The 69,995-nt window shown below is 44.8% G+C and overlaps 5 protein-coding genes across 6 annotated transcripts in view; 3 read left to right on the forward strand and 2 right to left on the reverse strand.

The window, feature by feature from the left end:
* Window positions 1–2,013: 2,013 nt before the first annotated feature.
* gse1b (Gse1 coiled-coil protein b) lies at window positions 2,014–47,928 on the forward strand. Of its 2 annotated transcripts, none has more exons than XM_071538626.1 (16): window positions 2,014–2,144; window positions 18,297–18,494; window positions 26,850–27,058; window positions 32,669–32,835; window positions 33,225–33,425; window positions 34,080–34,259; window positions 34,412–34,776; window positions 34,895–35,228; window positions 37,171–37,814; window positions 37,970–38,082; window positions 38,202–38,466; window positions 39,733–39,846; window positions 40,057–40,434; window positions 40,764–41,093; window positions 43,725–43,828; window positions 44,766–47,928. In XM_071538626.1, exons 2-16 carry the CDS (start codon window positions 18,299–18,301, stop codon window positions 44,904–44,906), a joined length of 3,741 nt encoding a protein of 1,246 aa, XP_071394727.1. In that variant the 5' UTR covers window positions 2,014–2,144; window positions 18,297–18,298; the 3' UTR covers window positions 44,907–47,928. The 2 variants fall into 2 exon arrangements, with proteins under 2 accessions (XP_071394727.1, XP_071394726.1); XM_071538625.1 differs by lacking the exon at window positions 2,014–2,144 and adding an exon at window positions 15,767–15,890.
* Window positions 47,929–48,290: 362 nt separating this feature from the next.
* Window positions 48,291–52,029, reverse strand: gins2 (GINS complex subunit 2). The gene is made up of 6 exons (XM_071538631.1): window positions 51,960–52,029; window positions 51,655–51,828; window positions 51,234–51,348; window positions 50,142–50,241; window positions 49,874–50,000; window positions 48,291–49,457 (listed from the first exon to the last, which is right to left on the reverse strand). Exons 2-6 carry the CDS (start codon window positions 51,742–51,744, stop codon window positions 49,329–49,331), a joined length of 561 nt encoding a protein of 186 aa, XP_071394732.1. The 5' UTR covers window positions 51,745–51,828; window positions 51,960–52,029; the 3' UTR covers window positions 48,291–49,328.
* Window positions 52,030–53,753: 1,724 nt separating this feature from the next.
* Window positions 53,754–56,399, reverse strand: emc8 (ER membrane protein complex subunit 8). The gene is made up of 5 exons (XM_071538627.1): window positions 55,883–56,399; window positions 55,689–55,765; window positions 55,486–55,555; window positions 55,270–55,364; window positions 53,754–55,071 (listed from the first exon to the last, which is right to left on the reverse strand). The coding sequence occupies exons 1-5, from the start codon at window positions 56,093–56,095 to the stop codon at window positions 54,912–54,914; spliced, it is 615 nt and encodes a 204-aa protein (XP_071394728.1). The 5' UTR covers window positions 56,096–56,399; the 3' UTR covers window positions 53,754–54,911.
* A 91-nt stretch (window positions 56,400–56,490) lies between these two features.
* On the forward strand, window positions 56,491–60,561 carry cox4i1 (cytochrome c oxidase subunit 4I1). Its single transcript, XM_071538622.1, has 5 exons — window positions 56,491–56,559; window positions 57,438–57,514; window positions 59,604–59,768; window positions 59,925–60,056; window positions 60,241–60,561. Exons 2-5 carry the CDS (start codon window positions 57,439–57,441, stop codon window positions 60,375–60,377), a joined length of 510 nt encoding a protein of 169 aa, XP_071394723.1. The 5' UTR covers window positions 56,491–56,559; window position 57,438; the 3' UTR covers window positions 60,378–60,561.
* A 1,204-nt stretch (window positions 60,562–61,765) lies between these two features.
* The window catches only part of dusp22a (dual specificity phosphatase 22a), a 21,273-nt gene continuing 13,043 nt past the window's right edge, over window positions 61,766–69,995 (forward strand). Inside the window, exons 1-4 of the mRNA XM_071538623.1 lie at window positions 61,766–62,048; window positions 63,237–63,270; window positions 64,178–64,260; window positions 65,816–65,865. Of these exons, the coding sequence (XP_071394724.1) occupies window positions 62,028–62,048; window positions 63,237–63,270; window positions 64,178–64,260; window positions 65,816–65,865 (188 nt within the window). The 5' untranslated portion in view covers window positions 61,766–62,027. The remainder of the gene's footprint in view (window positions 62,049–63,236; window positions 63,271–64,177; window positions 64,261–65,815; window positions 65,866–69,995) is intronic.

Consider the following 69,995-nt stretch of genomic DNA (forward strand, 5'->3'; position numbering starts at 1 on the left):
ACATTTTTGAGCATGTTTATCTGTGGAGTACACATTAGTGACCGTGTGCGTGCGTGCGTGTGTGTGTGTGTGTGTGTGTGTGTGTGTGTGTTTGTGTGTGTGTGTCTGGGGCGCTGTCCTGGGGGTAGCATGCAGACAGCAGGCAGATGAAGGGTTGAAGTCCCAGTACTGCATCATTAGTCAGGATACCTTGTCTACCTGCTCTCTCTCGCTCTCTCTCTCTCTCTCTCTCTCGCTCTCTCTTTCTCTCTCTCTGTCTCTCTTTCTCTCTCTCTCTCTCTCTCTCTCTCTCAGGTCAAGTAGAGGTGAGGGATACACTATCAACATGGATGAGAAACAAGACACACAGGCATGCATTTACCACTCACACCGCATGCGTGTGCACACACAAATACACACACACACACTCGCACACATAGAAGAAAGAGGGTCATACTGCCTAAGGGAGAACACTGTGTGTGTGTGTGTGTGTGTGTGTGTGTGTGTGTGTGTGTGTGTGTGTGTGTGTGTAGGGGGGCAGAGTAGAGGGTAATATTTCCTCTCTATTCCCTGCTCTACTGCGCCAAGCCTTCTGCTAGCAAGGAGGAGTGGGCTGTGGCAGGAGAGACATAATATGTAATTAGGCTTGTATTTGATCCAATGCATTACAGCAATTAGTAATTAACACCACAATGTGAAACTGGTCTCATCCCACATCCTCTCTAGCCAACACCTGCATAATCCTTATTTTCATCCTTGGCTTTGGGAGAACCCCCTGTCTTTACTGCTTACAAGTCTGTCTTTGATTTTATAGTCTGTACAGTCGCTGGCATCTAATCCACAGTAAAACCATTGATAAGACAGACAGGGGAAGAAGTTTAGTCAGTTGACGCTTAGATGTGCTTTTGGTGGGTGGCTGTCCCCTTGTGGACATTTGCTGGAATTACCCATTTATTTTTATTAGTCTATATGCTGTACTGATAATGTAGACAGCCCTTCTAAAATAATAATCCTATAATATATTTTAGAAGGATACTATACTAATATCACAGCAAGACTAGAAAATACTATAGGAATATTAGAGTAATATTATAGTGATTTTATACAGGAGAAATTCCATAAAGTATGGCAAGGTCACTATGAAATCACTAATGAGTACCATAGAGACACTATAAGTCTCAGTAGAAATATTGTAGTGATTTTCTGTTATAGAGTGTATAGCAAAATAGAAAAAATATCTCATACCTTAAGCGTAGTAACACCACAAACCTGCAGCAACACTTAACCTTCATTCATTTATTCATTCAATGCTTCATTTTCATTGACACAAGCTGCCAAATGTAGAATATAATGCATTCACTTCAGTTCAGTTCAATTCAGATCCAAAGGGTTGGCAGAAAAGAAATCCATACTGACAAAAAAATGTAACATTGTTTGAGGTGATATTATGGGCATTAACAGATGATGGCGAGTAACAATTAAACAAAAATCAGTAAATATCACTGTTATCAGTAATAACAGTAAAGAAACTCCAGTAACATCAAAGTTTAATTCAACTGTTCCTTTTAATTAATTATAATAATCCTCCATGTATGTAGATATAGGAGGAATAGCTATTAGGGGCAGTACTGTTCTCCTTCAGTTGACATGTTGCTGCTTCATCTACAGTATTTAACTTTTCCTGGAGCTCATTGGATATGGTAATGTCTGGTAGGTAAGTCCCTGATTTCCTTGTAGTGTTTTTTTTTTTTTGGCAACAGGAAGTGACTCTCTGTGTCTACCCGTCCTGATTGGGGATGGGACATTCTTTATCCCATTGGGGGGGACAATGCGGGGTCAGCCCTGTGGACTGGAGGCGTGACGGGGGAGCAGGTGCTTGTACCCCCCGCCCCCTCCGGCCTGTCTGTCCGTCCCCCCGCCGGAGAGGAAGCCCCACCTCCCCGGCTCCCAGCAGCCGGCCGCCTGTCTCTCTCCTCCTCTCCCCGGCTCTCTGCTCTGCGCTGCTCCGTCCCTGTGGCCTCGGTAGGCGTCGGAGCTTCCTGCGTGACAACAAAAGTACAGACGGAGCCTCTATTCTCGACGGAGGGATGGATCCGCGCTTTCACCACTAACGGAGGGAGAAATTACTCATTTATAAACACTGGAATAGCCCATACTCGTTTGCGGTGAGTGCTTGCGTGTTCATCTTTAGTTAGATTTCAAACCCGGAGGTTGTTTGTTATAAACGAGCGAGCGTACGGAGACGGTTTTGTTGAGGAAGTTATTACGATGTCGAGGAAACGGGTTGTCGTTTTTTTTTTTTTTTTTTTCGAAGCTCGGTGCCGAGCCCTTGTGTACTTACGTGCGTGCTGTCTTGCTTTTGTGTGTGTGTGCGTGTGTGTGTGTGCGCGCGCGCGAGAGTGTGTGTGAGAGAAAGAGAGAGAAACAAGAGTGTCCGTGTGTAACAGAAAGAGAAAGAAACAGCCACTCATGGGCGTTGAGGCGGCTTTGTAAACGTAATAACCCTGGATGTTTATATCACGTTTTGATGAGGATTTCCAGACAATCGAGATTTAAAACACAGAATAGCCTAAAGGACTGATAGGAATAGTGGGCGACCTCCGCGAATTAACTTCTTGTAACGTTGTTACCGGTGCGCTATTGTTATTATTAGCCTATGTAAAGTGTTGCCTGGAGGGTTTCTGTGTAAAGCCACAGAGGTTCACTATTGGCCCTTTATGTAAAAATGTATTGTTGGCTGTAGTTGGCTGGTTATTCGTTTGTTGGCTCCTTTAAAATGATTGGAGAGCTGTTCGTTCAGAGCAGGAAAACTATTATTTGAAAACTATGTTTTCTGCTATTTTTCTGCATAGACATGGGCTAAATAAGATGGTGACCGCGATAGTGACACTGGTGACCATTTGGTGCTCTCGGGGGTGGGATCTGACTGCTTGTGACCCTGCGTGCGTGTGTGTGTGGCAGGTGGACCGTGTTGAATCACTTCCCACGCGCTCCTTCGCTTCTCCTTAACTGCAGGCGCGTACAACAGCTGCTTCTATTGGGATCACACACACACACACACACACACACACACATACACACACACACTACTCTCGCTCATCACACACCTCTCGGGTTTAAAACACAGTGTACAAACAGCGTTGAAGCAACAGGCGGTGGGCCAGGCTATACTAAACAAGCTGCGCTGTGTATTGAGGTTATCTGCAGCCAGAAGGAGCCTTGTTGTGTGTTTTAGCTGCTGCTGATAAGGTTAGCCATGAGTGGATATGCAGGGAATTAGGGCCTCCTGGTTTTTGACATGATGAGACTGTCCTCCTCTGCTTTATAGCTACTGATTGGTGCTGGAGAAGGGTAATTTATTACACTAACAGGCATCTGTCCTGCCATGCAGTCAAGCCCTGCCAGTGATTGCTATTGTGCTGTCATTTTTGGCAACAATGTGGTGCATAATCTAGTATCACATAACTTACAATACATTACAGCATGGAGCACAGGCAGTGATGCAGTGGTAAATAAAAAAGTTGGTAAAATACATCCTCCTGTCAGTGATCGTCATAAGGCAAACAGCCACCAATATCAAAGAAAAAACAAAAAAACAACTGAAAACTAGCTAAGCACTAGTTACATGCTTACCAGCTATGAGTGTCTTTGACCTCTCTGAAAAGGAAACCAGGTAACTTGAAATGGATCTAGCTCTCTAGCCTCCACAATCAATCTGAAATGGAGAGAAATGTGGAATGGAAAAAGCAATCTTCCAACGCAGTTGCACTGAAACGTAGCTGCAGCAGGAACAGTAACTTATGGACCATCAGATGGCCTATAAAGGTTAGTACCACAGGCATTTCAGACATGCAGTTCCACAAGGCCCTAATGAAAATCCTACAGTCTCTTAGAGAAATCAGCACAGTCCTGTAGATCTTTGCTAAGCATAAAAATCAATTACATTTTCAGAACAGCCTGCAGTCTTTCAAATATAAGGTGGTGCACGACCTCGCACGACCCTAATGCACACACAGTTGTTTCGATCGTAATCACATCATTTTGACTGTGCACATTCCACTGCGTCCATTTGCGTATGGAGCATGAACCAGCTTTAACTTCATAACCTTGTGCATCCAAAGAATTAAGCTGAACGTGTAGCTGGTGTCTCCTGATTGTGTATTGGTAGCTTGCCACAACATACACAGCAGGATCTACTGGCCCTGCCTTTACACCCAAAAACATCATTCCTATCACTTGAATTTTAAGTCAAATGAATTTCTTGGCAAACATACCATTAGGATTTGGAATAAAATGTCTATGTCTGTTAATTTCATAGTTTTAAAAAACGAAACAAAAATTTACTAATTGCGGAAATCCCATATATAGATAACCACCAAAGTTTTTGAGAGATTCTGCTGACGGACAGACAAACTAACTGACAGGCAAAAACCTGCTTGGTGGAGATAATAAAAATGTGAGTAAACCGACTTTAGGTGGGTTTACCCTTCACTACATCTCTTATCACAGTCTTATGTCTGATGGTTCCCTACATGGTGAGTACTTTAGCAAGTCTGGCTGCCAGGTAGAAATGCTTATTTTTATTTTTATTTTTTATTTATTAATTTTTTTTTAATTCTTTTTTTGTTTGGCCGTTATTAGACAGATGGAAGTAGAGAGAGACAGGAAACACTAGGAGAGAGAGAGGGGGGTGGCATGCGCCTCAGACCACTGTTCCACCAGGACACGACCCACACTGTAGAAGCCGTTGAACCCCTAGGTTATAGAAGAGTCTATACATTAGGTCGGCATGCTTTCAGGTGTCATTCTGCTGTTTGTCATGCTGCGGTAGCCTGCAGTGCTATGAGTGTCTGGGGGCTAGACAGCAGCTGTGTTGAGCAGAGTGTTGGTGACAGTTTGTCTGTGGCAACAGCACCTGGCTCTGTTTAGAGAGTGATTAGGAGAGTCCCAAGCAGCTCCCTGTACTGTTTACACAAGGAGCCCGGAGTTAAAGGTGACCCACTTTGCATTTCCTTATCAACAGCCAACATTGATAGCTTTGAATAGCACAGACTGTAGAGAGGCCTTTGCATGGGTTTACATAGCTCCCTATTGCAGAGAATAGGACGTGTTTGACTGGGCTAGGCTTAGATTTGACTAGCATTACAACAATGCCCTTAGGTGGTATGAAAATGTGGGTGCAGAGACTACTCCCTCTGTGTGTGTGTGTGTGTGTGTGTGTGTGTGTGTGTGTGTGTGTGTGTGTGTGTGTGTGTGTGTGTTGGCCTGAGCAGGGCTGTGTGGTCTGCCTATATGATGGAAGAGAAACCACTGTAGGATGTTTGGGTAATGAGGGTTTTCCTTGGCCAAGTCTCTCGCTCTTCTGCCTCTCTGTTCTGTCCCTCTCTCCCTCTCTCTCTCTCTCTCTCTCTCTCTCTTTCTCTCTCTCTCTCTCTCTCTCTCTCTCTCTCTCTCTCTCTCTCCCTCTATGTCTATTTCTCTCTCTGTCTCTCTCTCTGTCTCTCTCTCTCTCTCTGGGCAAGTCTGTTGGATTCTGTGGTGATAGGGTAATGTGGGCCTTGTTTGACAGCCTTTGACTACAGGCGCCGGGATGGAGAGAGTAAGTGTGTGTGTGTGTGTGTGTGTGTGTGTGTGTGTGTGTGTGTGTGTGTGTGTGTGTGTGTGTGTGTGTGCGCCAGTATCCCCTATTGGGTGTAAAAACAGATAGTAAAGGTAAGCTGTAAACGGGATGGCTAGTGAAGACAGCTGAATAAACAAGTCATAAAGCATTTGTCTGAGGGGGAGACACAGCGAGATAGACAGGTAGACAAATAGACGGGTGGACAGACAGACAGACAGATGCACACCCAGAAAAGTAAGAAAGAAGTTGTGAGGCACATGGCCAGAGAACTAAGAACCTCCTCTGTCTCATGACTTTTGTTCTCTCCCCTCTTGCATTTTGCTCCATATTTCACTGATAAAGCTGCTTATCACTATGTGTGTGTGTGTATGTGTGTGTGTGTGTGTGTGCCCTCTGTGTGTGAGATCAAGCTTAACCTGCTCTGTAAGCTCAGCCTGCCACACACATGTCCCTGTGTCACCCAGCTTGGCAGTTAAACAGTTCTTCATTTTTCACCACCAGGTATTGTGTGTGTGTGTGTGTGTGTGTGTGTGTGTGTGTGTGTGTGAGAGAGAGAGAGAGAGGGGGGAGGGGGAATCCATGCTTTCGAGGATGGTCAGGGTGTGGCGCTCATTTGCCTGCCATGTCGACCGACACACACACACACACACACCCAGTCACACACTACACAGAGTTAGGGCTAGACAGTTAATAGTACATACCATAAAACTTCCAGTAAAGACCGGGTCTCAGATAGTGTCCAGATCTTTAACAATAGGTGGGAGTGTTGTGTGTATATGTAAATAAGGACCAGTCTCCAATAAAAGCCAATAAAAAAACAGCAGAATTACAGAAAGTCCAGTCTAAATTCATTCAATATATTTATAGCTTAAAATATCCTAAAAATTACTAAGATATCCCAAAATATATTACCAAAAAGAGAAGTTGCATACAGTGGAACACATTGACATGTTTATCTCGTTGCCATAGTTACAGATACTGGCGTGAAAGCCTTGAAATTCATAAGGCAAATGTAACTGTACCGCTTGGATCGCTATACAGCATCCTGTCTCTTAATCACCAGATGTGTTGTTGTTGTAGCAATAGTAGTATAATAGTAGTAATAGTAGTAGAAGTAGGAGTAACGGTAGCAGGAGTAGCTGAGTTACATACCGGTAATATTTTTACAGGCCTGAAAAAGCAATTGTATAAATGTTGGCTCTAATAAAGGCCTGGTGCTTTCTTTTGTTGAGGTACGTTATTGGGGCCATTTGTTGAGGCCATTATTGGAAGGTTTAAGGTAATTATATATTGCAATTTTAGTTTGTAATTATAGAATTTGGCAATATTGACACATTTTATTTTGTTTCAGTTCCTTTATTACACCCGCTTTTTGAAAACTAGATGTTGCTATAATATGCAAAATGTTAAATAAATAATTTTGTACCCCAGATTATCAAGACTCATAATCTTGATTAATAACAGTGTTCACAGCACCTAGAAAAAGAATTCAGATGATAATTTTAGCCATGTTGTGCAGTCCCACACAGAGTGAACAAGATATTACAGTAGGAACAGCTTCTTAGTAATGAGTTGCATCTCACTTGGCACAGTCTGTTTTACTTGTTATAATCATAGCTTGCATGTAGATTCACCTGGCCGGTCCACTTCATGGAAAGAGGAAGTATTTGTTCACTCTGTATATCCATATTTCTCTCTCTCTTTCTTGCTCTCTCTTATCTTTCTTATCTCCCTATCTGTGTGTGTGTGTGTGTGTGTGTGTGTGTGTGTGTGTGTGTATGTGTTTGTGTGTGGCAAGCAGATGTTATCAGTCACCTGATTTGCCCCACTGTGCTTCAGGAAAGAGACACCTGACCTCACACTGATCTTAGTAAAAAACGTGCACACACAAACAGATGAAGAGTGTGAGATTTTGTGCTATTTTCTCTGCCGTTTAACGTTTATTTTCCCCTACCTAACCCTACCCTGTTTATTCTCCTTCAATTTGCTGATTTTATCTTTGTTTGCAGTGTTGTTTCCATGGTCTATTACTATCGTGGTTTTCTGTATATTTATCTGCCAACCTTGGGCATTTTTGCTTTCATGCTAATAAAGCGAATTAAAATAGGAGCCAATTGAGTTAGGTAGTCACTCTGCCCTTTCTTTGTGGTAGAGTCCCATGCTTCGAGACCCATTCCCTGACCTGCATTGGAGACATGCTGCTTTAATATCCTGTGTGATTTTATTTAGACAGCAGACAGCCCGCTGCACAGCAGTGTCATAATTGCCAACAACTATGTTATGTTATAGATGTTGTATTTTCTCTGTTCAGTTGGGATAACATTGCATAAAGTTGCAAACGGATACAAGAAACATTTATTCACACGCAAGTCAGTTTTGTTACATTTCCCAGGCCAAACCATGTTCTAGATGTCTTCAGATTGTGTGTTTGTGTAACTGATGTTTGCTGCTGTCGTTGTCATACCACAGCGCCTGATAAGCACTGGCCAAACAAACACAACACAGGCAACACGAGAGCGGTAGATAAGAGAAACATACACACACTCCATACTGGCCATACTCGCCTATTGCCCTCACCAGACTAGCTGCTCTTCCATTCAGCCTGACTTCCTTGGTTTGTGTGTGGTTCTCTGCACGTATCATGTAGTGCGTGTGTGTGTGCGTGTGTGTGTGTGTGTGTATGCTTCCTCCAGTCACACTCCTCTCCCAGTATAACCCAGTATTGTGCCAAAGGCCACTCTTCAACAAAGGCCTTTTCTGTTGCTATCACACATCATCATCTCTCTCTCTTTCTCTCTCTCTCTATCTGCTTCTATTTCTCAACGTGTCTCTCCGTCCCTGTCTATTTGCCTGTCTCACTTCCTCTGTTTCTCCGACTCTCTCTCTTTCTCTCTTTTTTCCGTCTCTCTCTCTCTCTCTCTCTCTCTCTCTCTCTCTCTCTCTCTCTCTCTCTCTCTCTCTCTCTCTCTCTCTCTCTCTCTCTCTCTCTCTCTCTGAGGTATCTGCTCTATCAGCTGACTGTCATATTGTGTGTGTGTGTGTGTGTGTGTGTGTGTGTATTAGTATACCTCCTTGTGAATAAGAGCGAGGTCAGATATGTGTGAGAAGAAGTGAAATGCCTTTTGATCAGCTCAAGCATATAGAGCTACTTGTCTGTATTGGTGGAGGCCAGAGTTGCTCCCATAGAAGATGTTAGAAGATTTAGGTACCTTGCTAGTCTTGTTTTCCTCGGTTGGCCTTCACATGGCTAAAGGTTATCCATTTTTGGCACCATTAATTTCAATTTCCGTTTATATTTTCCACATACTTCATTCTCATTCTCAGTTTCATGTCATCCATATGTAAAATCCTTCCCTTGACATTACTGAACTGGCTCTTCGCATTGCCAGTGGCGAACAAAACCGTCAAGCAAAAGTATTCTTTTTGGCAAAGCCATATTCCAAAAGGGAATTATTTCCACGCTTTTCTTTTTGCATGGCTTTCACTTAGCACTTAATGCAAAAAGATTTATGAGTTTTGAATTCCTTCTGCTCCTGCTCATTGGGAATGACTATTCACTGTGAACACTAGCCTCTGTTGAGCCCAGGTCATGGGAGTTGGTCAGGTGAACTCCCAGCGTGTGGTTCTAATATTAACTGATTAATCCATCTCTTATCATTCAATTAACTGTTGATTCATAGATATCCGCCACATTGAGTGGGAAGTCATGAGGTTTCCCTGGTTTTGAAAGAAAGGACCATTTATTTGCAGCATAGAGGCTTCACCATAGGTCTGATTCTACATGGTTGCACACATTCCAATTGATCCAGCTAATTGCCGAGCAATGCAAATGCAAAAATGGCTTGTAATCCCTCTTAAAAAATAACAAATGCTACAAACTGAAAGGCGTAAGGCCATTTAAGAATAATTCACCATTTCTGAAGACTTAAAATGGACATTTTGGACATCTTTTTGGTGTATTGCTTGGTTGTGGCTTGGTAATCGCTTTGACCAGTCAAAAGTGTGGAGCCACTAGAATTAATCCTGTGATGAGTTTTCTATGCTGCTAATGAATGGTGAAAATTCTTGCAGAACCAGGGACACCACATTCCCACAGTCCCAGGTTTTGTTGGCATGTCCAGTAGAAATCTTGTCTCTGTGGCTAGCCACATGTGTGGCCATGGCGACGGCTGGTCGTCTCCAGCTTGCTTAGAGGCAAGAGGTTCAGTAGTCATACCATACATCATCCACACAAACACACACACACACATACGAGCAGAAAGGCACACACACACACGCTCACCAATTATACCAATTACAAGATTACAACAGGGCAACTCTCAGCAACTGGACCTTGCTATGGAGAGTCAAGTGGGTGCTGTGTGTGTGTGTGTGTGTGTGTGTGCTTGTGTGTGGTGCAGCCGCCAGGGAGTCGAGGCCCATGCAGAGCACAGGGAGTGCTAATTAGCCAACCACAACCCGACAGAGTACATCACAGAGAGAAAGAGAGAATAGGGGAGGGAGAGGTGGAAAGGAGGATGCAGTGATCAGGGGAGCGAGCAAAACAGCGCTCAGCTCCCGAGGAAGAGAAGAGAGAGGGGGAGAGTGTGTGTGTGTGTGTGTGTGCGTGCGTGTTCGCTGAAGAGCATCACAGGTGCAGAAACAGTGATAAGCTCTGCGGCAGCTCCTCCTTTTGCACTTATATCTGTGTGTTGAGCCCATGTGTGTTTGTCTCCATGTCCGCATCTGCAACATCTGTCATGTCTCTCTCCCTCGCTGGGTAGTGCCACTCTGCCATCTTTCCCTGTCCCGCTGTAGCAGGTGAATTTGATAAAGAGAGAGAGCCGGCAGGAGCTGGCGACGATGGCGATGAGTCAGAGCCGCCTTCCTGCCTCCTCTCAGTCCAACAGCTGGGCTGAGGCTGGCCCTCCCATCAGGGGAGCAGCAGGGCCGTGTCCCCCCAGTGAGAGGCTGCAGAGGGCACAGCCATACAGACAGCAGCTTGACTCCTGGGGCATGGACCACAAAGAGCCAGAGACACAGACAGAAGGCTCTTATGTGTGTTTGCGTGTCTGTGTGTGTGTGTGTGTGTCTGTGTGTGTGTGTGTGTGTGTGTGTGTGTGTGTGTATGCGTGCGTCTCTGCGTGTGTGTGTTCACACTCTCTAAGCAGCGTTGTGAAGCGTAACCAGACTGTTCTGTCATACGCCCACGCTGGTGTCTCAGAGAACACAGCCACACACTCCCCAGATGACATGCACACGCACACACACACATACTACTACCACCATCCAGCAACCCCAACCACAGCCGCTATGTAATTAACACACAGAGGAAATGGTGGTGGTGGGGGGGAAGGGGGTCGGATGGGAGGAGGAGGAGGAGGAGGAGGAGAGAGAAAAGCATCTCTGCTCGTGCCTAGCCTCAAGACACTCTATTTCTCTGTGGCACTGTGTGTGTGTGTGTGTGCTTTGGAGAATAAAAGAGAGAAAGGTGAAGAGAGAGAGAGCGAGAGAGAGAGATGTCGGCTGCTCTTTTGAAATCCCTGTGTTTTTGTTGCGAGCTGCTGGCAGGCAGGTGGAGGGAGGGGGGGGGGGGGGTGAATACAGAGGGAGCGGAGGAGAGGAAAAGCAGTAGGAGGTGAGGGATGAATAATAACATGCGTGCACACACACACACTCGTACGTACACAGCCATATCATTTAGACCCACACAGGGTAAAAGACAGGAAGACTGCTCTCTTTGCTCCTTGCACAGAGGTGTGTGTGTGTGTGTGTGTGTGTGTGTGTGCGTGGGTGCGTGTGAGTTCAAGACAGTGAGAGCGAGATAGAGAGCTAGGTCAGAGGGAGCTGTACTCTCCTCTCTGCTGTAGCTCCATAATGGAGGCCTGCTGTATAATGACAGCCCAGACACAGGCAGTACTCTCTCTCTCTCTCTCTCTCTCTCTCTCTCTCTCTCTTCCTTGTTCTTGATTGATCTCTTGCTCTCTCTCTCTCTCTCTCTCTCTCTCTCTCTCTCTCGCTCAGTGTCTCTCTTTCTCCCCCCTCTCTCTGTTTCTCTCGCTCTCTTTGTCTTCCCTTTCCCTTTTTCCCCTTTTCTTCTTTTCTATCTCACATTCTCCTGTGGAATTGTCGCCTTTGATTCTCCAGCTCTGCAGCCATAGAGCTGCTGTTTCAGGTTTTCTCTGACATTAAGGTTTCTCTTTGGTACGGAGTAACAGAGACGGCACCCACACAGGCGTGCACACACTCGCACACACACACACACACACACACACACACGCACATACATCCGTTCCGTAGTGCCTAAGGGTAGATTGCTCTGACATCTCATCTCAGAAGTCAAACAAACCTGGAACTACCAGAGCAGGTTTATCCTGCTGCGCTTCTGGAGAAGGCGTGTGTGTGTGTGTTTGTGTGTGTGCAAGAGAGAGAGAGAGAGAGAGAGAGAGAGAGAGAGAGAGAGAGATCATGACTTGTACGTATTTGTACAGTTTATGTCCAAGCCCTGGTTTTCATGTGTATGAGCATTCACAGCCAGCTTGAAGATCATCCTTCATTCTTTTATCACTGCTTCAAGTGCTGCTTTTGGGTACAATGTATGAAGTGCTATATTCATAAATACTATATGACTTATAGATATGATATTAATTGTAGAGGATCCAGTCTGTAATAGTGTTGATTTTGTTTGTGTTGATTTTTTGAGTTATGTCGCCCTACTATCCTTGAACGAGTACTGCAGGTTGTTCTTTTGTGCTGTCAGTCAATAAGTCAAGTCATAGTAGTTGGTGTCACTTTTTGCCTAATTTTGGGCTGATAAACTTCATTTTGATTGTGGTGTATTTTAAGACTATATTCCATTCTGTGCTGCTAGATTGGTGTCATTTACATTGTAGGAAGTCCATTTTAGTCCATTTTTATCAAACCTATTCTAACTGTATATAAAACCACGCCACCGTATAAGTTGGATGAGCTACTTGCTCTGGGACACTTCAGCAGGGTGGATACTTGCCAAAATGGGGGCTTGAACCTGGGTCCTCTGGTTGAAGGAACTCACTATGCCTCTCTGCTGCCCCAATAAAGTAAAACCTCTTTAGGTGAATCATGAATAGGTCAGAGTGAGTTATAAGCAGTGCAGTTCCAAGCCATGCTGGTTTGGACTTGGCCGGGCCAGGCCGGGCGGCTGGATCAGATAGATAGGCCAGCAGCACTGCACTGCTAGTTTTAACGAGCTGATAGGCAAATCCCTTCCTGGTTAAAGATTAACCACTCTCTAGAGCTGCCACTGCATTATCTCCCCACTGGCCCGGGCACACAGGAGCCAAGAGGATTTACTTTATGTGCGTGCATGTTTGCGTGTGTCGGTGCGTGTGTGTGTGTGTGTGTGTGTGTGAGAGAGAGAGGGAGAGAAAGAGGGAGAGGGAGAGAGAGAGTAATCTGCATTCCAACCCGCAAAAGGGTGGAACTGTGTGTGTGTGTGTGTGTCAGTGTGTTTGTTTGACTATGTGAGTTAGTGATCGGCTTTACTCCCAGCGGGGTGTTAAAACTGTGTGTTTACTGTATGTCATTTAGCAGTCAATCTGCTGTTTGTGTGTGTGTGTTGGCGGTATCATGTTTGTGTGTGTGGTTTGTTGTAATCTACATTCCTTTTTTCCAGGGCTTTGTTTTGTTTTCCCTCAGGGCGTAACAGCAGTCAAAGGGTTAATTGTATCAGGAGGCTTGGGTGTAACAGATTCCTTTAACCCTTGGGCTGTCAGGAAAAATCTTACACTTTGTGCTACCGTGCCAAATGATCCAATTTACTCCCGTCTCCTTCTAAGACCTTCGCATTTTGGTCTAAACCTTGCTAGTGGGTGAAGCCTTTCTCCTTTCCATAACCCATGGCGCTATCAATTAAAGCCTCTTTTTTTTTTTAGTCTTTCTTTGTGTGTCACTGTATTTCAAGGCAGTGTGACGTAGGTCGTTTCAGCGAGAGAGGACTCCCTCTGTTTAACTGTGAGACACCGCCATCTGCTGGGTGTTTCAAGAACCTGGGCCAGAGATTACCTAGATTAGAATATTGAGCAAGTCTGTTGTAATCGAGTGATGATTAGAGGTGAAGCCAGGTTCAGTTATGTGGAAATGCATGAGACATTACTTATCTTGGGTTGTTTAGATGATGCTATTCATCGTCATCGTCACCCTGCGGTATTTAGTACAGAGAGCCGTCTGTGTTGTTGAGCTGGTATTTTCCTCTCTCTCAGAAGTAAAAAAAAGTAGAGACAGGAAGTAGAGACAGTTCTCTTTTTAAACCATCTGTGTCTCTCCTTGTTTGCCCGCGTGTCCTCGACACGATCTTCAGTTTTGACAACAGTGTTGTCTTTTCCTTAATCCAATTGCGCGTGTGTTAATCCCCTGCCTTGAAGTGGTAAGTGTTTCCCTGTGTGTTTCTTGGGAGAGTCATTGAGAGGCTAGATGAAAATAGGCCTTACTGAATTCTCTCTCTCCTTTTATCACTCTTTATCCTTCATACATAAGCTTAGAGTTCTTAGACCGCTGTCCCAACGCCTTCTATTGAGGCTGAGATGTGGTTGAGCTGTGCTTTTACTGCTAAACACCAGCAGAGGGAGACTGAACAAGCGTCTTTTTGGGAAAACTGTGTTAACACCCCCCACACCACACACCCCACACCCTCCCAGCATGCGGTCTGATAGTGTGGTTGTTCATACAAGCTTCTTCAGAAAGACAAACTCCACACAGGCAGTGAAAAACACACACTCTCCTCCAAAACGAGAAACCAGAGAGATGCTCTTGGTGAGGCTGGACAGGAAGAGGGAGGGAGGGAGGGGAAAGAGAGAGAGAGGGAGAGGGAGAGGGTGGGGGTTCTGTGTTTTCTCAGAGGAGCCAGACCGTGGCCTTAGGAACAGAAAGGGGCTTTGTTGAGAAGTGGCCTGTGGCACAATACTAGCCACCGTGTAGCTTTACTCCTAGGATAATCTCTCTCTCTCCTTCTATCATATCTCTCTCTCTCTCTCTTTCTCTCTCCCTCTCTCTCTCTCTCCCTGCCTCTCTCTCTTGCTCACTGGCTCCCTCACCGTTCTGAGAAAAGTAGCAAGTGACGGAAGGAGGAAATGACTAAAGAAACGACTCATTCACACCCCTGCAATGACAGCAGGATGGACGGAGGGGAAGTCAAACCCACGCTTTAAAACCCTTTCTTTAGCCCTCCACCCCCGACCACCATGACACATTAGTCCCCCACCATGATAACATCTGTAGTCATGGGTGGGTGTGAGAGTGTGTGTGTATGTGTGTGCAGTGTGGATGTTAGATGGCGTGTGTAAGTTTTGGTACTACTTCCTTGTTTGTGTGAAATGGTGAAGGGTGATTATAGACTATTTTGCATGTGTGTTTGTATGTGTGAGAAAGAGACAAGGGAGAGAGATTCTGACACAAAAGGTTTGCTTTCTTACGCCATAGGGCTTGACACAGGCCAGGACACGTCCTCTTCTTCTCTCTCTTTCTCTTTCTCTCTCTCTCTCTTTCTCTCTCTCTCTCTCTCTCTCTCTCTCTCTCTCTCTCTCTCTCTCTCTCTCTCTCTTTCTTTCTTTCTTCTCTCTCTATCTCGATCTCAGGGAGGGTGCCTCACATATTTAACCTCCTACCACCCACCTCCACCCCCCCATCACTCCATACCCCCCAACTATACACACACACACACACACACACTCCCTTTTGCTCCCCAGCAATGAGGTCAGATGTGGTGACCGGCTGAGCCCCCCCCCCCCCCCCCCCCCCTGTCTCCTCCACCTCCTTTTCTCTCCCCCTCCCCCCGCTCCCCTTGGCAGGGCATGCATGCCTGTGTCTGTTATCTACAAATGGCTGAGGAATTATAGGTTGAGAGGGGAGGAGGAGGAGTGAGTGAGGGAGAGGGGAGGGAAGGAGGGGTGGTGGTGGGGGGTCATGTGACATCGCAGCAGCTGCTAGGCTAAGAATTTCTGTTTTCTCTTGCTCAGAGAGAGAGAGAGAGAGAGAGAGGGTGTGAGAGCCAGAGCGAGGAGGGGAGAGATAGGCAGAGTGTGTGGTGTGTTGCTTTGTTAGATAAGCTCCAAACGGTCTTTGTGAGCGACAGCGCGAGAGACAGGAAGGCAGGCAGGCAGGGAGGGAGCGCGGACGGGTGGGAGGAGATAGAGAGATAGAGGGAGAGCGAGAGAGAGGGGAGCAGGAGAGCAGGAAGATGGTGTGTGTCCCGGCGGCGGCTGGCGGTGTGTGCTGGGCTGGGCTCAACGTGAAGATGCAGCCATGGGGGATCGGGGCAGCTCCACTCCTTTGTGCAGTAAGGAGCTTCGGCCACGCTTTTTATCTCTGCTACTCTGAGGGGGGTCGCGAACCGCCGCTAGCTCTGGATGTGCGCCTCTGTGTGTGTTTGTCAAGCTACGTGCTTGTCTGTCTTCTCTTTCACTATGTTTGTGTGTGTGTGTGTGTGTGTGTCACTGTACGTACTTGTCTGGCTCTCTTTTTGTGCTGTGTTTGTGTGTGTGTGTGCAGAGTCTTTAAATGCAGGTTGCTCTATCTCTATGGTGGTAGATTTTTTTTTCTAGTTCTGTGAAAAGTTCCTAGTGCATGTATAATGGTCTCTACCCCCTGTCCCTCTCTCAATGTGTGTGTGTGTTTGTGTGTGTGTGTGTGTGTGTGTGTGTGTGTGACTGAGGAAGGTGGGTGGAGCAGTACTCTGGTGTCTTGACAAAGTCACGATACTGCGCTGGGCAGTTGATGTGTGTTAGCTTGTGTGCCAGTCTCTCAATGGTGCTCTGTGTGTGTGTGTGTGTGTGTGTGTGTGTGTGTGGAGACAGTAGTCATTGTTGATTCCATTATTAATTGTGTGCTGGGTTCATTCGGAGTGCACTGGGTAACTGGGAGGTTACAGGCAGGACAGCTTAGAGGTGTTGGGACTCTTATTCATTCCCTTAAGCTTGACTTACCTCTATGTGTGTCCACACAAACAAACGCACACATGCATGCACACACACACATACACACACACACAGACAGAGCGCCGTGCCCCTTCCCTCTTCTCAGGAGGGAACATGATCTTTTTATAGCCCCCTCAGCCTCTGGGGCAAACCCATATATAACTCCTACTCATCTAATTGTGCTATTGATATACTGTTAGTGGGCAGCTTTCCTTTCAGTGAATGTGTATGCGTATGTGTGTGTGTCAGGTGGAAATTGACTTTAAATGTAAATTTAGAGAGGATTCTGTGCCATTACGTGTGTGTTTGTGTGTGTGTGTGTTGGTGTAATGGTTAATGCCTCTGCCCCCGTGCAAACTACTCCTGTCTGAACTTACACTAACCTCTGAGCAGGGAGCCATGCTTAGCGGGACTGTGTGTGTGTGTGTGTGTGTGTGTGTGCCTGAGCGCGTAGGGCTATCACACGCCGCTCTGGCATTTAGGGATTCCACTGAGCGAGGGGCTGTCAACGCGGTGTCACCTTTCACCACACACACACACACACACACACGCACACACGCACACACATGCACACACACACAGGAAGGAAAGAGACAGCCGTCTCACCCCCCACCCCTCCAACCTCCACGGAGCTCTTGTAAATCTGAGGCCAGAAGGAGACAGGAAGAAAAACCCTTCATCCCATCCACTGCCTCTGTACAATGTTTTTTCTCTCTCTCTTTTTAGTTGAACTAAAAGTTTACATGATCCTTTTCATGCACAGTCAGTCTCAGGACCCTAGAGCCTGAGAAATCCCAAAACACATTCAAAACCTATTGTAAAAATCCAGAAATATGCGGCTGGCAGTTTCGGAAACATTGCATTTTTTAAGTTTCCTCCTACAGTGTTGTCATATTCCTATTCCCTGATTAGAGAAGGGCATTCATAGCATGAAGCACGGTGTGGATAGGACAGTTTTACTTAAGCTATAGAGTTGTATGATGGGACCACAAATTTGTAATTTGTTCAAATTTAACAGGGATGGCAGTGGATTGGTTAATTGTGAAATTGTCCTTGTATATTTATTGTAATTTATTGTAAGTCAGAAATCAAGTCACCCTGGTAGAGTACATCAATATTGTAATACTATTGCGGCCAATGATGATGGTATCATTATGAAATGATGATGGAAGGCTTCTGTCTGTGTGTTTGTGTGTCTATGAGAGAGATCGAGTCTGATTGGGTTTTTGCATTCCTGTCCTTTATTGGGGGGAAGCTCAGTTGAGGTGTTGTGTAAACTCTCTGGCAGACACACAGACAGACTGGACCCCCTTGAGCAAGGGAAGGGTGACCTGCCCTCCTAACCTCTCACCTCTGACCCTAAGCCATACAGCCAAAGCCCCTCACCCCCTCGCTCCACCAATCCCCATCCGCTCCAGCTGTCACACACAGACAGCCAGCCCCAGGCTCTGCTGCCCTGCTTCTCTGTGTCCAAGGAAACTGCTCTGTGCCACGTTCTGTTCCCATGTAATTGTGTGCATGCATGGGTCTGTGCATGTTGTTCGCAAGTATGCGTGTTTGCATGTATGGTTCAGGGTATCCATAGGGACTTCTAGCGCACATGAGATGTGGATGTTTTCTCCCTGGAGACTGATCAACCACTGACTGATTCACTAATGACTGACAGACAGAATTGACCAGCAATCTGTTGCTAAACCCAACTCCTTTCATCTGAGCACAGTATTGGATATTAACCTATTCCCATTTTCCCTCTTTGTGTCCATTCCCAGGCATGAGCCATGAGCCAAAGTCACCATCTTTAGGAATGATCTCCACGGCGACCCGTACCACGGCGACGGTCAGCCCCCTCACCCCGTCGCCTCTCAACGGCTCCATCGTAGCCAATGGGAGTCCGGCTGCCCAGTCAGCTCACTCCGGATTTGCTGCAGCCCTCCGTAAACTGGCAAAACAGGCTGAAGAACCTCGAGGTAAAGAAACACACATACACACTACAGATGTAACGAATGTATGTGACACAAATTTTCATGATACAGACGATAAGCATTGTGGAGTTGAAAAAACGTTGCGCTCTAATATTTAAGAAATTACATTCAGAACAATGTTCTCTCTTGTGCTTTGTTTGAACATGAGAGAGTTCAAGGATAGGAAGCTGTAGCCTTGGTCATCGTGCTTCGGTGAGTCCAGCTGAGCTCACCATTGTGCAGACGAAGGCAACAAGATAGACTTAAGGTGCTGAGGTTCTGTCAATTATTGAGTCTGCTGTGTGGCAGCATCTGGGCTTTTCAGTTAAGGTAGAAAACCGTAACGACAACTGACAAGACAAAGACTGTTTGCAAATATTGTCAGAGAGCCTTGCCTTACGCTGCACCATGCAACAACACAGTGAAAAACTCCAGTCGCCAGTATATGGTTAAATGTTGCGTTTGAGTTTTAAATATGGTTTTAAAGGTCTTAAAAATATAGCTGTTTCCCTTTGTACTACCTTACTAGGGAAACATTTTCTTTGTTGTGCAGAGCAGATGTATACTTTACTGGGAGTGTTGTTGTTTTGTTTTGTTTTGTGTTTTACTCTTCAGGCTTATTTAGGGCTGAAATTGGTAGTAAGTGTTATTTGAACTGGCATTAAAAAGGTCATGAAAAGTTTTAAATTTGACTTACAGAAACCTGTAGTCACGTTGTTCATGTTGTGCACTTTTGTTTTTGTTTTCTCTCAGAAATAAGGACTTTTTTCAGTCCTAATTGTTGCCATTCAGATTTTGCTCAAAATATTGGGATTATAATAATATCAAACCGTGAACCCAGTATGGTGCATCAAACCGAACCGTGAGCTGACTATATCCAGTGTTTCTGTTTCTGACCCCGTCTGTGCATCACAAAATTACTGTTGCACATCCCACTCTCTATAATGTGATGTAAATTTGACAAACTTGAGATAAAAATTGTAAAACTTTTTAAAAAATCTACATGGGTGGGAACAAACACACACACACACACACAAGCAGACAAAAACAAAGACACGCACTCAGTTTGCTATGAGGTGAAGCCCTTTGACAATATGGCTGGCCACCTTGACCCATACCCATAACCTATATGATTGACTTAGGTGCACTGATTCTCCTGCGGAGCTGTATGTGCGTGGATGTGTATTTTGTGTGTTTGTGTGTGTACATTTGTGTGTACATTTAGATTCCAGGACCAGTATGCAGAGCTGAGTGCAGAACTGCTAATAGCACTAGAGTGATATCCACACTGGATTGAATTAGCTGGGCTCCCTGGAGATGCTGGGACGCAGAGAAGCCACTCTAGCTGACCCACTTAATGTGCTGTGTGTGGGTCCATGTGTGCTTAGGTGTGCTTGTATGTCTGTGTGTGTGTGTGTGTGTGTGTGTGTGTGTGTGTGTGTGTGTGTGTGCATGTCACTGTGTGAGCATGTGTGTTCTGTAATGCCCCTTCATACATCCCTACCTTGTCGATGCGTTAACCACACACACACACACACACACACACACACACACAAACACACAAACACACACAAGAAACATGCTATTGAATTGCCCATCTCTCATCTATGGTAGTATGAATATGAAATAAGCATCAGGTGGCAGGGTGAGGAGTTTATAAGAGCAGCTTTACTAATTGGAATGGCATGATATGATCCTATAACACTTCTCTCCTCCTGGCTCCACACACACACACACAGACACACACACACACACACACACACTTGCCGTCCTTCCTCTCCTTTCTCTCAATCACACTTGCATACACATACAAACAAGCACACAAAGCAGGATCTGCACAGGAGAACTTCAGTAGGGTGATTCTGGTTCTGAGTTTATTTTGGGTTTAAACAGTGTGTGTGTATGTTGTGTGTGCATATGTATGTGTGTGTGTATGTTGTGTGTGCATATGTATGTGTGTGTGTGTGTGTGTGTGACCCTGTGCCTTGGCTCCAGAGAGGCCCAGCTACCCTAGCTGTCCACCCCTGCTCTGGCTCTTAAATCAGCCGGTCCCCTCCTTCCTGGATGTCCCTGGACACCTTGCTCCCCAGCCCACTGCAGCCTGGGACCCAGAACCCTACAAATGATTTATAACAGAGAGAGAGAGTGTGAGAGAGAGAGAGAGAGAGAGAACTCAAACCCAATCCCTCCTTACCTCCCTCTCCATCCTTCTCCAACTTTGTCTCTCTTCACTCCCTCTACCCTGCATGCCAGCTCTATTATGTTCTCCCTCCGACTTTCTCCAAAACAAAATCTGTTATCACTCTCCTTCTAGAGCCCCTCCAGCTTGCCTTTTCATTTTGTCTCAGGCCTTCTCTTTTCTTTCATTAAAATTTTTCATTCTCATCTTTCTCGTTTTCCCTTCTTTTTGTTTGTCAGTTACAGCCGGAGAACACAAGGATTGTGTTCTTTCAGGCGAGTTTTTTTTCCTTTTCCGCTTTTTCATTTTTCGTCGTGTCGCAAGGTGTGAGTGAGTGTTTGTGATTCATGATCTACGAAGGCAGAGAGTTCTAGTCTGTGTCTCTGTCATATGATCAGACACCAGATCCTGTCTGATAAAGCTCTACCACCCTTTTATTAAAAGCACAAAAAAAGCCCCTTTGTTATTTTTGAGGCCTGCTGACTGCGCTGCCTGGCTGGTGTAGGCAGTGATGTGTGGGTGAGTCAGCCGTCAGGCATAAGGGGCGACTCTGCCCACGTTTGGAGCACCGGCTCTGGGGTGGGCAGAGAGGCATGTAGCCCCTGGAGGTCTAGCCACCTCTCTGTCTGCAGAGCCTGTATTTATAGACAACTGCGTACATACACACACACACACACACACACACACACACAAACACCCTACACATGCAAACAGTTGTCTTTGCAACTGTGTAAGCCTTGTGATTCCTAGCATGCTGCAGCCTGCTGTCCTTTCATTAGCTATTTTGACTCAGCCTCTCTCTCTCTCTCTCTCTCTCTCTCTCTCACTCTCTCTCTCTCCGGTTGATATATTGAGGTGAATAGTGCAGTATATATGAGGTGCCATGACTCAGTGTCCTAAAGCCTAGAGGAATTAGTTAGGTTTGTGTACTAGTATCAGAGCCACTGGCTGCCAAACTGATTTAAGACCCTTAGCACGTTTGCTGTTCTTTATACATGCACCCCCCCACACACACACACATACACACACACACACATACACACACACATACACGCACACCGTCACTTGTCTGTGGCGAGTATAATGAATAGCTCTGTGTACTGAGTGCTGTGCTGAAGAGGGGAGGTGATGGATAATGAGTATCAGAGCAGCATAAAGGACACACACTCTTGTCTCATGTACACTTGCGTGCACACACCTGGTAGCACTCACACACGCACATGCACACACACACACACACACACACACACACAAACAAACACGAACACACACACTGCCTCAGAATGGCAGGCATGCTGGTATCTGATTAATTAGGCAGATCTGGGTTTAATCCGCACACTCGTTTCTTCTCAACACACACACAGACACCCACACACACACACACACACATAATACACATACACACCACCAGTATTGGATGACTGGGTTCATACCCAGCGTAGTACACTGCTTACTGCCTGGGGAAAGAATCAAGAGAGTCAGAGAATAAAGGTGTACAAGATAGAGGGAAAGACTTGGCTGGAAAAAGAGGAATAGGAAGTAATTAGTAGATTTGTGAAAACCTGAGGTGTGTATGTGATGTGTGTGTGTGTGTGTGTGTGTGGCCGGAGGCTCCCCTTGTTTCTGGGAGCCCAGAGCATGCTGGGACAGCAGGGCAGTGTGTCTCTGACCTCTCCATCTGGAGCCTGCCTGGAGCTCACACAGACTCGCTGCACTGTGTGTGTGTGTGTGTGTGTGTGTGTGTGTGTGTGTGTGTGTGTGTGTGTGTGTGTGTGTGTCTTCAAGGCAAAACCCTTCAGGCTCTGACTGTCCCTGAAACACTCACAAACAAGCTCATTTGCCTTCTCTCTCTCTTTCTCTCTGCCTCTCTCTCTCGGTCTCTCTTTCTCTGCCTCTCTCTCCCTCTCTCTCCCTCTGCCTCTCTATCTGCCTCTCTCTCTCTGCCTCTCTCTCTCTCTCTCTCTGCCCCTCTCTCTCATTCTCTCTCTCCCCATACACAGTAACCTCACACCTCTCAGAGCTCTGTTTATTAGCAAGCCAGCATTTAAGCATAATATACAGTGGGTACAGTCAGCAGAAGGCACAGAGGATTGCTCCTCTTATTTCCCTCCGCCATCTTGTACCGTCTTCCTTCCCCTCGCTGGCACGGCAACACACACTGTGCCTCTCCCCTCCCCCCACTCAGTGATGCAGATTACAGGCTTTGTGTTGTGTTGTCGGTGCGTGGCCAAGACTGTAGTAGCAGGTGTGTGTGTGTGTGTGTGTATGTGTCAGTGGTAACTGTGTGTCCATAAGTGTGTGGTTGTGTGTGTGTGTTTGTGTGTTGAGGCTTGTGCAAGTGTGTGCTGGTGGGGTGGCATATGGATGCAGGGTTGGCTGGGCACTGCTATGCACACCAGGTGTGAAATGGACTGTTTAATTAAGTGCTGATGTTGTTCTAATGCATGCTGGGAGGGAGGAGGTGGAGGAGGAGGAGGGAGGACGGAGGAGGGGGGGTGGGGGGGTGGGGGGGTGAAGAGCACCTTCTGCCTGGCAGGGCTGGGGCTGGCTGTGCTTGGCTGTTTTGGCAGAGGCTGTGGTGGTAGTGTTGGTTTGGGGGGGGGGTGGTAGGGGACATTTGGCGCTGCTGTAACATTGTTGTATAGTGTTTTCTTCCTATCAAAGCTTAATGATCCAGTGGGATTCAGTGCTGTAACTGCTGGACTCTCCCCCACTGAATAAAAGAGGCTGCTGAAGAGCTATGATGACTTTTTGGCTTTTTATGTCTTTTTCTGTGACAGGGTCAGGAGCTGAGGTACAAGGTGCTGGCAACGCAGGGACACTTGGCCGCAGCCTATGACCACAGCTTTGTGTATTTGTTTGTGGCAGGTGATGGTAGTATTTTTTGTGTGTGTATGTGTGTGTGTGTGGCTCAGCTTGAGCGGTCAAGTGTGGAGGCAGTCTGGGAGAGTGGGACTGGTAATAGAGGAGGCGATAGAGAAAGGAGCTTCACATTAATCACACACAGCCTGGGACTGAGACAGCACTCGCTCTCTCTCTCTCTCTGTTCCTCTTGCTTTCTCTCTCTCCCTCTACGTCCCTCTGTCTCTCTCTCTCTCTCTCTCTCTCTCTCTCTCTCTCTCTGTCCCCCCCATCAGCACCACACACACATACACATACACACACGCACACAGCAAGCAAGTGACAATCATTACAGCTAATGAAGTGCAGGTAGTGAGCTGATGAGCCTATTTCAGACTCTGGGGATGAAGGCTGTGCTTCAGTCATCCTCCTCTCCCTCCTCTGTCGCCCCACAGGGCCAGCATGCGTGGCCATCTTCTCTCTGTATAGATGGAGGGGGAGGAGCATATGGCAGAATGACACCAGTTTGGTGCCATGCCTCATATATGATATTTCTCCTATGGGCCTGGTCAACGGGCACCACATCAGATACAGGGACGATGTGGAGTGGAAGGGAGGTGGAAAGAGAGGGATTGCTATGGAAATTAGAGTAGGGGGATTGAGGATTGAGAGAGGGGGGAATCTTGGGTGAGGGATGGAGGCTTGGTGAAGAAAGAGGCTTTAGGAGGTGCCTGTGGTTCAAACAGGATGATAAAGGGAAACACACATAGATGCACACACACACACACACACGCACATGCATGCACACGTGTAACCACCCTCCCAGACGTCTCCCTTAGCCCTTACCGGCTGTAACTGTTGTAAATGTGTTTATGAAAATTGTATGCCGAGTCTGACAGATCCACGCCTGGTCGGCAGGCAGCATGTTTGAAGAACAGAAGGAAAAAGGGAGGAGGGCGTGTAAAGAGGTGGTGGGTGGGTGGCTGGGTGAGGGGGTGTTGTTAGAGAGCAGGAGGAGGGAATGATAGAAGAATAATAGCTGTTTGTGTTTTGTGTGCGTGCGCGTATGTGTGTGTGTATATGTTGTTGAGGACGGATGCCTGGAAGTGTACTGTACACAGATTCGGCAGGCTGTTAGAGGAGAATGAAGCCATTGGTGGAAGGCTCTGTTCTCTTTTCTTCCCTCCTTCCCCTCACCTGCTTCTCCTCCTGCTCTCTCTCAATTATTTAGTCCCCCCCCCTCCTCCTTTCTGTACCTCCTCCTTCCCTCAAGCCTTATTTGTTCCCCATCGTTGTGTATGTATGTCTTCTGTGTGTGTGTGTGTGTGTGTATGTGTATGTGTGTGTGTGTGGTGAGTGAATAGGCTGTGACACTAGAGCTGTATTAAGTGTAGCTCCGTTCCCCAGGCTGAGTGGGCTGCTATTGATTGGCCTAGTCTTGCAGGGGAGAGTAATGGCTCTCCAAGGTGAGGGGGGGAGGATTAGGCCACTAATTGCTGTTGTGCAGACAAGATATAGCCCCCCGCAACCAACCCACCCACCCACTCACCCATCTGCACCCATATCTCTCTCTCCACCTCTTCTTTCCTCTCCTCTCCATCTCTCGTCTCACCTCGCACCTCTTTTGCACTCTCTCACTTGCTATCTTTTTTTTCAATCACTCTCCATCTCCTATCATTTTTCATTTTCATGTCTCACCTCACATGTATCACCACCATCTTTTCCTCACACCTCTGTCTCTCTTTTTTTCTTCTTGCCCTCCCCCCCTCCCTCACCACCCCTATCTCCACTCGCACATAGATTTTCAGATTTTCCCTAGACTGTCACCTTACTGCCATTATTGATTCTTTCCATTATTTAGTGATATTAGTCAGAATGAGGTGTTTAAAACTAGTCAATATCCTGACCGCACCTACCATAAGCTGACGTTGCCTGTTAGCTTCTGTTGCCACGGAAACCGAAGCAGGGCAGAAATGGCGGTTGTGGTTGTTGTTGTGCTGATGGTGATAATTGGAGAGGAAGTAGACCCGATACTGGCCTGTGGTTTCAACTGCTTTAATATGTGGCTGCATGCAGGCACGTAGACACACACATGCACGTGTGCGCGCACACACACACACACATCTCCTGCTGCTCTTGCTGCAGTAGTAAAGTGTGTGTCCCATTGAGAGGGTGGTGACCCATTTTGACTGTCTAATGCTGCACTCACTCTGAGCTGAGGAGACATACACACTGTACTGTCAGAGGAGAAGAGAGGGAGGGAGAGAGGGAGGGAGGGAAGGAAGAAAGAAGAGGAGAGAGGGAATGAGAGGAGACATAGTGACAACACACAGGTTACTACACAGAAGAGAGGGTGAAGGGAAAAGGAAAGACGGAAAGGAAGACCGAGCAGAGGGAAGATGGAAAAAAAAGACAGAAGGAAAGACAAATAGGTAGAAGTAGAGACAGGATGCAGCTGAAAGAAAGAGAGGGAGAGAGGGAGGAGATAAAGATGTAAGGCTGGAAGGATGAAATTGCAGGGTATGTGTGTGTATGTGAGCATATGATATGTGAGCTTTGGAACTAGACAGGGAGAGAGAGAGAGACAGAGAAAGAGAGAAAGGGAGATGTGAGGAAAGCGAGGCATGTGACCAGACCATGACCCTGCGCTACAGGGTTTCCCTGGAGGGCTTTGTTAATGTGGCACAGCTACAGCACAGCAGAGAAGCTCATTGGGCCAGCTCCCTACCACCTGCTGTGTGTGTGTGTGTGTGTGTGTGTGTGAGGAGGAGGGGGGGCCTCTGTGCGTGACTGTGAGTGGGACCGACTGTGTATACATTCAGTATGGCTGTTTCACTCTCTTTAGCAGTGTGTTCTTATGGTGTGTGTGTGTGTGTGAGCGTGAGCGTGTGTTTGCGCGTGCATGTGTGTGAGCGTGTGTTTGTGCGCGTGTGTGTGGCTGTGAGTGCCACTGTGTATACATTCAGTATGGCTCTGTTTCACTCTCTTCAGCAGTGTGTTCTTATGGTGTGTGTGTGTGTGTGTGTGTGTGTGTGTGTGTGTGTCCTGCACTGTGTCAAGGCTGTGTGACTCTCACAGGGCTGCTCATCCTGATCACTGTCACTTCGTAATGGGGGCCTAGGGCCATCCATCTGGCCCTGTGTGTGTGTGTGTGTGTTGCTATTATAGTGCTGCTACACCCTTTTAGTCCCCAGTGGAGGAGCTAGAGCATTGTAGCAATGTTAGATTTGCCCTTTGTATTACAGTTAGAGCACAGCAGTACGTGTGCACGTCATTGGCAGCCATGTTCTTGTTTTCTTCCTTTCACTGTACTCATTCCATTCGTCTGTGTCTTCCTCCAGCTGGGTCCTCCATCAGCAGCGAGTCGTCTCCAGTGTCGTCCCCGGCCACCAACCACAGCTCTCCGGTCAGCACGCCCAAGAGGGGTCCCCTTGGCCCAGGGCCGGTCCTGGTTCCCCCGGGGGGCCACAGCGTGCCAAACACCCCACCCGTAGTCACCATTGCTCCCACCAAGACCAGCAACGGCCTCTGGAGGAACGAGGGACGCCAGGTGAAACCAAACACACACACACACACACACACAACATTCAAACATACCAGTATTCTCACTCTTTCACACAGATTGTTCTGGTGTATTTGCTTTGTATTGTCTCTTTCTATCTCTTATGTAGCTGTTAAGGCAACATTCAAATTGTTTCTTTCCCCTCTAGATAGCGATTTAGCACAAACAGTGTGTCAACCCTTGCATTCTAATATACATTCACACTTGGGCGTGCCTGTGAGCGCACACACGCACGCACGCACGCACGCACGCGCGCACGCGCGAACACAGAGGCTCTTGAGGGATTAGTGGATTTTCTAGCTGGCCTGTAACCCGTGGCGTGGCAGAATGTATTTGACATATGTACATGTGACATAGCTGGCGGGTCTATGAATGTCTGCCTCCATCAGACCCTCCCCACGCCAGCACCCCCCACCCCCCACCCCCCACCCCCCACGCCGTCACCCCCTTCCTCCCACCCTCACGGCTCTGTGCGTTAAACAATGCCAGCTGCCACCAGGCCGGCGAGGTGACAGCCTCAACGGCAGCTAACATCTGTGCCCCTCCAGCCCCCCCTCCCACTTAGCCCTCTTGCCCTTGGCCCCAGCCCCGCCCGAGTCTCCAGCATTTAGCCCCCTAACCCCCACCCCTACCCCACCTCCAGCCTCATCCTCTTCACTCAAGCAGTCAAGTGCATCCTCGGCCTCGTCGCCCCCAACACCCGCTCACTCTTACTGACTGGGGGAGAGAGAGAGAGAGAGAGCTGCTTGCTTTGATAAGGAGTGGATTATGGATTATGGCCTTGCTTTAAGCCTTCTTATCTCAGCTCAGGGCTAATGGTCGAGGGCAAGCGCATGGTTACGAACAGCACTCGGCAACATGCGGAAACTCTCTGAGACACTTTGACGGTTCCCCGGAGACAGAGAGATGGGGGAGGGGGGGTAGTGGGGGAGAGCGTCCAGGCCATTGTCCTCTCGCCTGGACCCCTCCTCTCCTGACCCCAGCCCTTTGTAGCCCATAGCACATTAACCAAACGACCCTTCCACAGTTCAAGGGTCAGCTACAGCTGGGAGGGGCTGGAGGGATGGAGGAGCTCTCAAAGTGATGTCACCCTTTCTGCCGTCGCTCCAGCATAGCATGTTTCTAAGAGAGGAAGAGAAGAGACGGAGGAGGATAGAAAGAGAAGCACCCTCAAGTCCCTGTCACATATCCATATACTGTACGATAATCCTGTGTGTGTGTTTTCATGGTGTGGTGTGTGTTTGGTGTTTGTGTGTGTGTGTGTGTGTAAGGGGTCAGGCTGGAATTGAGAAGGTCGTGTCACTGGGTTTGCAGTGCCTCCGACAGCTCGGGGCCACCCGGCCAAAAGAATGGGGAGGTTAAGGGAGGTGAGGTGGACAAGAGGGTGAGATTTTGGGGGAGGGAGGGGAGGGGGGGGGGGTGCGTCACGAAAGCTTCAGCGTCAGAGCATCTCCCCTATTTACGCTGTGCCGCTCCAGTGAGCACATTTAACTCTGTGGTCACAAAGAGCCACAGGGCCATAAAGGACAGGGTCAAACACACACATACACACACACACACTCAAAACGTCCCTCTCAAACAAAGACCGTACTGTCTGGCTTCACCAATCAGGAAGGATGGGTCATGGAAGTTGGGGATGGGGGGTGGGGTGACTCAAACCAACATTAAGAGTAAGATTTCAACACCCTGACACTCCAACCTCACTCTTTCTCCCTTCGCCCTCTTCCCCTTCTCCTAGCCTTTGTTCTTACTGTTATCACTTCAATTAGTTAGGTCCCCAGTGCCTCGCTGTCCTGCCCCATGCTCTGACCTTGGGGCCCCAGATTGCATAGACATGCAGAGAGGACCAGGGGTCAGGGCGCTGGAAGACCCAGGGTTCACAACAGGGCTGCTGACTAAAAGAGTGAGAAAGAAAGAAAACTAAGAGCGACACAGACACTGACAGAAATAATAATAAGACAGAAACAGAGAGAAAGGAGATAGAGACAAGAAAGAGTGACTGGCAGAGAGAGGAGAAATGGAGAGAAAACAGTTCTATGCAGAGGCAGCAGCCTGGTCTCTGGATCCCCTGTAAAGCCTCCAAGAAAATCTTGTTTGTTGCTGTGTGTGTGTGTGTGGTGTACATATGTGGTGCGTGTGCCTCACTTATGTGTGTTAGAGGGGTTGATTAGTGTCTCTCTGGCTGAGATATGAGTCTCTGTCTCTCTGAGGGGGGTGATAGGCAAGGCAGAGAAGGAGGGAGGGCTCAGTGCGTTGGCATTTTGCTTTAATGACTGCAGGAGTCTGCTCCCGCTGCTGCCTGTAATTGCTTTTTAATTGGCAATTTGGATTCATGGCTCCATCTGAGAGGCGTAAACGAGCGCTCTACAATGCGCGGGGTCTCCCACCCCTTACTGGGGGTTACAGGGGCCTGGCTCACGCAGAGGAAGATGGCTGTTAATGGATGTGTCTTTGGGGCTGAGTGCTTGTATTTGTGCTCTGTAGTGTGTATGTGGCAGGCTGCTGGTGAATGGTGTGTGTTTGAGAAAAGAAGGCCATGGTTTTTGGCAGGGTGGAAGGTCAAAATGGAATGGCTGGTTGGATGTGTGGGTGCTTGAGTGACTAAGGAGCCTTTCTAATGGTGATGAAAGGTTCTGGCTTTGTAGTTTTTTTCAAGGAGCTGACAGGATAAAAGAAGGTTCAGACACAAAAGCAGATACACATCCATGCACATACACCCACACACTAGCATGTTTTTGTACAGGCATGTATGCACACATATGCATACACAAACACTCGTACATATCTCTGCCCTGTGTGTGTATGTGTCTGTGTGTTTTTTGGGAGGGGTTCTTCTTTGCCCGCTGTGGCAGGAGGACTCAGATCAGGCAAGACACAAAAGATGTGCAGACAGCACAAGACAGAGAGCCATATGTACACATTGTCATTTACACACAGGATTCTCCATTCCTTTTTTTAATTATCTCAAGAGTATGAGGGACATGCTGGCTCCCAGTGACAGTAGTGTGTGTTTGTAAAAGCAGGAAGGAGAAGTCAGTCGGTAGCAATACAGCAGCGCCACCGCTATGCTCAGCTGTCACAGGCATCCTTGCTCCATCCAAATCCTCTCCTCAATTACATATTGTAGAAGCTGAGACATTTATCCTCCTTTGTATTACAGTGAAGCAGTTTTTCTTTTCGCCAAGGAGGTTATATTTTCACCCATTAGTTTGTTTGTCTGTCTGTCATCAGGGTATCTCAAAAACTTCTGAACGGATTTCCATGAAATTTAGTGGACAGATAGGCCTTGGGCCAAGCAACAATTGGTTAGATTTTGGTGGTGATCCAGATCTGGGATTTCCACCATTAGACAATTATTGTTTTTTAGCCAAACTATGAAATTACAGAGACAGAGACTTGATTCCAAGGTCTAGAAATCTGTTAACATTTAAATTAACATTTAAGTGATAGGAATGATGTCTTTTGGTGTAACAGCAAGTAGAATTGTTAAGCGTTGGTGGATGTTTGAGTGCCTTCTCGTATTATATAGTGGATCTTCCTTCCTCAAATGACTGTCATAACACAGGGTCACACTCCAGTCCTCTCTTCAATCACACTTAATAAGAAATCAAGTAATAGACAACCCAGTTGGCCCATGTGCTGATGATTCAATCAGGAGACGTCACAGCAAGCAGATGACGGAGATAAGCACAAAATTATCTTTTCCTTATTTAGCTCTAAACATATTAAGACAGATTAAAAATAGCTGCTACTGCTCCCATTTCAGTGTGATTAGAAGACCGATTGACTGACGGACAGTGTGGTAGAACGAAGCTCTTTCCGGTGTCTGTCATGTTATCACTTTCATATCATATTTTTGATGCTCAGGAGAGGAGGGAAGGGAGAAGTGTATCCATGTGCGAGCATGCATGCATCTGTATGTGCATGTATGTTTAAGAAATGTAAGATGTGTTAAATGTCTGCTGGCTTGCCACAAATAACACTGGAGCTTTTACTTCAGGTTTGCAGCTACTAGGCAGCCACCCATCAGCTTTCAGTAGAGATGGAGGATGGAGGTAGATGGAGAGAGAGAGAGAGGACTTTATAGGAGGAGGAAGAGATGGAGCAAGGAGGGAACAGGAAGAGAGGGGCGCGGCGTCTTGCGTTTTCCCAGCCAGTATCTGATTTTGACTTCTTTTGACATATCTGAACCACTTTTCCAGATGGCTGCTGATTGGGAGGGAAAGCCCACCTTCTCCCTGTACTGACAAAGCTATTAAGAGAGTAGGGGTAAGGGGGGTAGGGGGTTTGGGGGATTTTAGGGAGACGAGGTCTGAGGGAGGGACGGGCAGGGAGAATGCCAGTGTGCCTTACTGTCCAGTGAAGCGCAGCAAACAACAAGGAGCAAACGGTAACATTAAACTGCCTGGGAGAGACAGCAGGGAGAAGGGGGGCAGCCTAAACATTAGAGGCATTTAAGATTAGATGTTAGCGCATCAGTGTCAGCCCGGGTCAGTGGCTACGGAACAGGAGGTGGGGGTAATGGCTCACTAAATGGGATTTGTTTTATCAGTGGCAGTGGCGGGAGAGAGGATAGCACTGCTGCAAGATGGTCTCTCTCTAATCCCAGGGAATCCAGAGGTTAATTTAGTGGGGCAAGACTCGCCTTCTCCCCCTCTCCCTCCTCTCTTCTTCTCTATGTCTCCATCTCTTTCCTTCCTTCCCTCCCTCCCTCCTTCCTTCCTTCCCAGTTGCTTCTTTTTGCCTACTCGACTTCAGCTCTTCTTTTGTGAGAGATGAGATAGAATAACTGTTCTACAAAATCCTCCTCCCATATCCCCTCCGTAAACCCCTTTCCTTGTACAACTTTTAAGGGCTGTAAGTTTCTCCGTTCCGCGATTGCATTTGTAGGCAGAGGGAAACCAAAGCTTCAGAGAATGCACTCCCACTCTCACAGCAGGATGTCTTTGTAGCTCTGAAACGGTGTATGTGCCTGCCGGGTGTGTGTGTGTGTTTGTTGTGGGATTGGATAAGTGAGCTCCGGCTTGCTGCCAAAGGGAGAGAGGGAGGTGAAAGAGAGGAAGGGAGAGAAAGAGAGAGAGAGAGAGAAAGAGAGGAGGAGGGGGAGGGAGGATGCTTTGTGGACTTTGTTGTCTTCCCCTGTAGATGTTACTGTGTGGCACACCTACACACACACACACACACACACACACACTTTGCTAAGATCAAAGTCAGCATCTCCCTAGAACTACTGCTGTTGCACATCCACCATTACCACATCCTCATCGATCATAAGGTTGACATATCTTGTTTACAATTAGTGAAAAGCAATGGGGCTGGTGGTGTTTTTTGAACTATCTCTCTGTGTTTCCTTCCTCCATTTTATGTCCCCCTCAGAGAGTTGTTGATCAGATCAGTCTCTTTTTACAGTGAGAGAGTGTGGAGAAAAGTGCCTGAGGTAGGAGGAGAGGGAGAAAGAGGGAGGCTGCTGCTCCACAAACAGGCCTATTCTTCCCCCTTTCCCCTCTCCCAGGACGGGCTCCATGAGCATGGACAACCGTGACGGTCACAGACCCTCAGGAACAATGACTAAGACCCTCTCTCTCTGTCTCTCTCCAGGCTGACTCGGGGCCTCGCGGGGCCAGCAGGGAGCGTCTGGGTGCAGAAGGGGCCCTCTCGCAGGAAAAGGGTGGCCCCTCAGTCCCTGCCCACCTCCTGGGAAACCCCTACGCCTTTGGTCTCACCCCCGGTGCTGTCATGCAGGACTCACGTTTCCAGCCCCTCAAGTGAGTCGCACATTGCTCTGCCCATTCCTCTGGATTTACCTATTGTTGGTGATGGGACCAATACAGTTTGATAGGAAATTTCTACTTTCTTTGATAGAAGTGCCTTGGTGACATAAATGATAATACAAGGGTACATTAAAATCACCAGAATCAGCAATTGCAGTAAATGTACAAGAATTTGTCTTGGTGCCACTGGTGCATAATTACAACTTTCAAAGTTTCACACTAAATACTGACTCACACATCATCACTCGCACATAGACAACAACAAGTACATGAATTCAAACTAATGTTTTCCCTTCTCCTGATGTCTCCTCACTCATCCCCCATGTTTCTTCCATGGCATTCATCCATTGTCCTCCCACTCCTTCCTCTTCTCTTGCTCTCAGTCTGCCCCGACAGTTGGCTCATGCAGTGCCCCCTGGTGCTGTACCAGAGGAGTACCTCCGTGGTTTCCGGCCCTATGCCACGACTGAGGATGCCCTCCGCATGCCCTCATTGCCCCTGGGCCTGGACCCCGCCACTGCAGCTGCTGCGGCTGCCTACTACCACCCCAGCTACCTGCCCCACCCCTCCTTTACGCCATATAGGTGAGCTTCCCCATGGATGTGTTTCGTTAACTCGGCACCCACTTTCGTTCAGGACACATTATCCAAAGCAGTGCATATGAGTGAAATGTTTGTTCTGGTAAGGAGTCCAAGTAGACAATAAAAGCCTTGATGTATAGCTGATCTTGAATTTATATTTCTAAAGGTAAAAGATTTTCTCAATGTTATTCATATGTATGTATGTGTTGCCGTCGGCATGTGTACATGAGAGGGGTGGGAGGGCCCTGCTTGCTTTGGGTTATGAGGCTGCATGCCCCTGGTCTGTCAGCTCAGCAGGATCAGAGGACTGCAGCACCCATCACACACTGTACTGTAATGGATTTAATGAGGGGATGAGCCATGGATGTCACACACACACAAACACTCGGGCGTATGCGCACACTTGCGCGCACACACTGTCATTTGCTAGCTGCTATGTGGTGTTGGAGGTTAGCTGACAGAGACTGCATCCTCCTTGAAAGATGGAAGACCCTGTGATGTGGCTCCTTTGGGAGACGGAGACACACAGGTTAATGAAGTGAACGCTGCACTGTCACTAGGGGAGACTGACTCTCTCTCTCTCTCTCTCTCTCTCTCTCTCTCTCTCTCTTTTCTTTTTTTCTTCTCTCTCTCTCTCTCTCTCTGTCTCTCTCTCAGGATGGATGACCCATTCTGCCTCTCTGCTTTGAGGTCGCCTTTCTACCAGCTGCCAGCAGGGGGAGGTTTACCCCCCCTCCATCCCTCTGCTGTTCACATGCACCTACCAGGGGTCCGCTACCCTGGAGACCTCACACACCCTTCACTGTCAGCGCTGCAATCTGAGCGGCTCTCCGAACGGTAAAGTCCCCCTTAACTTCTGCGTACGTACACATACACACAGGTAAATGAGTAGATCTTAGCAGCGTGTAGCGATTATGGATTGTCTCTCCTAATTTGACGGCCATCTGCTTCTTTCTTCTCCTGTGTTTCCCTGTCCTCTCTCCTCCCAGGCTTCAGCTGGAGGACGAGCTGCGACAGCGAGAGAGGGAGCGCGAGCGAGAACGTGAGCGCGAAAAAGAGAGGGAGCGCGAGGCAGAGAGAGAGAAGGAGCGGGAGAGAGAACGAGAGAGGGAGAGAGAGAGGGAGAAGGAGCTGGAGAGGGAGAGAGAGCGCGAGCGTGAGAGGGAGCGTGAGAGGGAAAGGGAGAAGGAGAGAGAAAGAGAGAAGGAGTTGGAGAGGCAGAAGGAGAGAGCGCTGAGGGAGAAGGAGATGCAGGTGTCCAAGGCCATGGAGAGCCACTACCTGGCCGAGCTGCATGCCATGAGGGGGCAGGAGGACAGAACCAAGCCTGAGAGACTCACCCCTAATCGGCCTGGTATGTACCTGTGTCTCCCCCTGAGCTTTTAATCATCCATCATACTACTTCTCAACAGTTACTATTAACACTCTTCGTCAAAACACTGAGACTGACACTGACCTTCCTCCCTCCACAGATAAAACCAAAGAGCCCATCCTTCCAGCTCCCAAACCAATCCCACCAGGACTCCACTCTTCAATGGTCCAATCGCATCACACCGTCGTCCCCGGTCTTGTCTCTGGCCACGGCCTCTACATGGGGCCCGGTGCGGTGGCGGCAGGGCTCACGTCCACCATGATGCTCCAGAGGACCAATGAGGAGGAGCGGTGGTTGGCGCGGCAACGCAAGCTGCGGCAGGAGAAGGAGGATCGCCAGTACCAGGTGTCTGAGTTCCGCCAGCAGGTTCTGGAGCAGCACCTGGACTTGGGCCGGACGGCTGACGCACCAGATCACAGGACAGACACACACAGGTTAGAACACACTCACTTGGCTAAACTCTCTTTCTTACTGTGGCAAAGGTATCATCATCTACACTTCTTATGCCTGGTTCATGCTTTCTGTGTGGCATGACACAATGCAGACAATGGACATTCATGAGGACTGTGTGCCTCAAAACTCCAATACTTTAGTGATTCTGTAGGAACAAAAAAACTCGGAATTAGCCAGTGGTTCCCTTTCCTCTCCGTTCAACCAATTCTTAACGAAACAACATCTATGCAACTGTGGTGCCGTCTGCATTTAGAATTTCAGGTAGTGCACGGCTTTGTGCATGACTCTCAAATGTAGCCAATATGCCCTGTTTTTTCTGCTGCAATTACGTAATTTTGACCACGCACACTCTTCACCATGTTTGTTTGCACACAAAGCATGAACCAGACGTCGGAGAGTTGTCGTGCCCGTGTCGTCTGATAGATGAAAGCTGTTCCGGTGTCTCTGTGACACCAACACGCACGCATGCTTTCACGTGTCCACCAATACACACACTATTTTTGGGGTGTTTTGGCTGTCTGTCTCTGCTAGCCTGATGGGGACAGTTGTGTCTGTGTTGAGAAGCCTCAGAAGCTGGCAGGCTTTAGAAGTCTGTTTTCAGGCAGGACTGGAAGAAAGATAAACCCTGTCAGAGGCATCACATCTACTCTATTTCTGTCCCTGCTACCTTCCAGCCCTGACACATAGGGAAATAGACAGAAAGCTATGTTTAGGTGTTTATTCAGGGTGTAAAGCGGGGTCCTGATGACTGTTGTCTCATCTGTAGTGGATGAGGATTTTCAAACAGGCAGTGAGTGGGACGGCTAAGATACACAAAGGCTAATTCTCAGCTAATCCTCTCAACCTTGCACAGCATAAGCCCCCTACTTACTCTCCTTTGTTACTGTGCGTGTGTTTGTGTGTGTGTGTGTGTGTGTGTGCGTGTGTGTTGTTGTGTGTGATTCAGAAGTGAGGTTGTGCTTAATGATTGTGGTTAATGCTGAACTGGTAGTGCAGGAGAGATACACGCACGCTTGCTATCAGTAACCCTTCAGTATAATCGCAGCCCACAGGCTGCAGATTGCAGATAACACACACACACACACACACACACATGCACAGGAGGCATAGATAATCTGATTGGTCAGGCAGCATATGCCACTGCCAGGTTTGATTTGGAAAGACAGTCTGGACAGTAGGTTTGTCCATCAACCATCTGTCTGTCCTCCTCACCATTAGCTTTTCTTCCTCACCACCTTGCCATTTTCCTTTTTCATGTCTCTCATTTCACCTTTCTTCTTCCTGTTTATATTCCACTTCTCTTTCTCACATAGCTCAGTCTGACTCCCTCTCTAACAATCCATCGCTCTATCCACCCTACCTGTGCCAGTCCCTTTTTTGTCTGGCTGCCTGTCTGTCAGGAATACATTTCTCCCAGCCTCTCCCTCAGTAGACCTCTCTCTGAACTTGCTCTCTCACTGTGTGTGTGTGTGTGTGTGTGTGTGCGTACGTGCATGCATGTGCGTGAGCATGAATGTGTGTGTGTGTGTGTGTGTGTGTGTGTGTGTGTGTGTGTGTGTGTGTGTGTGTGTGTGTGTGTGTGTGTGTGTGTGTGTGTGTGTGTGTGCGTGTATATGTGTGCATGCCATACTAAAAGGGCCTAGCAGATCAAAGGCAGCCCTGTATATCTGGAGGACAGTGTGTGCCTTGGCCACATCCTCACTCTGCTCTGGGCTACTCTGCCTGGGCCTGATAACACTGCTTCATACAGACACACACACCCGCAGACAGATCGACAGGGAGCGAGGCAAGGCATATATGCGCCATCATGTGTCTCTGCATTGTATGTGTGGTGGGGAACCAATATTTCTCATTTCTGGAAAAGGCATAGGCATTGTATGTCTAACAGATGAGCGTGACCGCTGCCCCTTTGTCTCTGCACAGATCCATACCAAATCACCATGAACCAGGAAGCCGGGACCTCCACCCTCACCTGGGCGCCCCTCCACCCCTCATCTCCCCCAAACCTCCCCAGCCACCCCGAGAACACCACCCTCCGCCTCCCACCACCCTGTGGAACCCCGCCTCTCTCATTGACACCGCCACAGACTCCAGACGCAACCATGAGCCCTCAGCGGTGGGCCACTACGAGCTCAGCCGCCTGCCCCCGGGGCCCTCCAAATATGAGGACGGGGTCCGGAGGAGAGAAGGAGGAGCGATGGAGAAGTATCCCCCACTGAGAGGTCCCCCAGGACTGCCCGAGCCCAGCACCTTCCTAGCTGACCTGGAGAAATCCACCCAGTCCTTCTTCAGCCAGCAGAGGGCATCTCTTTCTCTACCCAGCCAGTACGAACTGGGGGGAGCCGTGAAGAGCAGCGCCGGACTGAAGGGCTTCCAGGGACACCAGGGGCCCAGCAGACACGGCCAGGGGCTGGGGATGGTCACAGGGCCAGGGATGGGACAGGTAGCCGCCCTGGGGATGAGCCCGGACATGGCTCTGATCTATGACGAGTTCCTCCAGCAGCACCGCAGGCCCGTCAGTAAGCTGGACCTGGAGGAGAAGCGCAGAAGGGAAGCCAGGGAGAAAGGTACATACTGTTATACAGCTATACACTTTGAAAAATAACTTTATATCTCATTTTATATAACAGTCACCGTCATGAGAGGATTTCAAAAGTGTATTGAATTCATTGGGCTGTATATTGGTGTAAGGTGTCAGTAGTGACCTCTGCGTGTGTTGCAGGTTACTACTATGAGCTGGATGACTCATATGATGAGAGTGATGAGGAGGAGGTGAGAGCCCATCTCAGAAGAGTAGCGGAGCAGCCCCCACTCAAATTGGATGACTCCACAGAGGTAAAGCACATGCACCTGCCAACACATATGCTTTCTGTGCTTTCACTGCTGGGCTCACACACAAAAAAAAAAAAAAAAAACTTGCAGTAAGATGATTTTTCGCCTCTCTCTCTCCACAGAAATTGGACTTTCTGGGAGTCTTTGGCCTCACCACAGTGGTGCGGCGTGATGAGCTGGTGCAGCAGAAGAGGAGGAAAAGGAGGAGGATGCTTAGGGAGCGCAGCCCCTCGCCACCTGTCTTGCACTCAAAACGCACTCCTCCACCTCCCCAGCTTAGCACGCGCTTCACCCCCGAGGAGATGGATCGTGCACCAGAACTGGAGGACAAGAAGCGCTTCCTCACCATGTTCAGCCTGTCCCACGTCACTGTGCAGCAGAGAAGAGGTAACGTAAAAAGTATGTTTACAAAAACAGTTGGCATAGCTTAGAAAGCAGATACTTCCAGTTCTCAGTTCTGATTGGCTGAGCCATGTTTGAAGCTCTTCTAAAATACAAGCTCTTCTAAATACGCACGTGACCACATAACAATTACTTTAAATATTAATTTACTAACTGAAAATCACCACTGATATGGTTACTTATGTGTTGCTTAGCAACCATTCAGTTTAACTACTTTTCAAGAACTATATTACTTGACTGAAGATATATTACTATATATATTACTATATATACTATATACTTGCCTTCCCAATGCCTCAGGCCCTCATATTGCTTAAATGCTTAAACTGGTGCCCAAGGACCAAGTTCCACTGCCCTTGATGGTAAAATATGATGATAGTCTGATATTGTCAGAACTGAAGTTAAGGTAATATTTTTAATATTTTTGATTGACGTTGATGCACATTTGAATACTATCTCATGGCACACCAGAGCACACATCAGTGTGCTTCAGCAAGCTAGTTGGAAACCACCGCATCACACCACTGACCTTGTGCCCTTTACATGCCATACAAAAATCCCCATCAATTACACACATCATGTCTCATCTATTTGACATCTCTTTACAGCAGAGTAAGAGGGAGATCGCATGCTCGTTTAGCTCCCTCAGAAAGTAGTCATTCCCAGTTGGCTCTACAGCCAGCTGACGCTCCATTTCAGCTGAACTCTGCCTGCCTAGTATGCACTACTTACTCATTAGCATGTTGATTCTGGCCCTCAAGGAAATCGTATACATATGGGGTCAAACAACGATCATGTGAACCTCCAACTGCTCTATGTTATATGTTGCATATATTAAACAGGCAGCAATGCATTATACATTAACCTGTTTAATGTACCATAGGCAGCTGGACTCTGGGGTTCTATATGTACACATGTGTAGTGATGCACGTACATGGATGCATGCGCAGAGTCACACACAAACACATACACATTGATGAGGAATTGGGAGTGGCGGTAGTGGGTTTACAGTGATCCTTGTCTAATCCTCTTGATTTACTGTGTGTTGCCTACAGATGGCAGCGCACAGCCTCCCACATTGTCAGGGAGCGCTCAACCTCCTTACACACACACACACACTTACTCACTCTACACAAACATCTTCTGTCTTAGGAGAGAGACTGCCATTCTTATGGAATTGTGAATTAGGTACATACAGCCAGGGCTAAGGCTATAGAGATTTGCAAGTTATGTTTTTTTTCTCTCTCTCAGATAATGAAAGAGTAGTGGAGCTGCTTCAGGCCATTAAAGAAAAGAGTGTAACCTTGGATACCATCAGACATGCCCCCCATCCTCTGTGTAAGAGCCCTGCAGCACAGATCTCCGGTGAGACACATGCACATGTAAACATGAACATAAACATACACATTTTCTCCTCCCTGAAGTATAGCTTACAGTGGTGTTCATTCATTTGTATAATGTATCTGGATGAGAGCTGCATCTAAAGTAACAACACAGTTTCTAATTGCGGCATGCCATCTGTAGTAATGTGGATCTTGACTTCATCTTGACTAACACATGTTCACATGATTACAGATCCTGCCTCTGCCCAGCCTCAGCCCAGTGAATCAGAAGACCAGCTGAGTGTCAGACCACATAGCCCCTCCTTACATTGCCCAGCGTCCCCCAATGGCCATCCAAAACCCCTTGGGGACACATTAAGACCAAAGGAACCCCCTCCTCCAGCCGTGTATCCAGACAAGGCCCGGGGGCCCAGTGAGGGGCCGCTTTCTAAGAGGAGCTCCAGCCTGCTGAACAGCTTGCGGCCCCCACTCCCCCTGCAGCCTAAAGAGGGGCACCCCAGCCTCAACGGACGCACCAAGCCCTGGGACAGCTTCACACCAGAGGAATTCGCCCAGCAGTTCCACGAATCCGTGCTTCAGTCGACCCAGAAGGCCCTGCAGAAACACAAAGGTAGGTCTGACCAGCCACTGTCCCAGAAGAGAAATCTCTGTGATGATGACTAATGGGCAGCAGGGAAGCATAGTGAGCAGGGAGTCCACCTTTCAACTAGAGGACCCCAGTTGAAGCTCCGGGTCGGCAAGCATCTGTCCTACTGAAGTGTCCTTGATGAGACTCTGAATCCCTACCAGTTCCAGGGGCGACCTCTGACCTCTCTGTGGAGAGAGGCCAAGCAAAAACAGAATTTCCCTACAGGGATAAAAAAAGTATCAGATTATTTATTACTAATACAAAGAGATGAAACATGACAGCTCTCCCCTCTGCCCCGTCTTTGTCCACAGGTGGAGCCACAGGGATGTCGGAGTCCTCGCACCTCCAGGACTCGTCTGTTCACTACAACATTCCAGAGCTTCAGAGCCGGCCGCCCCAGTCACATGCACAGCCTCACTCACACACACACTCGATTCCCCATCCGCTCGCACACTCTCACCCCCAGCCCAACGGCCAGCACTTCTCTCTACCCCCTCACCGGGAGGCCCAAGGGACGAGGGACGACCTGTCTGGTCCAGAGGACTCAGATGAGGAAGAGGATGAGGAGGAAGAGGAGGCTCCTGTATCCAAATGGCAGGGGATTGAATCTATATTTGAAGCCTATCAGGACTATATTGAAGGTAAGCAGCGACACGGAACATGCAGTTTATTTCATGTGATACACTGCTATTTGGATTCAAGTTTTGGGGGTCCTTTATCTGCTCAATACGTTTACAAATAAGTTTCAACACTTACATTCATGAAACCCATTCACATCCCATTTTGTAGATTCAGAAATGCATAGGTATCAAACTAAAAATTATGTTTTCTTTTGTTTCTGGAAAAAAGCAAAAAGCTTTTTTAGAGATACAAGATTTTAATCTTATGCTTCCTGGTTGCTGGGGTGATCAGACACTTGCTGCTTTGCTCCTGCTTTTCTTCGAGTTTCTGCTCTATTTCCAATTTTGTTTTCCTCACATCGGCTGCTAATTTCTGGCTTAATGACAACTACTGAGATGGATCATCTGACCTACTGACAGTAAAGTTGCCACAGGTAGAGATCTACTACTTTTAAACTTTCGGAGAATACTACAAGCTGAACTACTGGTGTGACCTGCTAGCAGCCTGCTAGCAATACTAACATTATTAGCCTGTTGTTTGCGTCTCGAATCCATCAAAACCCACGACCATGGATGTATTAAACCAACGACGGACTCATTATGCCAAAACTGTCGGAAATATCTAGCCTACAGCAAATCGCTGTGCTCCAGGCGAAGATTTTTTACACTGGAAACTGAGAAAGGACTACATGAGACACTCCCCATAGCAACCTGTGGTAAGACAGCTAAGTCTGGGGCTAACCAGAATGCTACCACTAATCAAAGCAGTGCTAACCAGGATGCTGCCGCTAATATGTTAAACCTAGATGAGTCTTTCCCGAAACTTGCTAAAGCAGGACCCAAACAGACTGATTCCAGTGCCACCTGGCATACACTTGACGCTAAAACGAATGATAATGGGGAAATACAACATCGCCAGTTATACGGCTCAAAATAGATATCAACCACTGTCTGAACTAAGTGAGAACGAGCTGGAAAGCACTTTTATGAATGGGAAACTGGGAAGAAATTATGATTTCGTTCACAAGGGGAAACGTGGAATTAACACCGGCACACAGAAGGAGCACAAGGCCCACGGACGGAGACAAAGCATCTGGGCCAGAGGTGAAGGAGAAAGATATACTCCTTGTGGGAGACGGTGCTATCAGCGCTGTGAACAATGAAAGGATCATCATGCAGCTATGAAAGGATCATCATGCAGCTATGAAAGTGCCATGGTCAGTGATATGACTGGACTTTTCTCCCAGGTACTGTCTAACCACCCAGGAAACAAACAAGTTGTTGTACACGTGGGAGCCGCTGACACCAGCAAAGGGAAATCAGAAGTGCTTAAACAAGATTTCTCTAAACTTTTTAAAAGACTTGATGAGCTAGAAATGCAATCATTTATCAGTGGGCCTCTTCCAACTATTGACAGAAAGATGAATAAATTCAGCCGCCTACTTGCACCGAATACGTGGCTCTTTAATGCCTGTGAGTCTCAAGGAATACATTTCATTGATAACTTCAACCTGGGAACGTGATGATCTCTTCAAAGGAAAGGGTCCCCACCTAAATGGACGTGGACTTAGACGGCTGACAGAAAATTTTCTACACTGCCTGAGGCACCAAACAACTTCCTGAGACAGTGACCCTGCTCCACCTGCCCTCCCTGTGGATCCCCCTTCCACACTCCCCCCACCGCTGCCCTGGACTCCCCCACCTCTATCCCCACTCCCCTCTGACTCTCCAGCATCCACTCCCTCACAGGGCTTTCAAAAAAAGCTCTTCGGCAACTCCAACTTATCCAGAACGCCACTGCCAGGGTCCTGACGAAAAGAAGGAAATACGACCACATTACACCAGTTCTAAAATCCTTACACTGGCTACCAGTCACTCAGAGAATTGATTTCAAAATCTTGCTGCTTGTCTACAAATCACTCTGTGGCTCACTCACAATGTGCATCTAATAGTGGGAATATTTGTTGTGTTCTTTTATCTTTCTATTTCACTTGATTTGAACTGCACTAGTTTACTTTTTAAGTCTTTTATTTTTTGTATCTTGTCTGTACTTTTGCACTTTTTAACTGTAAATCTTTTACTGTATTTTTATTACTCTGTAAAGCACTTTGAATTGCCTCAGTGTATGAAATGTGCTATACAAATAAAGCTGCCTTGCCTTGCCTTGCCTTGCCTTGCCTTGCCTTATAGCTGTGGTATATTGTTCTTATGTTGTAGGATCACATGAAGTTTTTGGTGGTTTGACACAATACAAATGAGCAAATTTACAAATTAACAATTGTGTCAGTTGTTGTAGCGTTCTCTCGTCACTAGAGGGTGGTATTCACCCTTTCTCTTCACTGTTCTGTCCAGAGCAATATTGTGTGTAATCAAGATTTGTATAGGAATTTTGATCAAAATTAGTTAAACAAACATCTAATCAATCCCAGCCTTTGGATAAAGTCATATAAAGTGTGTTTGTATTGAGTCAAGTGTGGTGGTGTGCTAGTTGCTTGTGGTAGCCTTCTAGCATCTGCTGTTTAGATAGCACATGGTCTGGACGCGGCAAAGAGGTCAAAGGTCATTACCCTCAGGCTCACATTCTGTTCTCTACCCCCCCAACCCTCTTCTTTTTCTCTGCTCCATTTTCTCTTCCTCTGTGGTGTTTTTTAGAGCAAACTGTGGAGCGGCAAGTGTTGCAGAGCCAATGTCGAAGGCTAGAAGCTCAGAACTACAACCTCAGTCTGACTGCTGAGCAGCTGTCTCATAGCATGGGGGTAAGACACACTCTCTCACCGCCTGCAGCTGCCAGTGTGCCTGTGAACGCATGTGTCCTGACGCCTGCCTCCTGGTTCTTTCTTTGTCTTTCTTAAAGTAGCTAACAATCACTAGGTGGCTATGTGTGATTTCAGCAGCTTCCCCCCATGATAGGCTTTGCCTTTGTCATCCCTATGCCATACTAAAATGCCTCGAATATCTAACACCTACACATTTCTCTTCCATCTCCCACACATTTCTTATCCTGTCCTACATATTATGTATGTATGTGCTGAGGGTGGAGAAAACAGAAACACATGAAAAAGTACTAACTGAAGTAACTAAATCACAATTGCAAAGGCAGCTACACAGGCAAATCATATTATATTGAATGCCAATAAGCAGTAAGAGTCAAATTTTCAAAGCAAAATGAGGCAACTAAACAGAATTCTAAAGTGGTCAAATACCCAGTGCTTGAATTGCAGGTGTATCGGTCACAAAAACTGCAACATGATTTAATGTGGCAAGATGAAGTCTTGAAAATCACAACAACATATGCAAAGAGGAATTGTGGTTATAAGTCAAAGATCATTGACAGAGATAAATGGACACTTAACAGGATAGCTGCTGAGCACCATAAAACTATAGCCTCACAAATGACCACAGAATTGAATCAATTTTGACACTCTTTGACACAGTCTTAACAGAAAACATATATTGTGACCTTCATAAAGCTGGTATTCAAGGACTAAAACTGTTCCAAAGGCCCGCACTCTTTATTAGGGACCTGATATTCATGTATTGTTAGGTGTTTCTGTTATTACCCTCTGTATTACAGTATGTTATATGCCTGAGATCATCTGATTTTCCCTGTCACTCCTCACTGTTGAACAATGTGATTGTGGGATTTTAACGTGTTGTTTTGTGTCTTCCCTCTCTGCTACTCTGGTTGTCTAGGAGCTGATGTCCCAGAGACAGAAGCTGGCAGTGGAAAGGGAGAAGCTGCAGGCAGAGCTGGAGCACTTCAGGAAGTGCTTGACGCTGCCACAGACACACTGGCCTAGAGGCGGCCATTACAAGGGCTACCCTCCCAGGTGACCCCGCCCCGCTGACCTGACGGCCCCCAGGCCCCGGCCACTGCCCCTTTCAGACTGACACCCAGAGTTTATTTTTCATGGCCTGGTCCACACTGGCTCCATGGAAGAGAAGATGGATGGCTAGATGGATGAATGAATGAACAAATGAATGAATGAATGGATAGATGGATGATAGATGCATGCATGGGAGACAGGACCATACAGTGAAGGACGGGCTGTCTTTGGACTGTGGCCAGCCAGGGATTGTGCCACGAGCCACTAATGTCTGCCAACCTAGCCAACCCTGGGATCAGTGAGAGTACAGGGCAGGAGTACCTGAAGATCAACGCACACGCACACAGACACGCACGCAGACACACACACACACACACAGACACACACACACACACACACACACACACACACACACACACACACACACACACACGTGTAATCATGCCTACTTCAGTCCCTGCTACTCTCATGCTCAGTCCCTGCACCCCTCACAGCCACACAGACAATCCTGCCAATGAGGGAGCTGCTCCCCCAGGAGGGGTGTGGCCAAGGGACTCGAACGCTCCACATCTCCAAACGAATGCCCATGCCTCTGGCCAGTCGGACTGATCTCATCGCGGTGGCCACATGAGCTTTTGAACTGGAAATGCACTTAAGAAGAAAAGCTGAAGAACTACCTGGTGGTACTGTGTTACAACAAAGAACTGTTCAAATTAGGGAAGAACTTAGAAAATGCACATTTTTGGAAAGAATAAAGGAAATGTTTTATTTCGAAATAGAAAATTTGAGAATAAGAATTTTAAAAGGTGCTTCAGCCTTGTATTGTATATAATATGAAGACTAAAAAGAATTTTGTATGTTTTTATTACTTTAATCATTGTTCTTTTAAAAGAAAAAAAGCCTGCCATTTTTATATGTTAATGCTTTTTTGGGTGGGAAAAAGAAAGCCTTGCTTTTAGTGTTTGTACTGCTGCTGGCCAGAACAGCTCATTTTGAGGCGTGTAACAGAGAGAGAGAGAGAAAACAGGATACACTCCGCTACTCCTCTTGCTCTTCTCTGGCGCTCTGCGCAGCTGAGAACCAGCCACAGACCCTCATCTGGCCTCTGAGCTTAGCAAAGCTTACTTAGAGGTCCGAGACACGGCTCCTGCCCCTGTCCTCTCACCCCCCCTGCCCTCCCAGCACCACGTGCCTCTCTGTTTTAATGCCCATGTCAACAACTCCTCTGGTCAGCTATGGTTCCTCTTGTTTAATAACAGCATGTTTCACTGCTTCTGGTTTGACTAGTTAGCTTGTGATGTGCTCATGCAGAAAACCAATTCACAGCCACAGTGACATAATTTGGTTTTATACTTAAGTCAGCATTACCTGAGGTTGATAGGAGTTTGAGAAGGTTGTTTAATACTTGACTGTTTTGCATCATTGGCTAAATGAAAGGAGCCGTACCCAACAGACATGAACAGAGTCTCAGCAGCCAGCTGATGGGACTGATAGCCAGGCAGTCCCATTCTTTATGGACCTTACCACTGGACCTTTACTTTACCCTGGATAACATTACATAGCTTTGGACTCAGTACCAAACAATATAACGGTTTGCATAATATTATGCCTTACAAGGTCATAGCCCTTAACAGCAGCCATAAAAGGAAATAGTGCCAAAACGAAAAACATAGGTCATGTAAGACCATTTTGGATTCTTCATTGTAAAATTAGTTGCAATTAGGTAGCCAACATTTGAATCACAATGGCCATGTTTCACTGTTAAATAATTTTGACCCCATTTACTTTGTCAGAAACTTCCTTTCTGCATTTCCCCATTTGAGGAGAGGACCCTCATTATCCAAAGTCAGTGAGAGGTTCTAATTTGCCAATATTTAATAAATAACATGGACTGGAAATAATGCTGAAACTAGTCCCAAACTGGGCATTTCTAATACATATAAAATCAATTACATTTGTCTTTACCTTGCCATGTCTGTCTAGGCCCCTTGAAGTCTTCTCAGTTGTCCTGTCTGTCTGTCCTCGTCCCCCTGTCAGCTCTGCCCTGTCTGTCTACAGAGTTTGCTGTGGGTTTTACACTGAAGCTCTACACCGTAACTCTGAGTTGCACTCGTGTTGCCGCAGCCTCCTGCTAACTGTGATTGGAATACCCCAAAGGCAGCATACTAGGTATTCAGATCATGGGTTTGAATTTATGAGGGGTTATCTCCACTACAGAAGTTATGACGGTGGGATTAGAGGTGTGAAAAAGGAGTGAGGGATGTCAGTATGTCATTTAAATTAAAAAAATAAATAAATGCTTAGATTTCATCCTTACCTTGATCATTTTTTAAAATGTGCATAAACCTAATTTATAATTTATTAAAAATGACTAAGACTGATTGAAGCACAACTACACCCTCTGTGTATTAATTACAAATTTGAGAGCACATGAATGAGCAGCAGTGTCCCACATGATAAACATGCTCTGTGATCAAGGCTTATTGCACACTATAGGATCTTTATCACAATATATCTATATTGACATGCCTCACACCTCTTTCAGATGTGCACAAGTCCAGAGCTGACAGAATGCCGACGTTCATTTCTACCTATCCGCATTTCTGAGATCTAATTTCATCATAAGACCTTCCTATAAACGAGGCCCCACCTTGAACCAAGCCATTTTAGAGGATCAGAGGGATACCAAGTAGTCTGTCATTTTTACAGAGCAGAACAGAGCCAAGGACGCAGCCCATCAGTTTGCTGGGGAGCACTCGTGCTGAGGTTAGCTGCCAATGAGCTCGGGAGGGAGGTGCAGTACAGTCAGCCCCTCGCCCCGCCTCCCTGCCCTGTGTCTCCAACCCACGCACGCCCACGCAATAGCCCCCTTACTCAGTGGAGGATGTCTAGATGCTGTGAAATCCTGTTTTTAAAATGTACTTGTTTGAATTCATTGTAATGTAATATATTCTTTGTTGAATGTAGTAATTAGGTATTTATGAATATATGGCTGTGATTTCAGACAAAAAAGAAAATAAAATATTTCAAAAATGTTAAACAAAAACTTTTCCATTTTTGGGTGGTGGTAGAAGGGCAATCTGGGATGTCTTAATCTTTCTAATATTGTTTACTGTATCAAAATGCAGCAAAAACATCTATATACTGAAATCAGACACATAGGCTATGCTTTGGAATTATTAGCCAGACACAGCATAATATTCCTAACAATCCCTCTCTAAAACGTCACCAAAAATTCACAATAAGGAATTGTTTCAAAACCTGAGGGACCCTTACTAGTGTTAAAGGGCTCTACAAATAGATCTGTGAATTTATGAATTTACAAAAAAAATGTAAAATGCATGTTATCTTAAAAATCATTACACCAACCAGCATTATGATACCACTAGTTTTAATTTCTAAGTAATTTGAGTAAATTGAATAAATGTTTTGCATACGCTATACATACCCTGAAACATTTTAAAGGACTAAAGGAGTGGGAACTGCATTTTCCTGCTGCTCTCTCATTACTTGCTGTTTCTTGAAGTTGTCGTGGCTACTTCAAGCTAGATGAGCACTCCTTCGTGTTTCTGCAGTCATCTGAAATTCATTGTTCCTCTGCTGTAAAGAACATTGTCAGATATCCATGCATGACACAGGGTAAAGGTTTATACACTTCTCTTTTCTTACACCACAATTCTGCAGGTGAATCTTCCTTTTAATGAGCCTCAATCAGTCCATCAATGCTGCATAATGCCATTCATCCAGAAAAATATTCAAATGGAAGGGATACAAACGTAATAGAATAAGAAATTGTTCAAAGTCGAGGCCGTTTATCACATTTCTGTATGCATATCAAACAAACAGCTGTTTTTCTGCAGAGGACCGCTGTACAAGTTTCTGTTCCTGACTAGCGCTAAAAATAGCACATACCAACACTAGAGGTGTTAAACCACATACATGCTGATCTCTTACTGTAATGTGGAACAGAAGATGAAACAGTGTAGCCTTTTCTTGAGGTTGCGGGGAAAAAGCGTGACAATTGTAAACACATACACACATATATACATTTTTCTATATATTGGCCTGTCTCAGAGATATTGACACATATGTGACTGTTGACAGTTTAACTACAGTGGTACAATGGGCATCATAAATGAAATGAAATATGCACATATTGCAAACAGCATATATATAGCCAATATTCTTTCAATAAGCACATACTCAGACGTACTCAGACGCCACATACTGGCTAAGCAATTCTGGTAACAAAAAGATTGTGGATAACTCCATTCTTGAGAAAACAGTCTCTTCAGTAATCAAGGCTCTGGTCAGTAAGCATGGGCCTGGACCCACAAACCTCAGTCCAAGGCTGTTAGCCCAGCCTTCTCAATGCTGGTCCACCTTGAGACCAGACCCACGCCTGGTCAGCAGGCCTTGACCCTGCTGCTCAATAGTCGAGGGCTTTTCCCTTACTAGAACCAGGTTGCAGATTGGAACGTAGTTTGTACATACAGTTGAGAGAGTCCAGAAGGAACGCCCGTGTGGTGTTGATCTCCATCAGAGTCAGGTTGTCCAGCTACAGAGGAAAAGAGACGATGGGTGAGGTCTGACACATGATGACTTGAATAAAAAAACAAGTGTCTTTCTCTGATGACGGTCTGTTTATATCTACCTAATGTAACAGTGAAGTTGAAATCAGCACGGCTACACAGTAGGGGGCTAATGTGATAATCATATTGTGATCACAATTATTAATCACAATTATTAATCTTGATAATTTAGCTAACAAATTATTTTAGTGCCCTATTTGCATCAAACAACATCTTGACTGTTTTAACTACAGTGGGCATTCTAAATTAAATTAAATGTAGCCAAATTACCAATATTCTATGAATAATACTTGTGGAAACTAAATACATAATATACAATTATACATGATCATGTGTATAGCCCTAGAAAGCAGATATAAGATGTGGCATGACAGCTGGTTACCTTGGCGTGAGCCTCCTGCTGGCTGATGAAGCTGTCGGCGGAGAGGCGGAGTTTGGCGATGCGCGTGTCCCAGATGTCTTTCACCAGCGTCCGGATCTCATCTGCTTTAGGAATGTTGTCAGATGCGCTGCAGAAACACACAAACCCTCATGTAAGGTAGAGCATCACACACACACAGGGGATCGGAGTGCAATGTCACATATGAACTGCTATGAACGCTGTACTCGTTGGTTTATAATACACTTCCTACTCTCTATGCTTTACTCACTGGTTTAGTAGCAGTTTGGTCAACTCCATATAATAAGGACTGGGAACAGGCGTAAAGGCATCCTCTTTCCTCTCAAGCTCCCGTATCTCCTCCAGCTTATCTGCACACATTGGAAAACAGCATCAGCATCAGGCAAGACAGAGTAAGGGTCTAAATACATTTTTTTTGGGGGGGGCTGTCACAATGTCAAAGCATTTCCAGGCTTGTCAAAGTATTTTCAGCACCTTGCAACTCTGGAGATTTTCATGCTTTTCCATTTAATTGCATTGCTGCTTTTTTAATATTAGTCATTATCCTGGTAGTGTGAAATAGGAGAGGCATTATGAACATTATAGAAGCTCATAGTGTATTCATAGTATTCCCATGATGTCACATGCATTTCCTACCAATATGGCGCTTTACAATACACATAGCTCATTGGCTGTGCTTGTCATTTGATTGTAATCACCTGTTAATTTATTACAATCACCTGTTATTTTCCTACCAAGATGGCCGTGTGATGATGTAACAGAATACTATGAATACACTTATATTCAGTAATCAATAGCCCAAGTCTGACACAAGTATGAGGGGTAGTGGAGAACTACACAGAGTCTGAAGTGTAAATGTGTGATAATGTAAAGGTTATAACTGATTTGCCTGTGCAGCTTGAAGGGAAATCATTTCATCAAATTGCTTATTTCTGATCATGACAACAGCTAATGGCATTAACAAAATCAAGTCCTTAAGCCGGTGGTTCCTGGTCCTCGGGACTCAGAGCCCTGCTGCTTTCCATTCTAGCCATCTAATCAGGGACTTAGTTACAGCTGGGACTGCAGGTGAATGCAATTAACTAGCTAGTAGGATAGAAAACCAGCAGTAACATGGGTCCTGAGGACCAGGATTGAGAACCACTGCATTAACCCAATATTTATGTGTTAAAAGGAAGAAATGTTCTTCCTACGTTTTGAGTTTGACTAGTGAACTATTGCTTATTTATTTTAATTCAAGCACTTCCCTAACCCTGAAAGTATCAAATCAACTAATTTAACCACTTTAGAAAAGACTTCAAGCACCTGTGCACATACTGTATGTGGAGTGCTTCCACCTTACCAACATCCATCCACTCAGGAGGCACGATTCTACATTTCTGTCTCTGCTTCAAGTTGAGAGCCAGCCACACAGGGACGTCAACTGGCAGGCCAGGATTGAAGGGGCCCAGGTCGCCCTAATGACAGAAACATGAAGTTTTGATTGTGCAAAACAAAACACTTCGCCGACACACAGACTCAGAGGCACCTGACTACATGGACTCTATCCTCACAGACTAACGTTATGTGTAGTGTAGTGATGTAGCTTACTGTGTTACGTTAACACAAAGTTATTCAGGTAGACAGATCAAAAGTTATACCTTTATATTTCATGACAGTTAACGCTAGCTCAAACTATCAACGTTAGTTAGCTAGCTGTGGTAGGTCTAGACCCAATTTTAAGCCTCTAAAACTAGTTTTAACAAATGAACCGACTCACTCACCCCGATCAAATATATTTTGTCAAGGCTGAAATTTGGTATAATCTTCACCATCTCTTTCTCGGCAAGAAACTCTACCTCCGAGGGATCCATATTTGCTAGATTGATTATTTTGCTTCCGAAAAGTTTACCCGTGACGGAACCTGCAAATGTTCCCGCGCTGCAGCCTGCGTGAACCTACACGGAAAACGAAGGAGAAGACAATCCCGTCATGGACAGTCAGACTTGGGGGATACAAGACAGCCAACGCTGTGTACTGTTTTGTGCATAAACTTGCTTTCAAGTACAAGTAGGCCCTACATTCAAACCTTTCCAGGAATCCACTGTGTTCACTAGTGCCGCAGGTGCCGGCTGGTCATGACGAAATTGTCTGCTCCTGTATTTTTCCTCCTGGTTTGCCCCGGAAGGAAGAAGTAGGTCATGTGACAGTGCCACAGGTACTAGTAAGTGCCACTTGGTGGCAGTATTTACCAAGCGATAAAGAAGAGGGCGCCACAGCCATCATTGGCACCTCAAAGGGGTAACTTCTCCATCTGGCATTAACATTTATTCTTATTTGATTAACATTTATTATTAATTAACATGTATTCCTTAGCTGAGGCTCAGGGCATTTAGCTGAAGCCCTTATCCAGCGATCCACAGAGTTCAATGACAAAGCTGTTTAATTTGGAAACAGACAAAGATATAAATCAGAAATTATTAGTTATGCGACAGAAAACTATCAAGTAAAAATGTAAAGACGTAAAGATCATTGATATGTGAAGGATTTTCATCTGGAAAAAAGAGCAGGCAAAGTATCTACATTCTCAAGGGAATGAAGCATGTGAAGCAGGTCAGAGGAAAATCCATGAAAGATTGGAGAGGGGAGGGCAAAGGTGAGGAGAGAGGAGGGTTTCATATGAGGAACTGAAGAGACATGAGGAAGGTCCTGGAAGCCAGCCAAGAGAAAACATTGCTAACATGCAAGGGAACAAAGGTCAACATACAGTATTTTCCTAGATAACTCAACGTTTTTTACTTTGCAGAAAATCAGACAGAATATAGATGCTGTGGCAAGGTTTTTGGATTATGAGGGAATAGCAGGGAATGATCAGAACAAATTTAAAGTGGGATTACCATAATCTCAGACCTAAGGGTCTGAGTGATGTGGTCAGTAGACTGAAATAGAAAGTATGGGGTTGAAGATATAGTGTTCTATTTTTCTGTATTTTCTTTATGACTTTAGTTTTTTAAGTAATTCATCAAAAAAGTCATAATTTCCTCCATTCAGGACTTGTACATCTCCAGAGTCAGGAAGCGGGCAGGAAAGATCACTGCAGACCCATCACACCCTGGACACAACCTGTTCCAGCTCCTCCCCTCTGGTAGGCGCTACAGATCACTGTACGCCAGAACAACCAGACACAAGAACAGTTTCTTCTCACAGGCCATCACTCTGATGAACACTTAAATCACTTAATGACAGAACTATCCCTGTGCAGTAAACCTGTAACACCTACCTCATAATTCACGCCCCCCCCCCATCATCATCATCATCATCATCATCATCCATAGAATAGCTGATTTGTGTATATAATATATATTTATTCCAGCATCTTTGCACTCTGCACCATTGCACTACTGTCCCAGTGTTGTTTACATATGTGTATACATATACTATATATATATACTTTCTATACTTTTTTTTTTTATATATATATGCATATTGTACATAGTAGTTAGATGTTTAGGTTTACCTCTGTCCATTGTGTTGTCCTTGTTTTTAGCTGTATATTTATTCTGTGTAAGTACATTGTGAGCAACGGAAAAGCCGGAGTCAAATTCCTTGTATGTGTACATACTTGGCCAATAAAGCTGATTCTGATTCTAATGAAGTACAGCAGTAATGTCATAAAAGCAATACTTGATAATTAAGAGGCTTGTTTTGATCCAAACAAAATGGACAACTGAAAAAAAGAAGCCATGGAGCTGGCGTATGTGACTGTTGTCTGATGTTTTCTTCATTTAACAAACTAATGACACATCTAGCAAACTAATCCACTGAATGGAATAAAATAAGTTTGACAAAGATTTAGTTAACTTCAAAAGTTGTTTTAATCGTACATTCAGTTCATACAATTTTTGTAGAAAAACAAATATGTGAAGTTCTCACAATGATTTAGAGTAATTAGTTCTTACTGATTAAATCTAATCTCAAATACAAAGTTATTTCTGTACCTTTATATAAAGCATTTCAATTTATTACCTATCAAATAGCAGGATTTAGGTTATTAAGGGTGGTCAATTAATCATGAATAAATACTACTGCCTAATTCTTAAAGCAAACACCCAAGATAAAACAGAATTCAAATATTCCGTCTAGGTTCAGTCTAGACTTGTGAGCATGAACAAGTCTCCCAGAGCTAGAAACAAAAGAGTCGATACTCCCAATTTATATCATTAAGAACGACTTTCTGAAGCTGCACCAATGACAATAAAAGGAGATTCACATTGTGGAAATTTTAGGGTTAACATTATCATTACTAAAAGACAAAACTTTGAGTCAGTCACCTATTCATTATTGCTGGTGCATCTCCAGAGAGGGACTTATGACGGCATGTGACATAAGGACGGATAAGATGAAACTTTAATGACTATCTTGCCTGTCTGAGTCCAAGCCTTTTTTTCATGCTCAAAAGTATTGATGAAACTGTCCAAGATTGTTGGACTACAGTACTATATGTGAATTTTGTTTCCTTTGAGAAGGGGGGAAAAAACAAAGACCAAAAATTTTAATAAAGAACTTAATGTATCTTCTTAGTTATATCTCAGTAGCACAATCATTACCTAAGATTTTTAATAATTTATAACTATATCTCTGTATGGCTAGTAACCCTGAAAAATGAAAGAGGAAAAAATAGATTGAATTCTCTAGAGTTAAAATTTATGCACACAACTATGAACAAACACAAACACAAACCATTGCAGAAAATAAGAAAAAAATAGTTGCATTCCGAGACAAAGTTGCCTTAATCACCTCAGTGTCATCTGCTGAGGGAGTACACATATGCCAACAGTGCATGTATCACGCTTGCCCTTGAGAGATTTTGGCCTAACGGGTCGGTGCTCCGCAAGTTCTCGTCAATATGAGAGCCTTTTACTGGAACAAAGACTTTGTATTCAGCACTTTGAATTCCCGTGCTACACTTAAAGTAGCATCATGCATGCTGAATTGGCAGCAATATCTTTGTGTGTGTCCAGGACGCTCCTGACTCCGAGTCTTAGCACAGATCCAACACAGACTTGTTGATCACAGGGTTGGTCCAGTCGTTCCTCAGGTCATCCAGGTGATTGTCGAAGTCGATCAGGTTCTCATAGGATCTGCCCTCTAGCAGAGCAGACGTGATCTTCTGTGCCTCGTGCCAGTCCTCAAAACAGTCACTGCAATACACACCAAGACCTGTTTTACTATTAACGCTTAAAACATATCTAACACAATGTACAATGCTTTGCCTGACCATTATAAGTTACTGAGAGAACACTAGGAGCTTGTATGCCAAGAGCTGTGTGCTTGAGCGGTCTATAGTTTTGGCCTCACAGTGCATAGGGTGTAGCCGTAAGACAGACAAGGACACTTACAGATTTACATCTCTGCTTTTCCACTTGTTTTCATGATGATCATAGATGAGCACAATGGGCTCAAAACAGCTCATTGTCAACCTGCTGCTGTCCACCTGAGGAAAAGAAGCACAGAAAAATTACAAGAGCTCACTTGGACATTATTGTGCTGGTGAAATGAGTAGTTCAGTAACTGTGTGTATAGTTTCAACATAAGCCTAAATTAGTTATTACTACCATGACAATTGCTGCTTCGCTGAAGTTCTCAGTAATCCTGGCAGCCACTTTTTCAGCAACCTGGTTGGGTCTGAGGAGCAGAAACATTTTGTATTTCAGAGTGGAGTCGAGTAGAGTTTAGTAGTTTATCACCTGCGTAAGCACTGGTGGTTGTAAAATCTGGTCTGAAATATGAAGGCGTGTAGTCCATTTGCTTGTATTACCTTAAGTCCTTTGTACGTTCATTGGCTTGATAATACCCAGCAATGACATATCTATTTTCTTTACACCAAGTATCAATCTGGGATGGGAGCAGGAGTCATGAGGCCAACATGGAAGCAGAGCAGAATGACAGCTGTAGTCAGACACAGAACAGGAGAAATAACTTCAAGTGTATTTCCATCAGACGGCTACTTACCAGTGTTAGAGCTACTTCTAGCATTGGTGCCAAGGCGAGAGTACCGTGGAACAGCGGGACACAGTCCACGCACAGGACTGGGGCAGAGTGGCTGTCTTTCTTTTTCTCCTTCACTTTCTCTGCCACCAGCAGCCCATTCACGGCGCAGTGAGGATATTTTGCAGCATGTAAAAGCATTTTACAGTAAGCCTGAGTTGTCAGTGTAATAGGCATGTTTATGATTATATCAGCTGTATTGGTGGTTGGACAGATTACTGCCAGTTGACAGGCTACAAAGGTGGAGGTATTGCTGCTTGCTAGCGTTAGCTAAATATCATGCCCGAGGAAAAGTAGGTATCTAACACAGCTGTCACCTTGCTCCCAGAGTATGTGGATGACGCTATGCCTTCTAACGGGTACATGTAAATCTTACAGTTTTCAAAATCAAAATTGTATTGTTACCCAATAAAGATAATCAGCAGCACAAAATCCACCCTGTGGAGTCGCTAATCTTTCCACTCGTTTCTGCCGCACCGGTGGTATCGTAAACCAGAATGGAAGTATCGTAAAGCGTAACTCGTACCGTAAAGTAGACCGGAAGGATACCACTAGCGTTTCCGTCTGACCTGCTCGTACGTATATCCGTTCACAGTCACACTTCCTTTAGAGTGTCGGCGAACGAGAGCAAGGAAGAGACAGTAAGTTATTTCTTATTTACTGTATCTTCAGACCGAAATACCGCACACTGTGTCAATGATTAGTATTAAAACGAGAAATGCGGCCGAAGTATCATCAATGGTCAAAGATAAGTCGATAATTTTAGCCGAAACTGACCACTGTGTAGATGTGACATTGGCAGTGCGGAAAGAGAGACATGGAGCTAGAAGCTAGTTATCATTAGCTACTAGCTAGTTAGCTAACAGCAAGAAAGGCAGTTTTGTTGTGCGTAAAGTGAATAGCTGATTTATATACTTTATCATACGCTCTTTTAAATGCAGTCTCAGTCAGTGCCAACATGTGATTTGTACAGTATTATCACAAGCAGCAGGTATTTCAGTAATAATTTTGTCCCGGGCGCTATGACCTTGCGCTTGCAGTTAGCTTAGCGTTACCGCGCAGACTATTTCTTTAAGGACAGCATAGTCAAACGACAATATAAGTCAACCCGCATCTCCACGTTAAACTGATTTTTATATATTCTAAACAACCCACGCAAGTCAGATTAAATAACGCTGTAAATCGACTGAGACTGTCATGACACGTCAAATGCTAACCAACGTTCACCGTAGGAGGCTTGTGACAAATCGTTTGTGCTTTACCTTTTGTCTTCGACAAAACATTAAGTCCTTACTCAGATCGACACCTGTTATGTCTTGCTGCTCCACCATAGCTGCACATTTATTCTTTGTCCTTTACACATTTGGCCTCCTGCTGAAACTGGGTCATGTTCGTGGGTACGAGATGTCAGCTGGTAGCTCGAAGGGATTCTTGGACATGTAAACATGCACATGTGCTTGAATGTGCTAAAATGTGCTTGATGTTTTGGTAAAATTTCTTTATATGATTTTTTCCACAGAATGTTGACCACCAGAGCCCTTCGCCTTGTCGGCAAACGTGCCATTTCAACATCTGTTTGCGTACGTGGGGGACATGGTAAGTGTCATTTGACATGACCTGGATTATTTTCCATGTCTGTCTGGGGCAACAACAACGAGCAGCAATGGGTTGTGTTTCTGCAGGAAACCTGTCATTCACAGTGTTTCACAAACTGTCCCTCCATGCTTTTCGCACTTTCCCACCCTAAAGTTGACTAATTCTCAATCACTCACTCTATTTTATCTTCGTGATTTTGTGACGTACTGAAAAGTGAGTCATCAAGTTGCTTTCCAGTCCAATCACAACAGCAGAATTGTTTTATCTCTGCCATTACAGACCTAGGAAATCAGAGATTCACTGATACAATTTGAATGTTAACATTCATTCATATAATGGGCCACCTAGTATTGGCCTATTATAAAACTCTCAGGAAGTGCTTCATTTCATCAAAATTGCACTGAAAATTGTAACAATCCTCAATCAAATATTCTAATAATGATAATAAATTAGAAAAAGAGCAGAATATTCTTTCATTTCCGCGTTTTCATGTTGATTCACCTGTCAAGTCAGCCAGTTTAAAAAAATAATGCCTTCTGGTGACAAATTATATGTTTTTTTATCTTGGAGACAGAATCGCCTCAGTTGTGGTGTGACTCTCTGCAGCCTCTTTGTCAGACACCTCAGCCTGCCACAGCTGGCACTTGGCTTCACTGAGATGAAAGAGTCGCCACACTGCAGGCATTTTTCCTGCTGCCAGAAAAATATTTTATTGCACTAAAGTGCAGCTTATTAAAGTATCAGGTCAGCTTCATATGCCAATCCAAGTACAAGTATTTGGAGCTGCATCGGCACCCATTCTGATACTTAGAGATATGATAGGAAATGAGACTTTATTTTACAGTTAGTACTAGTCCATACCCAGGGATGCGCGCGCCACAACTCCGCACAGACTTGCCAAAATGCGCATAAATAGCATAAATTTGGGAAAATGGAAAAATCACCTTCATCAGTCCCTGCCTATGCCAATGCTCAATGCCCATGTGCAGTTTCAGATTGATTGGTCAACCCATTGAGGAGCAAAATGGATGCAGACAGAAGGACAGAGTTTTCCTCATTTTATAGTAGGATAATTGACCTTATTCACACAAGCTAGTTTGCGAGGTAATAAGCTACTAGCTACCCAGGCTAGACTCTGGTAGCTAGTGATAATATAATATATAATATAAATATAATATAATAATATAATATAAATATATTACAGTGTGAACCTATATCCCTTCGGACTCTTGAGATTCATTCATTTTTAAGACTTTTTTTCAGCGGGGAATCTGAGAAATGTTTGTATGATGTGCATCTTGGCCAGGCAGGTCTTCAGTCATGATGTGTGCCTGCTAGATTCTCACAGCACTCACTTTGCAAAGCTTTAGCGTTTGCTCTACTCCCATTACTTTCCAACTTCCCACGTTCCCTTTTTAGCCTTCAACCTGGAAGTCATTGGCTCCAATTGTAAGCTAAAAACCTTAACCCCTAACCCTAACCCTAACCCTAACCCTACAGCTCACAAAGACATAGTTTCAATTTTAAAATTTGTTAACACGAAAAGTCAGGCTGTTATAGTTATTACCAAATCAAATTTAAATGGGAACAAATTCTTCATTATGCCGGGGACTATTTTCGGTGCTACGGAACTACGTTCTTGAGATCGCAAATGTGTTTACAGCCGGCTTATTAAGTTGTTTGAGGAAAAAGTTGGCTGGCCCGGTGCATCGTGATGATGAAATATGCTGCCCAGAGCAACGGCATGGCTCTTTGACGTGTTTTTATTATTTTTTTAATACACTGCAGTTCTATGGCTGCTGGGACATGGCTTTATTGGGCATCGGCTACATGGATGAGATTTGGCAAAACAAATTCATTGCTGATTTTGTTATTTTCATAGGATTTGTTGATGGTAAGAAATGCATTAAAAAAAACACCAGCGTTATCCTTTAAGTCTTAGAATACACCTTGCATTTCAGAACATTTCTAAAGCAGGTCGACAGGAATGATGATGATGATGATTTTGAGTGATGTTGGACAAGGGACATTTAGTCATTAGGTGTTTGCAAAACTCAGTTGATGAGTCATTTTGTGTTGTCTCCTGCAGGTGTTGCTAAGGTAGAGGAATACACTCTCCCGGCCTACTTTGACAGGCGGGAGAACCCGCTCCCTGACATCCGCTATGTGCAGGACCTGAGTCCAGAGCAGAAGTCCCTGAAGGAGAAGGAGAAGGGCTCCTGGGCTACACTCTCTAATGATGAGAAGCTTGCATGTAGGTCTAAACTGCACTGAACTCTAATGTTCTGAGATGCTTTTATGTTGTTTGTCAATGTTGGTCAAATTGATATTGATTTTGTTAGCAGCACATATTCATGAAAGCAGCATTAGTAATGTCTTAATGGTTTGAATGTGTTTCTAATGTTGACAGTGTACCGCATCAGCTTCAAACAGAGCTTTGCTGAGATGAACCAGGCAAGCGGAGAGTGGAAATCAGTGCTCGGAGGGATGTTGTTCTTTATTGGCCTCACTGGCCTGGTTGTTCTCTGGCAGAGAAAGTATGGTATGTCTTCCAAAGAAAATGACAATGGGAATAGATTGCCAATGATGTGCGTGCAACCTGTATAAGATCTGATGCATTGTGGCGTATTGATCCTCCTGTTTTCCAAATATCACAGATTCAAGAGGAGAAGAATGGAATTATTAATGTTATTATACCTGACTGGTGTGTTGTTGTCTCTTTGCAGTGTATGGACCTGTCCCACACACTTTTGAGGCCGAGTACAAAGAGAAAGAGCTGCAGAGGATGCTGGACATGAGGATCAACCCAGTGGAGGGCTTCTCAGCCAAGTGGGACTACGAGAACAAACAGTGGAAAAAGTAAATTACCCAGAGGACCATGACATAAACTTGAAGATAAAAGCAGACCAACACAAGGATACAAGCATACCAATATCTCTGTATTTATCAACTGTCCACATTACCTCAGTCTTTGCGTTTTGGAAGGCCTCTTCCTCTTACGGTCATTGTGTATAGAGATAAGAATAAAAGTTCTTATGTTAACCCAATAGTTCTTCTGACTCTTAATTTTGTACTTACTTACTTTATTTAATTTTGTAAATGCTGTGACTGCAACATGAGTAATTTTTTGCACTAATTGGCTGTTTCATATCAGAAATGCTCTATTCCAGGGAAAGGAGAGTAAACAATAATGAGCCATAATAGTAGTTAGTGTGATTTGATGCTTGTGAGTTGTGATCCTTTGGCTCTTGGATCTCTATAAGGGATTTTTGGGCGTAGGCTCCTTCAAATGTTATGTTAAATGGAAAGAAAAAATGTCTACATCCAATTTGTTAATTCTGTGAAGTTGGTGATCAGATTGCCAGCAACCACACTGCCATATGCTACTGTTTATTTCTGATACAAGCCAGCGGACTGCAGAAGCATTTGTTGCAATAGGCGAATGATGGGCAATGTCACCTAAACATTCACACAAACCTATTCTTTGCGACGAACAAGTTTACTCTTAAGGTCTTGGGTCATAGAAAATATTAAAACTTCTATCTAGCCGTCTCTCCATCCATCCATCAGGTATACGTTTTATATACATTAAAGCAATGCAGAATAGGACTATGCAAGAGTCTTGAAACCATTTGAACACTTACACTTAAGTGAGGACAGAAGTCTTACCAAGTGTGATTTCCTAATATTAATGTTCTCGAAGTAGGCTATGATTTGTAGTCTTAATAAATGTTTAAATTGGATTTTGAATTATTTTGTTAAAATGACTAAAGTTAAAATGACTATAGCTTTTTTTTTTTTATTACTATATTATTTGTATTTATTTTATCATTTTATTTTTATTATACATTTATTTCATTATTATTAACAATTCTATCCCTACTTTTGAAACACTCGGTATATTCAATCAAAATGAAAAATCCCGCCTAAGACATGCCCATCAGTAAGGGTTTTTTTTTTTTTTTTGTAATCTAAATGTATACATGGGCTACTTCAGCTTGATTGCGAATGTTTTTTCAATATCCAGAGAGATTGTTGCAGAAATATGTAATGACATAGGCTACTGTATGTGTGGATTCCTCACTATAGCATGGGCATTCCTGAATGTATGAAAATGTGAAAAGCCCCTGTGTGAAGGTGAAGGCAGGGAAGCACTGATGTTGAGGAGCGGACCGCAACACTGCCATGATGTCACTTACCGGATGAACCCGCAGCTGCAGTTGTTTCACGTCAAAAAAATCCGGAAGAACATACACTACGACGGAACCAGCCAGCAGAGCCACGACGAGGTTAATGTCTGTAATAATGGCACTGGTCTCTTAAGGCACGTCAGTTAAACTTGATAATGTAACTGAGCAGCGGACACAGAGCCACTTCAGCGCAGGTTATCCAGGATGTTCTGAGTTAAAAGTTAGCCTAGTCCAGCCTCGAGAATTGGCTTGAAATCAATGTCAACATTTCGTAACCGTTACAAACGTTAGTGTAGCTCTTCGTAGATTGGTTTTGAGTCGTCATGGGTAATGGAATGAACAAGGTAGGCTTTGGTTTTGTTAATAATATGTACTTGCTAGTAACGTCGTGGTGATTTTGTCGCGAAACACTGCATCGGGTTGATGGAGTCAATCACGTCACATGTTTTCTCTCTCCATAGATATGCAGCTGTGTTTGTAAATAAACCCTTGACACATAAATCCATACTTTCACCGTGCACGTTGAACCTTGAGTACAGTAGGTTCAGTGCGACAGACAGCTGACCATTTGTATAGTAGGCTGTGTTATCTGATGTTTTGAACAACTAAAACCAAGCCTTTAGCCCGCCTAGGTTGAGCTGAGGTTCTGCTGAGATATAAAAGCATTAGCAAAATTTAGCCACCACTAACGTTAAATGGACAGACACGGGGGCAACTATGACATTTTTTTTTCTAAATTCGTGACTAAATCATCATATTGTGTTATGTCAAATACCTGATTTACTTTAACCAAACTTGGGGCAGCAGGGTGGCATGATTGGCCCTCACCTGGGAAGGCCTGGGTTCAAGCACCTGTGTCAGCAATTGCTCAAGCAATTTTCCTCTGGGTATCAAATCAATAGATTATCACAAAATGATTGTTATATTGTCTACATTTTCTGCAACGTTTGTATACCCAGTTTGGAACTGGCACATTCCCACACATTTGCAAATTGAGAATTAAAAGATCAGTACTAACGAACAAATTACATGGAAGTTAAATTTCCATCTCTTTCCATCCAAATTGCCATCTGAGCATTTTTCATGACATCTTCTCCTTGAAACTGGAGTGAGGAGCCAAGCATGTAATTGCAAAAAAGACTTTGCATTGGCAGATCTTTTAGTGGTTGTCTAAATTTTTATTTACAATAATAAATATCAAAGCCAAACATTGTGCAGGCTTTATAATATTTTACTATGGATCTAGCAATAAGATCATCTTCAGACAACACACTGTTACAGCAACACACTGCAGTAGCTGCTTGCCACTCAGCACTTTATCCTGATAATCATGCATGATTGCTCCAGGCCTTGTATGGGTGTTGGGAACATCTCCTTTCTTGGTAGTCTGTTCTTAAAGTCTTGAGCCAGAAGCCTTAAGTCCATTCTGGCTCGACCCAGCACATTTGTGCCTTTCATATGAGGTTTTTGAAGCTTGGACTGTAATGGATATCTAACCTGAATTCAACATGTCTGTGAATGCTGCTTCACAGGTTGTCGATGGGCTCTACCTTGGGAATATAAGAGGTGAGACAAACATGATTCATCTTAATGTGATGTTTTAAATTGTATGCAACACAACACATAATCGTGTTCTTCCAAATGATACAATATTAAAATTGGACAAAATGTTAATTTAGCATGTATTTGAAATTCTGAAAGGCTTTGAGATTCAACTAGCAATGCATCTCACTATATTGCAGTATCCAGAGAAAATACCTAGTCACAAAACATTTAACAGTTGCAGTATTTTCATATTAGTTACCAAATCTATTGTGCTAAATCTGCAGCATTTGGGTGCTTCCCACCCCTAAAAGTGGGTCACATTGGGCTTCTGAAATCCAGTGTTTTAGAAGGTTTTAAATTTAAATGATGTCCGTCTTTAATTTATAACATAGGGTAACCATCCAACATCAGATGATTGTAGCATTAGAGCTGTTCTGCTGTCAAACATAGATTTGATAGGCTAGAGTAAAAGGATGTGAATGTGTAGCTGACCAGAGGGACAGAAAGGCAATTAAGAAGAAGCTAAATTAGATATAGAAAGTCTTGTTTCTAGTAAAGCAAAATAACAAGTAATCAGAAATAAAACAAGAGAATCAGAAATAGTTAGTGTGTCACTCCCTGGCCTGGTAATACCCTTACCAAGATAATGTGGCATCCACACCTTTCTAACTTTAGCCACTGTGATGACGGCCCCACAAGATGGCCCGAGCACAGTGGCTGAAAATAACTCAAGTGACAAGACCAAGTGACCACAGGCCCGACTGCACCAAAAGATGTTGCAGGACAGTTAGCAACTTGCAGACATGCTTTTTGAAGCTGCAAACAATATAACTGGTCAGAGTTGTTTGTGTGCTTGTGGGAGGTTGGGTGGGGTGAGACTCATTGACATGATTCTAGTGGGATTTGTCCTTTTCTCTCTCTGTCCCAGATGCGGAGAACAGAGAAAGTCTGTCTCAGAATGGCATCACCCACATCCTGTCTGTGTACAACAATGCCAAGCCCGTGTTTGAGGTAAGTGGGACTGCCAGGTTAGCTGGTATTGTTTAATTTCCCCGTACCAAAATGCCATATGTCAAACAATTTGTTATTGTTGTTGTTAAAATTCTACTTAGAGATTTTGTATGGTATGTTTGTGTATCCATGTCTTTAGTGGTGCTCATTGCTCATTGCAGTGTGGTAGTAACCAAGGAGAGTGGAGAACATTGTTTTTGTGATGTGTCCTTGCAGCCAGCTGGGGGTAGTGATGACTCATAGTTGAAAAAGAAACATTTAGGCCTGGCATGGGCAACTTTAATGGCTAAGAGGTGTGTGTATGAACAGGAGCTACTGACATCTGAAACCCACATAAAGTTATTTATTTTTTATTTACCCACTCAAATCTGGTGTAATTAGCAGATGATAACCAAAATAATAATATCTAATTTTGGGGCAATATATGTATAATCTGATACCAAGATCTGCAAGTTTTACATCTTCTAGTTAAAGAGTGTCTGTCACATAGACTACCATTACTAGCAGACAAAAGTCATTTATTCTTCTGTTGTAGAGAATTTTATTTTCCCCTTTGCCTTTGCAAAACCCACAATATGTTCAACACATGTCGTCCAGTTGTCCTCTAAATTCATCAGTGTTAAATCTGTTTGTCTTAAATGTCTTACATATGCTTGTCTTGAAAAGTGGGTGAATCATTTGTTATTTATATATTGCAAGGCCCCAGATAACCTTAATAATATGCAGCTACTTGGCTCTCTTATATCTACTTTGAAGCATCATGGTCCAGGAAGTATCCCATAGTTGGAAGTGCTCCAGCAATCACTGTGTACACATATAACTGTAGAAGTAGACTTAAATGAAAGAGTTATTGAAAGGGGTGAAAGTTTATTCTTCAAATGATGCCTGGTACATGTATATTGAAGGCTTATACGAGTACAAACATCATGTTTGGTTTAGGCCAAAAACCATAGTTCTAATATAAAATATACTGTATATCATCATGGATCTTTGATAAATGCTTTCTTCTTATGAAATGATGAACATCATTCAGCTACCAAATTCCCTTAATAATCAAGTGGAATTGCTTAAAAGTCATTGGTCAGTGTTACAGTTCATCAGTCTATGAGTTGATGCCCATGTCAGGGGGTCGTCAGCTAGAATCACTTACATTTTTCGAGTTCACTGGCCAACAAGGTTGAGAACCACTGGTTTAGGCACTGAAGCCTGTTACTGCACATTTAGATGAGAAATTGGTGTGTGTACCAGATTTAAGGGGTTTAGGATCCACATCCGTTAAAGGCCTGTTGAGTGACAGATTCCCATCACCACAACTGACTTAGGCCAAACCTTAGCTACAAGGCTGTGTGCATAAATGTTTCTTGTTTTCCCTGATAGCGAGGCCTTATTCAGAAAACACTCATTGGCAGTGTGTTTAAGCTCTAAACTGGATGCACCATCTTTGTTGTGAACCATAACGCAACAACTGCCATTTTGTAAATATGAGAGCGCTTACAGATGTCCAGAATTGAAACACATGGCCTGTATTCTTGGAATTTTAAAATTTGTTTTACAGGACATGACCTACCTATGTATCCATGCAGCTGATGCCTCCAGCCAGAACCTGTGAGTAAACACACACACACACACATATAGGCATTCAGAAGTTGTCGTAGTGCTTTCCCCTCAGATGTTGAATTGTATTGTCCATGTGAATGCCTGAAGCTGTGATGAATCATGCAGTGTGGTTTCAACACGTCCACTGTTGCCCTCCAGATTGTGGTCCCAGGGTGTGACGGCCCAACACAAACGGTTGCATTAGTTTTATTGTTAAGATCTATGACAGTTGAGAAAGATTTGGAAAAAAAAATTTTTGAATTGTTGTTGATGTTGGATTTTTAATGGATTGGATTTTTTAATTGAATGATTCCAGTTAATAGTTATTAGAAATGGACCTTTAAATGATTTGTTTGATTTGTTTTTATTGTGACCTTATAAATTAGAATAGTAGAGGGTGAAGGGTCAAGTAGTTTTATTTTTATTTACATGAATAGTCAGCCATGTGCATCTCTTGGCTCGTAGATGTAGACCTCTCAACATCACATTAATCTAGAGCTGCAACGATTAATCGATTAATCGATTAGTTGTCAACTATTAAATTAATCGGCAACTATTTTGATAATCGATTGATCGGTTTGAGTAATTTTTTAAGAAAGATAAGTCAAAATTCTCTGATTCCAGCTTCTTAAATGTGAATATTTTCTGGTTTCTTTACTCCTCTATAACAGTAAACTGAATATCTTTGGGTTGTGGACAAAACAAGACATTTGAGGACGTCATCTTGGGCTTTGGGAAACACTGATCGACATTTTTCACCATTTTCTGACATTTTATAGACCAAACAACTAATCGTTTAATCGAGAAAATAATCGACAATGAAAATAATCGTTAGTTGCAGCCCTACATTAATCCTGTAAGTTTCCTACAGATTTGGTGCAAACAAGTTTCCACTTTGTGTGTGTGTGTGTGTGTGTGTGTGTGCGTGTGCGTGTGAATGTGTGAGAGAGAGAATGTACAATGCGTCATTGTTCATCAGGAGTCAGACTCAATGTTGAAAGAGGCATGAGCTGTCCCTCCACCCTTGGAGCGGTCTCTAACATAAGGCATTAGTCATAACGTTTGTATTGATTTCTAGCACTAGCTCCAGTAGTTCCCCTGCACTGATACCTGTTAAGACTGGATGATGTTGTTCTTCTAAACTCCTTATCCAAATTCCCTGGTGCTAGCCACAGGCATCACAGCTGGGCTGATCCACCATTACCAGCATGAATGAATAATGAAGTGGGCTACTGTATGACTGGAAGCAAACACAGAATTCATGTGCAAGTATACTTTTATGATCTGGTCTTAATGATGTCATGTCTGCTGGTAGGTGATAAGTTAACAGCTGATGTGAGTACAAGTGAGAAGTTTCAGCACAAGGAATGCCAAAGAGTACGGGAGTTAATGCTGTTGGAGCTCTGCACTTGTAGAAGTTGTGTTGAGCCTAGAGGAGCTCTACAGGTTGGAGAGAAGAGAACAGAGCGGGGTCAGATGCAGGTTAATGAGACTTGAGGTTTGGTGTTCGGTTGGACGTTGCTGATTGGGTTGGGCTGGAGGTGTTTGACCTCCCCTGTTGCAATCAGGCGTCCTTCCCTCAAGGCAGCAGAGGAAGGAAACCTCACTGTGACATCTGGCTGTTGGCCTCGACCACCCAGGGCTTTAATAAACCCCCTCTGTCACAATCCCTGGTCTGACTGACGGGAGCGGTGAGGCCAACTGTCGCCCCGCCAGCTAGGGGGCCCTATGGCCAGGTCTATTGGCCCCTCCCAGACGTAAGGTCCACAGCAGAGACCATCTTTCTCACTTGGACTCTACATCTTTTGTAGACACTGAAGCAGTTTCAAATCAAGTTTATTTGTACAGCCCTTAATCTCATTTACCGTCTCAAAGGGATTCATAACACCCACGTTATGAAACAATAAATGAAAACAATATCCCCCAACCTTAGGCCTCCAATGAAAACAAGGAAAAACTCCCACAAAAATCTCACAGAGAGGGATTCCCCTTCCAAGATGGTCAGGCGTGCAATAAATCGGTGCCGAGAGTGGGCAAACAGACATTATATGTGGATATAACACACAAACACAAACAAACAAAATACACAGAAATAAACATGATAAGAACCTTGGGTGAAACCAGATCTGGTGTGGGACATCAACACCAACTCAGTCTTCATCGTCAATATCATCATCAAGGTCATCATAGGATCGATACCTGGGGCACGGACGTCGGCACCCTCTGAATTAATACAAATTTAGAAATAATATGTGATATAAATTTATTAAAAAATGTTAGATGTTTTGCTGTTTTTGACAAGAACAATGGTGAGCAAAATCTTATTTCAATCCAACTCTAAAAAAAACAAAAAAAAACACCTACAAATGTGTTTATGCATAGTTCAGTGTCACCATGCTGTCCTTATCACTAGGACTGACACACTCTTGTAAATCTGTCATTCCTGGTCGGTCGCAGTATTACAGACTGATGATGAGTCTGCTATGGTTTTGATCTATGGTATGCAGTCACCATGAAGGTGCAAAATGCACTTGCATCAAATATTTCCAAAATAAAATTTCAGTTCTTACAAGTTTTTTGTTTGAGTGTTGATCACTTATCTAAATCAATGTAATTATATCCCTGTAAATTTAGGGCTTAAAATTTCAGGGTATGGTGTATTTGCAGAAAGTCATATTCACAGTGGCAATATCACTCAACAGTTTATTTTTGTTTCAGTATTTTTCTCTGGATTCAGCTGTTAAAAACCTCAAATCATTGTCACAAGATAATTTTCTGCATATTAAACAAGACAGCCGGAAACCTCTGGGCTAGAAAGACAGAACAAAGTGCTGAGGGGACATCTTTTCAAGAGGAGTTTGGATCTCAGGAAGAAGGAAAGAAGCAAAGTGGCAGTCCATCTATTTTAGCTCCAGTCTGTTGAGGCTATTGAGTAACCAGCATCTGCCCCTCAGGAGACAGTGCTATCAACCATACACGTCTTTATTGTGCAATACACCACCAGTGTTTCCTGGCAGTGCTTAACTAGGATTTTGGGGGTTCAGTTGCACTACATTGTGCAAAAGTCTAGATTCACCTGCTTTGTTGTTAGTTTTTGCCCAGAGACGCATCATAGGTCTAAGCATTTCTGTGATCTTTTTATTTTAATTAGCAGCTAAATATTTTTCTAGTAAAAAAGGAATTGTGTTGTGCTTTTGGTGATATGGGCTTGCATCTGTGAGAATAGCCTGACATGTAAAACCTAACTATTAGGATTGTAGAGCAGAGACATGAAAACATGAATGGTCCACTAAAAGGAATGCAGCTGTTCGCTGAATATCTATTATGAAGACTGGAATGAATGCTAAAAACTGCTGTAATTTTGCCGATCAACAGAAATGGGGACAGCTACTTCCCTTGTCTGTCCCTGCTGTCTGTGCTCTGGTCTACCACACACTCTCTGTTTGAGCACAATAGACCAGTCTGTATTTTTCTCACATGACAAGTTGGAGGAGTAGAAAAAACACTACTCCTTGGCATCCTTTGTGCTTAAAACAAAACTTCTACTTTCTCCACTCTGGGACTTCCCACTGTATTTGAGAGCTACCTGCAGAGTCAGTGTCAGCACAGTATCACTAAAACCAGAAAAAACCAACGCAGTCCGCAGAGGCATTGTATAGATCAGGGTTAAGTGAGGGCCTCAACACAGGGGTTTCAGTTCATGCGGTCCTTTCTCATATCCCATAAGGTATAACCTGAAATCTATTTATAACTTTTATAACACTTGTACCGCCTTGCCTTAACAAGAAAGATAGTTTCCAGATTTGAGCCAGCGATGACCTATAAAATATCACAGAAAAAAAGGTGTACTGCCATATATATACAGTTGCAAGAAAAAGTATGTGAACCCTTTGGAATTACCTGGATTTCTGCATAAATTGGTCATAAAATGTGTTCTGATCTTCATCTAAGTCACAACAATAGACAAACACAGTCTGCTTAAACTAATACCACATAAACAATTATATGTTTTCATGTTTTTATTGAACACACCATGTAAACATTCACAGTGCAGGGTGGAAAAAGTATGTGAACCCCTAGGCTAATGACTTCTCCAAGAGCTAATTGGAGTCAGGAGTCAGCCAACCTGGAGTCCAATC

The sequence above is a fragment of the Centroberyx affinis genome, unplaced genomic scaffold, assembly GCF_046629955.1.
Source record: "Centroberyx affinis isolate AG114_WGS23_722 - 3 ecotype Tasmania unplaced genomic scaffold, CSIRO-AGI_Caff_v1 ptg003319l_1, whole genome shotgun sequence".
In the NCBI taxonomy this organism is placed as follows: domain Eukaryota; kingdom Metazoa; phylum Chordata; class Actinopteri; order Beryciformes; family Berycidae; genus Centroberyx; species Centroberyx affinis.

What these genes read in the sequence shown, in the direction of transcription:
- emc8 (XM_071538627.1), bottom strand. Translation starts at nt 56,095, where the DNA reads ATGCCTATTACACTGACAACTCAGGCTTACTGTAAAATGCTTTTACAT. An exon ending in TAGAAGTAGCTCTAACACTG is followed by an intron (nt 55,766 to 55,882) that starts GTAAGTAGCCGT and finishes CTCCCATCCCAG; the next exon opens with ATTGATACTTGGTGTAAAGA. An exon ending in GCGAAGCAGCAATTGTCATG is followed by an intron (nt 55,365 to 55,485) that starts GTAGTAATAACT and finishes TCTTTTCCTCAG; the next exon opens with GTGGACAGCAGCAGGTTGAC.
- gse1b (XM_071538625.1), top strand. Translation starts at nt 15,857, where the DNA reads ATGGGGGATCGGGGCAGCTCCACTCCTTTGTGCA. An exon ending in TCACGTTTCCAGCCCCTCAA is followed by an intron (nt 32,836 to 33,224) that starts GTGAGTCGCACA and finishes TCTTGCTCTCAG; the next exon opens with TCTGCCCCGACAGTTGGCTC. An exon ending in CCCTCCTTTACGCCATATAG is followed by an intron (nt 33,426 to 34,079) that starts GTGAGCTTCCCC and finishes TCTCTCTCTCAG; the next exon opens with GATGGATGACCCATTCTGCC.
- gins2 (XM_071538631.1), bottom strand. Translation starts at nt 51,744, where the DNA reads ATGGATCCCTCGGAGGTAGAGTTTCTTGCCGAGAAAGAGATGGTGAAG. An exon ending in ACAAAATATATTTGATCGGG is followed by an intron (nt 51,349 to 51,654) that starts GTGAGTGAGTCG and finishes TTCTGTCATTAG; the next exon opens with GGCGACCTGGGCCCCTTCAA. An exon ending in AGCAGGAGGCTCACGCCAAG is followed by an intron (nt 49,458 to 49,873) that starts GTAACCAGCTGT and finishes TTTCCTCTGTAG; the next exon opens with CTGGACAACCTGACTCTGAT.
- cox4i1 (XM_071538622.1), top strand. Translation starts at nt 57,439, where the DNA reads ATGTTGACCACCAGAGCCCTTCGCCTTGTCGGCAAACGTGCCATTTCA. An exon ending in TTGCGTACGTGGGGGACATG is followed by an intron (nt 57,515 to 59,603) that starts GTAAGTGTCATT and finishes TGTCTCCTGCAG; the next exon opens with GTGTTGCTAAGGTAGAGGAA. An exon ending in TCTCTGGCAGAGAAAGTATG is followed by an intron (nt 60,057 to 60,240) that starts GTATGTCTTCCA and finishes GTCTCTTTGCAG; the next exon opens with TGTATGGACCTGTCCCACAC.